Source organism: Gymnoscopelus microlampas (assembly GCF_963454915.1).
Source record: "Gymnoscopelus microlampas genome assembly, chromosome: 4".
NCBI classification, from domain to species: Eukaryota; Metazoa; Chordata; class Actinopteri; order Myctophiformes; family Myctophidae; genus Gymnoscopelus; species Gymnoscopelus microlampas.
In genome coordinates, this window is record NC_139941.1 from 4,369,560 (window position 1) to 4,430,507 (window position 60,948).

At 40.9% G+C, this 60,948-nt stretch overlaps 1 protein-coding gene across 1 annotated transcript; it reads left to right on the forward strand.

Moving 5' to 3' along the window:
- Window positions 1-19,007: 19,007 nt before the first annotated feature.
- LOC311043260 (uncharacterized protein) lies at window positions 19,008-60,584 on the forward strand (the record flags this gene model as incomplete). The annotated part of the gene is made up of 5 exons (XM_084054436.1): window positions 19,008-19,038; window positions 27,773-27,885; window positions 29,337-29,522; window positions 56,386-56,560; window positions 58,969-60,584. 5 exons carry the CDS (start codon window positions 19,008-19,010, stop codon window positions 60,465-60,467), a joined length of 2,004 nt encoding a protein of 667 aa, XP_083910562.1. The 3' UTR covers window positions 60,468-60,584.
- Window positions 60,585-60,948: the final 364 nt, after the last annotated feature.

Below are 60,948 nucleotides of genomic sequence, written 5' to 3' on the forward strand. Positions count from 1 at the left end.
TAGCATTTCATGTTATCTTTAACAATTGCACATGCATTATTTGATGCAGTTATGTTTTGTGCAATGCAATTGAAAAGTGGAATGACCCACCCACAGACAGACAGACAAAAAGCAAAGTGCAATAATAGCACAATAAGACATGGAAAGGGAATAGATTGAAATTGAGACAAAGCAAATGATTCCAACGGGCGAATATTCTTTTCAGCCCAACCCAGCTGAGGTGGTCATATATAGGACGCAGGGGGGCAATCCCAGGTGAAAAACCTCACCCATTGACATCTCAACCTATTGCCATTGACAGGAATCAAACTCTCGACCTTTGGATTCACAGGCTGAGACACTACCTATAGGGCTATAGCTTTGTCCAGGCTGAGGTCATCTGTTGAAGATAAAAGTGAACCAGTGAAAGCAGCCGATCTACAAGCTCAGAAACATGTTGCTATCTGAAAAGTTTTGAGATTGTAGATCGGTTATTTTCACAATGAAGTTTGTCATACATTGCAAAAACATACTCTCTCCAAGAAGCATTTCATCATTACCTTTAACAGTTGCACATGTATTCAATGATACAGTCATGTTGTTTGCAATTCAACTTAAATTAAGTCTGCATCAAGTGAGGCTTGAACTGGCGACCCTGAGATTGTGAGGCCTTCATTTAAGGGAGACGCCATTGGCCCAACAGATAAGTAACTGTGAAAAAGGAGATCACACAGATGATACAGTTTCACGCAAATAGCTGAAAAATTCTGGGTTTAAGTGTTTTTCAAACTGCTCAAAATTGCGGACAATCTAAGGGCGGAGCTTACTGGTCAAAGCGATAGATGTGTTCCTCATGAGTCAAGGCACATGTGTAAGCAAGTTTCACGACTTTCGGCCAAACGAGGCATGACTTATGCCTGTTTAAAGTCTGCCTTTTCAAAAAATTGCTATAGCGCCCCCTTTTGGCCAATTGGAGTGAGATTGGTTTCAGTGATATTTGGAATGACCCTGTACATTTCTGCCAAGTTTCAAAGAAATGTGAGTCTGCATGTATGTTTTAGGCACAGATGAATAATTTTCATAAAACTGTAATAGTTAAAATCTATCTCCTCCTGGGATTTTTGAGCAATCTGCACGAAACATTTTACACATGAACTTTGGACCACTGCCTACAAAAATTTCCAACGGATTTTCCATAAGTGAAAAAATGCAGAAGTTAGGAGCCAATGACTGTTTTTCATATAATTCAAAATGGTGGGCGATCTAAAGGTCAGAGGTCAAAAGTCAGACCACGAAAGTTGTCGGGCATGAAGAGACGCATGTGTGTATCGAAGTTTCATGGTTGTAGGTCAAACAGGGCATGAGTTGTACCTGTTCAAAGTTGGCACTTTCAATTGAGTGCTATAGCGCCACCCTTTGACGAATGAGTGTGAGAATTATTTCTTGGTAGTTTTTCATGAGCATCTACCATATGGCCGAGTTTCGTAAAAAGCGTATGCACGGTTAAGCCAGAACTGGCAAAAACAAGTATTTTTCAAACTGCTCAAAATTGCGGAAAATCTAAGGGCGGAGCTTAATGGTCAAATCGATACGTGTGTTCCTCATGAGTCAAGGCACATGTGTAAGCAAGTTTCACGACTTTCGGCCAAACGAGGCATGACTTATGCCTGTTTAAAGTCTGCCTTTTCAAAAAATTGCTATAGCGCCCCCTTTTGGCCAATTGGAGTAAGATTGGTTTCAGTGATATTTGGAATGACCCTGTACATTTCTGCAAAGTTTCAAAGAAATGTGAGTCTGCATGTATGTTTTAGGCACAGATGAATAATTTTCATAAAACTGTAATAGTTAAAATCTATCTCCTCCTGGGATTTTTGAGCAATCTGCACGAAACGTTTCACACTTGAACTTTGGACCACTTTCTACAAAAATTTCCAACGGATTTTCCATAAGTGAAAAAATGCAGAAGTTAGGAGCCAATGACTGTTTTTCATATAATTCAAAATGGTGGGAGATCTAAAGGTCAGAGGTCAAAAGTCAGAGTGTGAAAGTTGTTCAGCATGAGGAGACGCATATGTGTATCCAAGTTTCATGGCTGTAGGTCAAACAGGGCATGAGTTGTACCTTGTCAAAGTTGGCATTTTCAATTGAGTGCTATAGCGCCACCTTTGGACGAAAGATTGTGAGAATTATTTTTTGATCGTTTTTCATGACCATCTACCATATGGCCGAGTTTCGTAAAAAGCGACAGCGCGGTTCAGCCAGAACTGCGAAAAGTGGCAGCAGCAGAAGAAGAAGAAGAAGAAGAAGAAGAAGAAGAAGAAGAAGAAGAAGAAGAAGAAGAAGAAGAAGAAGAAGAAGAAGAAGAAGAAGAAGAAGAAGAAGAAGAAGAAGAAGAAGAAGAAGAAGAAGTGACAGAATACTGCCAATAACAATACGTGTACAGAGCAGAGCTCTGTCCCCGTAATTATAATTTTGACAAACAGTTGTGTGTTGACAGCAATCAGTTAAAACAGTTGCACACAGGTAATGCATGGTTATTATATACATTCCTAAAATGGCCAATAGATAAAAGGGTATTCAGTTTGAGCTCTTGTTGCAAGAGGTTCCAAGAATCAGGTGCACCAAAGCTGAAAGCAGTCTTTCCCAGTTCCAAACTGGCAAAAGGAACCAGAAGGACTAGCCAATCACTGGAGCGAGAATGTGACAGGTTTCTGACGTAGCATGGATGAGATGTAAGGTGGTAATTTTCCTACCAGGGCTCTATAAATAAAGAGGTGCCAATGATTATTGGGCCTCTAAGTGATTGATTGATTGATTGATTGATGTACTTTATTTAGTAAGACATGAGAACAGTACATGACAGTACATAACAGTACATGGAAGTACAAATTCACAATACAAGGTCTACTAAACTGGATATTAAGCACTTAGCTTGTTTAAGATGAGATCCCCATGCACACAAATCATGATGACATAAAAGAGAGACAGATATACACACTACTATACAGAATGTCATACAATCAGTTTACAGGTTACTGGTATGAAGAGTGAAAAATATGTACAAAAGAAGAAAGAGAGAGGGGGGGGGGGGTAGGGGGTAGGTTAGGTTAGGACATTTTTGAATTGCAGCCTCCTGAAGGTGTATCTTTAGGGCAGTTTTGAAAGTGAGTAGGGTTTTACACCTGTACTCCTTTTGGTAGGGCATTCCACATGTTTGATGAATAGCATGAGAACGAGTTCATTCCCTTTGTTGAGCCAAATCTGGGTTGAACATGATTTGTGGAGCTGGCACTGGTGTTATGATCATGGACTTGATTAACATTTTGGAAGTATTTTGACAAATACAGGGTCCAGCCCACCTTAAAGGGCACAGTGAGTGTTGCAGCTGTCACCAGTAATACACCTCAGAGCTGAGTGGTAAATAGCCCTGGTTCAGAGCGTTAGTGAGTTCCCTCTAACGCCCTGGAAGACCCTGGGCTCTGCACTTGTACAAGGAATTCCACTGCCCTGCGAGGGCTCCAACAGTAGTGAAAATAAACAAAACCATTTCGCTACTCACCAAAACAAAGGCTATTTTGTGTTGTTGAAAGTCTATTCTCGGAGGTGGGAAGCCTCTCAGCACCCCACCTAATCTGTAAGATACATTTACACAACGGCAGAAAATAAAATGTGTCCCTGAGACGGAAATTATTTTTATTTACTCCACAGTGCCTTCAGATTTGTTTAATGGTAAGTTCATATCCTCCAGATCTGTAGAGGGCGCAGTGGAGTAAATAAAGATAATTTACGTCTCGCGGACATATTTTATTTTCTGCCCAAAAGGTGTATTTTACAGAGTAGGTGGGGTGCTTAGAGGCTTCCCATCTCCGAGAATAGACTTTCAACAACACAAAACAGCCTTTGTTTCGGTGAGTAGCTAAATGTTTTTGTTTATTTTCACTACTGTTGGAGCCCTCGCAGGGCAGTGGAATTCCTTGTACAAGCGCAGAGCCCACTTCCAGGGCGTTAGAGGGAACTCACTAACGCTCTGAACCAGGGCTAGGTGGTAAACTGAGTCCAGAGGCTTGAGTGTGGAGGCGGTTTCATGACGATAGATTATATAGTCATCGCTACTTGTAGCTCAGCTCGTGTTGAACGTATGTAAACATGTGTCTGACATGAAGCATGAACCAACCTGCTCTGTGTAGTTTGATGTGTGGCTGTAGCATCACGTCCAGCAGTTTGTTTTGTGTCTCCAGCAAAGTTTCTAGTGTTTCTATCTCTCTCTGGAAGAGGTTGCACATGAACTCTGCAGCCGCACTGAGGCGCTCCAACACAAACACTCTGACATTAAGCTTCACACTACAAACATCAACACAACGCTGTTTTTCCAAAACACACAATATCTCCTCTCCCACCGACGTCATGTGTTCATTTGTCTTCAGCCGTACAGACTCCATTTGGCTCATTTTACCTCCTTTATCTATAGTGTGTTTTCACCACGACGTCATCAAACCGGAAGTTGTCCAAGTCCGCCATTGTGGCGGCATTCGCAATGTAAACAAAGCAACAGTCTACGGAGCGAGCGTGCATTATTATCCTTATCCTTATAATCCTCTGCGAAAATGGTTAATTATTGCCGTGTTTTTGGTTGTACTAATCGGTCAGACCGTGAAAAGCATCTGGAGTATTACAGATTACCAAAAGTGATTATAAATCAGGGAGATGCTTGCCAAAACTTGTCAGAAGAAAGGAGACGTGTGTGGCTGGCCAAACTGAACCAGAACTTCAAGGGCAAGAATCTTGACAACATTCGAGTTTGTTCTGCACATTTCTTGTCAGGTAGGTGAAATATAATAATAATAAAATAAGAATATACTGTATATCTGGCGTTATTGCTTAATATCTGTTCATGATCTAATTTCATAGCCTAGTAAGCCTACTACACTGCCTTACAAAGCCAAAATGCAACAGTGGTGGAAAAAGTACTCAAATGTTTTACTTAAGTAAAAGTATCAATACTGCAATGCAGAAGTACTCTGTTACAAGTAAAAGTCCAGAATTAAAAATGTACTTGAGTAAAAGTACAAAAGTATTGGTATCAAAATGTACTTAAAGTACCAAAAGTACAACATTTTTTTGGAAAATAGCAGATCTACAAGCTGTGAGCTTGTAGATTGGCTATTTTCAAATAGCCTAGGTATAAAATAGGGCTGAAGTGCACTTTGGCTTGGTGGGGCAGTACAGTATCAACACATTTAATAAAATTTAGATTTAACAAATTGCTATATTTCTCATCACATGCAGGTAAAAGAGCAGACCTGTACAAGAAAGATGACCCAGATTGGGTCCCATCAGTTGGTATGACAAGACAGCGAGAACCTTCTCTACAGCCACCTAAAGAAACCGGGACATCACGCTACCAACGTTGTGTGAATAGAACCCAGAGAAGTCTCCAGGTGATGGTGGCTGCTGATCATGATCATGATGATGATGATGATGCTACCACAAGTGATTATGTCAACGATATTGTGTGCAGTATAGGGACTCAGACTGAAATGACTGGTAATTTGATTGATTCGATGAACAGTGAACTTCAAAATTTGAGAACAGAAAACATTCAGTTGCGTTCTGATGTGGAACATTTGTCCTCTTACTATGACCAAAGTGCATTTGTGGATAAAGATGAAAAGGTTTTATTTTTCACTGGTCTACCTACATGGCAGCTTTTATTAGTACTCTATACATACCTGTGTCCCCACCTCCCTGTGAAGAAGTCACTTAATAAATTCAAGCAGTTGATGCTGACATTAATGCGACTAAGGCTTAATGTTTCTACAACTTTTCTTTCTTATCTTTTCAATGTGTCATTATCCACTGCTTCTAGGGTATTCATTGATGTCACTGATGTCATGTTTATTCGCATGAAACCTCTTATTATATGGCCAGAAAGAGAAGATTTGCAAAAAACCATGCCAATGCAGTTCAGAAAGCATTTTGGGAAAAAATGTGTGGTTATTATTGACTGCTTTGAGGTTTTTATTGATCGTCCATCTAACCTTATAGCCAGAGCACAAACATGGTCTTCTTACAAGCACCATAACACAGTAAAGTTTTTGATTGGTATTACACCACAGGGCACAGTCTCTTACATATCAAATGCATGGGGAGGAAGAGTAAGTGATAAATACATAACTGAAAACTGTGGCTTTTTGGACAAGATTGTTCCTGGTGATTTAGTTCTTGCTGACCGTGGCTTTAATATTCATGCCACATTAGGTTGCAGGATGGCTCATTTAAAAATTCCAGCCTTCACTCGTGGGAAGTCACAGTTAGCTCCTGTTGACTTGGAGACAACAAGGAAAATAGCTCATGTTAGGATTCATGTTGAGCGTGTGATCGGTAGCGTGCGGCAGAAATATTGTATTTTGGGGGGGATATTGCCAATTGATTTCTTAATGTGCAAGGATGATGATGGTTATTGTACCATAGACAAGATTGCACTTGTCTGTTGTGCTCTGGTGAACCTTTGCCCAACAATTGTTGATTTTGACTAAATATTTGTCAATAAAGACATCAAGGCTATTTTTATAGCCTAACAATGATTTTGTTAATTTACAGTTTGTTTTGTGTGGTACAATCAATACACAGTATATCATTATGGGAAAATGTTATTACATTATCAGAACGCTTGAATAACTGTAGACACAGTTTTGTATGCAACGTGAGTTTGACAGCTTTATTTGTCTGAACTTTTTCTTGTCTGCTCAGTTTACCAACTGCTCAGAAAGTGCTTAGAATTATGTTTCCATTGGTCAGTAAGAGCAAACATTCTGACTGTCCACATCTCTTTTGAGTGGACTAAAATATCAAATGAGCAGATGAATTTTACATGACATTCAAGCATTTGTCAAACAATGAAATTAAGTTTCCAGCTTACAATACTGGTATTTACATTCCAAAATGGTACTCAAATTTTAAATAAAATATCAAACCAACAGCATTTTCCAAAAGGTACACATTTTGAAATAAATAAAATCACCAATATTCAAATAAAGTTCCTGAAGTGCTTAACTACACTACTGTTTCTTTTACATAACAGGTGTCTTGGCCCTTTTAGGCCGAAACTGAGGTAGCTTACGGCAGTTGGGACAATACCATTTGCCTCTTGGTGCAACCTGAATATTGACACATGAATAGTGAAACCACTGAATATGACATTTTTCATTGTCACAAAAAATCATCTTCCCAAACTCAACCTGGTCACAGGAACAATAGGTTTCTTCTTGCCCGGTGGCACTTGCAGCATTATCAGAACCATGTGAATCAGCAGAGACAGATACTCCAGGTTGTGAGGAGTCTGAGGACACATTAGCTATGGTAGATGAAAGCCTAGTGTAGAACTTGCCAACTAACTCTGGCATAATGGCTGTGTCAAAAATGTGCTTGCTTTTCTGGCATATCATGCCCCAGAACTCTTCATCAAATGAAATGGGCTCAACATGCAGATCCTTCTCTGTCCAAACAACAAAATAGGCAGAGTCCAGTTTGCACACTCCAAGTTGAGTTTGCACCTGGTAGAAATACTGATGTTTTTTATTTAGTTTTAGTTTCCCATCATTATCCTTCTCTAAGTAGGATACACTATCTACCATGTCACTTTTGACACAGAAAGGACATTTAACTTCAATTACATTGACACCACAACAATCACAAGAAACAAGGCCATCAGGGGAAGCACCCATGAATGGCACACTTGGATTTATGAAGAAACCTGTGTTGTGCACTTTCACATTTTCATGAGATTTCTTATGTGCATCTATGAAGATATCACGTGCAAATTTCTCATGAGCACATCCCCATGCAGTGGCATTTGAGGTAAATTTGTATGACTCAGGATAGCATACACTTTTGATGAGGCTCTGTGCTGGTTTGTTTGGATCAGTGCAGCATGCAGTTTTCATTTTAGACGCTGTAATTCGGCCAGCGCGAAATCTAAACCACAGTTTAGAAGAAATCCCTTGATTAGAAGCTTGATCCCGTGTAGCTGCCTCAACTGCCTTTGCTTGCTCCTCAGATACAGAAATGTCAACATCATTGCAAATAGACAAGACATCACTATAGTCCATGTGAACTGCTTCTTCGTTTCGCAATTCAGTCAACACCAGAGGAAAGTTTTCACTCATCGGTTTGGGAACAAAACTCTCTGAATAAGGCTCAATCAGTGACAAAATAGCAGATTTTGATCCACTTGTGCTAAGAGCACTGAATAATGATGATAATTCAGCACTGGTTGGCTGTTGTGTTTTCTTAACTTTAAGAGTAGAGCAATCACTAGCACTTTGTTTCTCAAATGACTGCACATGACCAGCACAGTTGCTCTCTGTTATTTTACTTTATATGTCTTTGCTGCAGTGAAGTTTATCTTTTGACATTCCTTGTACTCCACCTTTGACAATGCAGTAGGTAACATCCAATATGCCTTTTCCTGCGTCACTGTCTTTGAGTCTCTCAGGTTTACAGTTTCTTCAATCAGAAACAACAATGCAGCAACATGTGTGCACACCTCTCCGAGGCCAGCCACACACGTACAGTGGGCTCCAAGAATCCGACCTGACTTCTCAGCAATTATCCAGGGTTGCAGGGGTGTTTCTCGGATTGATTGAGAATGGAGTACCTTAATAAAAGACAAAACAACCAAATATAAGCTTGTAAGAATAATCATAACTCATCAATTTACTTCAATACATTACACCATGTAAGCTTATCTACACCACTGGCTCTCAGTGTGGGGTCAGGGCCCCCGGGGGTCTTGTAAGGTCTGTAACTGATAGTGTACAAATGCAACCAAATGGACCCTTACAGGTCTGTAACTCTGAGTGTACAAATGGAACCAAATGGACTCTTACAGGTCTGTCTTGATAGTGTATACAAATGGAACCAAATGGACCCTTACAGATCCATTTGATTACATTTGTACACTATTCTTTTATTATTTTAACACAGAGTGTTATTATTTTAACACAAAGTGTTAAAATAATGATTGTAATCTGTAGATAACAGTGTAGATTGGGGTCTGTGGACTAATACAAAACTGAAGATCCTTGGAATAGTACAAAAAAAGAATCACTAGGCTATATATACCTGGGTATGAATGGAATTATATTGTACAGTTAACAGATTTTTGTTCAGTTAATTTTATGTATTTATCTTGTGGATATGCTTGTGTTTTTATTTCTCTGGGTGCCACAAGACTGCCTCAGCAAGACAACATAACTTTAATTGTATATCTTTTAAAACAGATATCAGCCTTTTGATACAAAAATATGTAGACTACATACAATATCTAAATGCAAAAGATAGGATGATCTAATAACGTTACCTTGGCTTTCACAATGCATCTGTCATTGAGGAGCTGATACTGTATCTCTCTCACCCATCCACACACCATCTGGTTGTAGGCTTCCAAACCTTTGTAGGCTTTAAGGTCTTCAGATGTGTATGGACTTGGCGAAAAAAGAAGGTAGTTCACGATGTCTGGGTATTTAATAGAAGGCATAATATTCGGATCATCGTTGGTCCAAGACGAAGGGGCCAGCTCGTACGGATCTTGACCGCATATAAAGCCTAGTTTCTCTAAATATCGCACCTTTTCCTGCGGACCAAGTCCTTCCCTGTAAACAGTAGGCTCTTCCACACGTTTTGCGTTGCTTTTCCGTGGTTTTGACATGGTTTAATTGGCCTAAACATTGCACATTGCACATTAATGACCGCATCCCATTCACAATACAGCGTTGTTTACATTTTGGATATCGCCAAGATGGCTGCGGCTCGGAGTACCGCCCATTTCGTGACGTCGGTGCAAGCCCTCTATATGCGACATTTTCACCAAGCTCTCTATAAGTCTATTCCTACGTTGAGCATCCCAAATAAATGAAACGATAACAATAGCAGCCGGGCTCCTGAAAATAAACAACACGCATTTACTTCCGGGTCAAAGTTTTATAAGCATGAGCAGCAAAGGATCCAGGCACTGTTGCCTTTCGCCACCTGGTGGAAGAGGTGTGTAACTGAGTAAAGGACGGATGCATGGATGGAGGGGCTGCCTTCCACTTTCTTTTGAATAACATGAATGTTATACAAAAATGAAATTAATTTCACATATCTCACAAAAGATATATCATTTATATATAGACGCAAAGTGTTGTTAAATTACATTCTTAATTAAAGTGTTGATATTACCTAAAACAAGTACCAAACGTGTCTACATATTTTGACAGCTTCTACATGTAGGTAGTGATCATAGTATGTTGTATAGCCTACATGTAGGTAGTTATCATAATATGTTGTATAGCCTACATGTAGGTAGTGATCATAGTATGTTGTATAGCCTACATGTAGGTAGTGATCATAGTATGTTGTATAGCCTACATGTAGGTAGTTATCATAATATGTTGTATAGCCTAAATGTAGGTAGTGATCATAGTATGTTGTATAGCCTACATGTAGGTAGCAACGTGTTGTTGTTTCTGAAAAGATGAAAAGCTTAGAGAATGTGTTATGAATGCAGAATGTTATTTAATTATCAAAACTGAACATGTGAATTACAACGGAGATGTTGGTGCTTCATAATAACGGTGCCAGACCAGTGAATGGCTGAGCTGACAGCGGCTGCGCTCAGCTGAAATGTTAGGCGTGGTTGTCCCCACACTGCATAATTATAAGAACCCATAAATACTAATGCTTAATAACAATAATCATAACGAACTATAAAGCCATTCATAATTTATAAGGTCAAGTATCATAGAGCTTCAAAGCATTTGTCACAAACTGCAGCTAAAGGTTTTTCCCCCCTGTATGAGTCGTCATATGTGATTTAAGTTCACACCTTTGGCGAAAGCCTTTGCTACAAACTGAACAAGTGAATGGCTTTTCCCTTGTATGAGTAATCATGTGTCTTTTTAGATTACTCAATTCTATAAATCCTTTGCTACAGACATTACAAGTAAAGGGCTTTTCTCCTGTATGAGTCCTCATGTGTAATTTTACATGAGCGCTCTGACGAAAGCCCTTGTTACAAACAGAACAAGTAAATGGCTTTTCTCCTGTGTGGGCCCTCGTGTGTGTTTTTAGTTTAGAGAAGTATCTAAAGCCTTTCCTACAAACTTCACAAGTAAAGGGCATTTCCCCTGTATGAGTCCTCATGTGCGCCTTTAGAGTTCCCTTAAGATTAAACATTTTGCAACACACTGTACAACTAAATCTTTTCTTCCCTGTGTGACTCTGCATGGACTGAGTTTCATTCGATGATTTCAGGTCCTGGGACATATTGTTGCTCAAAGACAATCTCTGTCCTTCCACATGTTGTGTCTTGTGTGACTTAAGTGTGTTTAAAGGTGACTGATCTACACTGGGCTCCCACTCATCACTGTCTTCAGTGATATCAGATTCAGAACAGTGTGAAGAGAGGAGCTGGTCATCACTAGTTGGATGTGATGTTCCACAGTCCTCTACATCAGCTTGTGTTTTCATGTGTTCAGTTGAGGTGCTAGCTACAGGCTCCGTGTCTCTGTTTTCACCATCATCACCTTCACTTTTCACTGCTAGTAATGTAGGCATTGGCCTATTGACCTCTTCTGGTCTTTGAAGTAGCTCCTGATGCTCCACTTTAGTGTGTGGAGGCTCTGGTTCCTCCTGGACCAGACTGGGGCTCCTCTCCTCTTCAGGGGAAACCTCCTCTTTACACGCAGGGAGGTGCAGGACGTCTGGGGAAAAGATACAATGAAAGCAAACATTAAATATTTTTTAATTTCTTTTTTCATTAAGTGTTACCTCGGTTTCATAGGTGTGATAGTTGGAGTAACTTCCACTGTAAATAAATGCTCCTAAACTGTTGGAGCCAAAATGCCTTTATATTTATTTTTCTTGTAAATGAATGATGTGGCCTTGGTGATATTGACACTGATGTCTTCTTAAATCACAGTGGGTGGCCCTAATATCTACCTTATGTTGCAGAGGTGTGGCATTATTAGTCACCATGACAACCACCACAGGAGAGGTGTGGCATGGTCAGTAGCCATGGCAACCACCACAGGGGGTGGTTACCCATTTATACCTGGTTGGTGGGTGATTGTGTCCAGGTGGCAATGGGGAAAAGCCACACAGTTTTTGACCGTGTTTCATGTGCTGTACAGGTCGGCATTCAATGCTTCTGTCTGAGTATTGTGTATCTATGATTTATGGGCAATAAATGGATTGACATATCCGAAAATATACAACAGCTCTGGACATTGAATTCATCATGCACGCGTCTATCTAAACTCAACCCAGTTGCCCCTCGCAGTAGGCTTAAAGGTAAAGGCTCTACATTAAGTCAAAAACTAAGGCTCTTCTTTTGAAGTGGACAATTGAAACCTTTGTTATTTATTGGAAGACGAGGATCATCGCGCTCAAGATTCAACAGCTGATCAGTGAGACAGCGTTTGATTTCTGAGATCGCTGAAAGACACTATTTATTGACAATTGTTTGGTTCACCGTTTCGCTTGGAATTGCGCGGAACGAAGACAATTAGGACCAGGACACGCCGGTGCTTGAGCACGGCGTTCGGAGAATCGCACGGCCGGGCGGCCTCGCAGCGTGTGGACCAGGAGCAGGAGGACCCACCGGTGCTGCTCACGGCGTTTGGACAAGGAGCGGCCCTGCACGTTTGGAGTTGATCGTTCGTGTGGACGACAGCACGACAAGGAGCTGCCCTGCACGCAAGGAGTTGATCGAGCAGCGCTCGGACGAGCGGCCTGCACCGAAAGGAGTTGATCGCGGCGACCCGCACCGTTCAGTTGGACGGACAAGGAGCTGTCCTGCACGCAAGGAGTTGATTGAATAGCGCTCGGACAATGAGCGCTGTTTGAAGTCTTTTCGAAGTCTTTTTGAAGTAAAGAACAAAGACAAACGGACCCGGCAGTGCACGGACAACGAACGGGTATGTAGCGCGCTACCAGGGTACCTTATGGCCATATAAAAACAATTGTGTGCACAGTCATTTGAGAAACATATGAAAAAGGGACAAATCCAATGCATTGGTGGTTTATGATTGAAACCCGTTCGTGGGTGTGTGTGTCTCTATTAAGGTTTTGGTTTTAACTGTGATTAACTGTGGGTTTGTTGTTGAGTGATTTAACCGAAGGTACTGTTTTTATGTTTGAACCGTATTATGTCTGATCTGAATCAAGCAGAGAACGGTATGGTTGAACAGCCCGCCACGGCTGAAACGCATTCTAATGAAACTGCATTGGTTGAACAGACTGAGGAGCAGTCACAGCCCGCAGTGGCTGAGAAACAGTCCGAGGTGGACACCGGTCAAATCACGCACAATGTTGAAGCACAGGTTGTCATAAAACGCAAAAGCATATTAACACCAAAAGCCCTAATGGATAAAATTGACACATTGCAAAAGGAGAGAAAATCGAAATTAAACAAGGCAGCTAGCTTGCAAAAAATGATTTTGGAGTTAAAGCAAACTGGATGCAAACAGGAGGTGCAAAGCACATTTATGAAATATCTCCATATATGCAAGGAAGCAAAAGAGGCTCAGGAGGCTCTGTTGCCATTAATGCCTCCTGAAGAACAGGAAAAACATGACATATGGTTTAAGGCCAAATTGATCAATGTCAATGAATTTATTGATGAGGTAAATGCATGGACAAAAAATCCCAAAGTTGTGGAAAGTGTTGCGGAGGAGGAGGAGGTGGATGACGTGGAAAATCTCATAAATCCAAATGACAGCATTTCAAATGTGGAAAGTAGAGCTCGCAAAAGCCACACAAGGTCTGGGACCAGCAGGTCCAGCAGATCTTCCACATCTTCAGCTCGCCTACAGGCAGAGGCAGAGAGAGCTGCTCTTGTAATTCGGGCTGCTGCATTAAAAGAGAAGCACGCTCTAGAAGAACAGGAAGAAATGCTGAAAAAGAAAAAGGAAACGATGGAGCTTGATGCAGAACTGGCAGCTACCAATGCAAAACTAGCAATATTACAATCACCCAGTCACCAAGCTCGTTCACTCACACATTCAGATGGAATGGACTCATACTATAGGAAAGGAACAAGGTCAAAGGAACCCACAGTCACTCTTAATCCTTATGCCAAAGAATTTAAGTCCTCCTCACAGCAGCAACTACCACAGCATCAACAACCACTACCACAGCAACTGCCTATGAAACCATCACAACCGCAGCAACCATCTACTCAACAGTCAAATGTGCATCAACCATCACTATGGCAACCACCCTATATGCAACAGCAACAAACGCCCATTCCTTCACCCTGGCAAGTACAACCACCAGCACCCATTCAACAACCCCCATGGTGGCAAAGACAACAATCTATGCTGTTACAGCCACCACTCAGTCAAACACAACCGCCATCTTGGCAAGAACAACCACCACCATCTTTACAACGACGACAACACGTATCCTGGAATACAGCAAAGGACAACAGTCATAATACAACTCACTTCAACCCTCCTGTGCAGCAAACAAGACAAACTGACACCACTCCTCAAAGCATTGATGAAACATCAGCAGTACGCAACCTACTGCAGAGGCAGAATGACATAACGGCTATACTTGTACAGTTACAGACCTCTCACTTACTGCCACCAAGAGAGATTCCATGTTTTGATGGGGATCCTCTGCAGTACAGAACCTTTGTGAGAGCCTTTATACATTGTGTGGAGAAGAATGCAAGCAACAGAGGAGATTGTTTGTACTTCCTGGAAAAGTACACCAGTGGTGCCAACACATGGCTCCAGACAGAGGCTATGAAATGGCAAAGTATCTTCTAGAGCAACACTTTGGAGATGAGTACAAGATAACTGCAGCATATATGGAGAAGGTGCTCAGTTGGCCGCAACTGAAGTCTGAGGATGTCAAATCTCTTCAAGCCTATGCACTTTTCCTCCGAGAGTGTTGCAATGCTATGGAGAACGTACAGTACATGGGAGAACTGAATATGTCTGCAAACATGAAGACATTGATTTTGAAGCTTCCATATAAGCTAAGAGAACGATTAGCAGGGCGGAATTTTGATACCATAGTGCACTTGGTGATACAAGCGCGAAATTTGGCACAGATGACCTTCATATGACCCTAATTGATAATCAACCTCTGGCCACGCGGAATTCCTAAGATTTCAAGATGGCCACCACCAGTTTTCAAAATGGCTGCAACTGGGCCAATGTGTTGGACTATATCGCTTTGCTGGGGCTTATTTTAATATAAGAGAATATTTTCTGGAGGTATTCCTACCAAGTAAGATAAAAAATAACATTAGGTTCCAATATGGCGGCATATTTTCCAATATGGCTGCCGATAAATTGCAGAAATGTGCATCTGCTTATGGTTTATCCACATGAGCTTGTAGTACATGTATTTGTATTAATTATCATACACAGAATCCATTTATGGAAAATTTGAAAGTGATTTATTAGCTTGGTAAAGCTTAGTGCTTACTTTTTGTTTTGTTATTAAGTCATTATAAACACATTCTCATTTACAATGGTGGCTGGGCAATTGACAGGCCAGTGTACTAGCAACTGCAACCACAGAGGGGTGTGCAGAAAAGTCCAAACTTAAAGCATTTTCAGTGTCCAGAACATGCTTTTTTACATCCACATCTTGTCAGCTTCTGGCATCATTTGGCAAACAGGACTGCACAAGAGTGACTGGCCCCATATATGTCCTGTTTGGAATGCACTTCACTTGCATTCACTTCCTTGTAGGAACTACTTCTATGAAGTTCTATCGTACATGAGTACTATGAACTCCTCAATGACTTGCATATGTTTATCATTTATTGCAACAGGTGTTGAACCTAATTTGGAGAAGTTGTTTGCCATGCTGACCTTTTTCCCTTTCCATGGAAGGACGAAACTGTGTGGCATCCCCTGAATGCATGAAAGAAGCAAAGACCTGATGACTTTGATTCAATAGCTGATGCAATTTCATGAACGGGATCCATCTGAGATCCTTCCCTCCTTCCAAAGGCAATCCACAGCTAATTCAAGCCAAGTCTTTGAACAAGTGAAACTGTTATGTCAACAATGTCAGTATCTGAGGCAGAGCTGCTGAGGATAGCATCTGACACATCATGATTCGCAGCTCAGATACTGACATTGTTGTCATAGCAGTTGCACTTGTTCATATTAAGTAAGTCTGAGACTTATTGTCAGTATCAGCTGAGAACGCAGGGGTCTTATAGACCCCCTGGTATTGCTGAGGTGGAGCGCCACACTCACTGTACCTACTCATACACTGATCCTGATCGAACCCATGACCATGTGATCCGAAGGTGAAAGCTCTACCGACTGAGCTACCCAGTCACAAAGACTTGGCTTGAAAAAGCTGTTGAAGGACCTCAAATGGATCCCCCTTCATGAAAATGCATCAGCTATTGGATCAAAGTCATCAGGTCTTTGCTTCTTTCATGCGTTCAGCAGATGCCATACAGTTTTGTCCTTCCATGGAAAGAGAAAAAGGTCAGCACCTGTTTGAGAAAATATCCCTATATATATCTAAGTTTTTGTATTTATTGGTGAACATATTGAAAAGTCTGTTGCCCTAGGTCATTAAAAAGCTACCAAATCACTTTAAAATGTGCTATAAATTGATTCTGTGTATGGTAATTAATAAAAAAATACATGTGCTACAAGCTCATGTGAATGTACATTTATGCAATTTATCGGCAGCCATATTGGAAAATATGCCGCCATATTGGAACCTAATATATATTTTTTTATCTTACTTGGTAGAAATACCTTCAGAACATATTCTCCTATATTAAAATAAGGGGAAAATCAAAGATTTACAGCCCCAGCAAAGTGATATAGTCCAAAATGTTGGCCCAGTTGCAGCCATTTTGAAAACTGGTGGTGGCCATCTTGAAATCTTAGGATTTTTGCGTGGCCAGAGGTTGATTATCAATTAGGGTCATATGAAGGACATCTGTGCCAAATTTCGCGCTTGTATCACCAAGTGCACTATCGTGTATTGAAAACGGCAAAATTCCGCCCTGCTAGATGGAGAGGCTCTGCATTGGAGATTATGGACAGACACAACCGCAGGCCACAGTTTATTGACATCGTCACATTCATTGAGCGACAAGTCAAAATCCTCTCTGATCCAGTCGTTGGAGACATTCAAGATGCACCACTGACTACAGGAAATAGAACTATGAACAGAATGAAATCACAAACCACACCCAGATTCAAAGGAGACAGTTTTGCCACCACTGTTACCATGGAAACCCCTACACTGGAAGACCAAACTACACAGCAAAGTAATACATCCACTCACAACACCAACATTTGTGTATGCTGCTCACAACCTCACACACTGGACCAATGTCCTCAGTTGGAGGAAAAGACACACAGGGACAAGATTTCTTTTATTAGGACAAAGGGAATCTGTTTTGGCTGCCTGCGCATTGGGCATATGAGCAGGACTTGCGAGAAGCGCTTGACTTGCAAGCTGTGCAACCAAAACCACCCCAGTGTTCTTCACATTAACCAGGAGGACAGAGCAAGCTACTCGGACTCAAACCAGCCAAGGAACGCATCTGTGAGTAATGCACGGGTGTCTTTGCATACATGTGGTCAAACAGGGGCCGGTAACAGTGAGGGGATTCTGTCCATCTTGCCGGTACAGGTGAAGTCCAGCAAGGGAGACAAAATAATTCAAACTTATGCATTTTTAGATCCAGGAAGCACTGACACATTTTGCTCAGAAAACCTGATGAGAAGGCTGAACTTGAAAGGAAGGAAAGCCCAAATCAGCTTGCTAACCATGGGCCCAAAGACATCTGTGTCCAGCTATATGCTGACTGACTTGGAGATCTCAAGCCTCTCTGGGAAACTGTTTTATGACCTGCTATGCCCAAGGTCTACAGCCAGAAGAGGATGCCCGTAACCACAAACAACATCATCAAAGAAGAGGAGCTGGCTAAGTGGTCATACCTGGATGGTATTGCAGTTCCTCGTATTCAGGCTCATGTAGAGTTGTTGATAGGTACCAACGCCTCTAAATTGCTTGAGCCATGGGAAGTTGTCAACAGTCATGGCAATGGGCCATATGCCATTAAGACCCTATTGGGGTGGGTCATTAATGGTTCCCTTTCAGGCCACAGTGAGCAGCGGAGTGAGAGTGGCTACCCTGCTGCTGCTGTCAATAGGACCTCCATAACAAAGTTGGAGGAGTTGCCAATTGGATGGAAAATAAAGTTTGGGAGGAATGATACATTCCACAGAAAACAGGAAATACAGCTCATTAAATCTGCATTGGGAAACCAGAATTTTACACCAGACGATCTGTGGAGAGCTGAAACTGCCATCTATCGCTTCACACAACGGCAAAGGTTCTCTGATGAACCTGCTTTGCTGTTACCAGGTGAAGTGAAGAAGGACAGTCCCATCTCCAGATTGAGGAGTAATGACTGGATCACTGGTGCCAATGCAGCAACCCAAAAGATCCTGTCCAACTGTGTCTTCAGCAGGCACCATAGAGGGTCTTCTCAAAAGGAGATGAAGAAAAATCAAATACATCTTGGACCTTTTGTGGAAGCACTGGCTGATGAGAGCACTTGCCTTTTGCTACAGGAGCGGCAGAGGTGAAGTAAGGAGAGACAAAGTCTTGTCCCTGGGGACATCGTATTTTGCAAGGAAAGGACTGGTGCATTCTGCACTGAAGACTAAAAAACAATGTTGCTTGTTTCACAAAGCTGCCATTTGAAACCTCTAACTTAGAGGAATTTTGCTCTTGCATTGTATTTATATGAATTTATGGCTCCATTATGTTTTATTTTGAATTGTTCCTGGCCTCCTGCCATCCTCAATTAGGGGCCGGTGTGTTGGAGCCAAAATGCCTTTATATTTATTTTGCTTGTTATATGTAAATGAATGATGTGGCCTTGGTGATATTGACACTGATGTCTTCTTAAATCACAGTGGGTGGCCCTAATATCTACCTTATGTTGCAGAGGTGTGGCATTATTAGTCACCATGACAACCACCACAGGAGAGGTGTGGCATGGTCAGTAGCCATGGCAACCACCACAGGGGGTGGTTACCCATTTATACCTGGTTGGTGGGTGATTGTGTCCAGGTGGCAATGGGGAAAAGCCACACAGTTTTTGACCGTGTTTCATGTGCTGTACAGGTCGGCATTCAATGCTTCTGTCTGAGTATTGTGTATCTATGATTTATTGGCAATAAATGGATTGACATATCCGAAATTATACAACAGCTCTGGACATTGAATTCATCATGCACGCGTCTAACTAAACTCAACCCAGTTGCCCCTCGCAGTAGGCTTAAAGGTAAAGGCTCTACATAAACCATAGATCTATCCTCATTTATCTAAGATATTTGTATATCATTAAAGCTGAATTCCATTCCCCAAAGCTCGGTCACTCGCTCACTCTCCTCGCTTCCTCCACTCGCGCCTAAGCCCCGCCCCTGCGAGGAGCCGAGGATTATTAGCGAGGACGGAGTGGTCGACCGGCTGCCTTCAAAGGATCGGACTGCACTCAGCTTCATTTCAAAGCGACGGCAAATTCCGTGATCACTTATGACGTCTCACACAGCTCGACCAGAGCCGTGGATGAAAATATACATGCATAGAATAATATGCAGGTATAGAATAATAAAGAATATAAGAATAGACAATTCATCAATGTGGATGGATGGCCACATCGTTATCTTTGTAAACATTGTTGTGCAAAGCCATTTATTCCTGAAATAGTGAATGAAGCGCCAGGATGAGCAAACTTACATTTATGAATTTAATCCTGACCTGTCCCTCTTTTTTCTCGTACAGTCCCCAGAACCCCAGTAGGCTACAAAACATAGTGGAGTAAATACTCCACTATGCGTGGCAAAAAGGAAAAGTCGCAGCCGAGGGGCGCGCAGAACGGTGGATGCATATTTATAGCAGAAACAGGTTCACATTTAACTATAGCCGTACTCATTAAATTCTGAACCGATTCTTAAAATGTAAAATTCTCTATTGGCTGTGAAGGGTCTTCTTTCATGTGTATCAGTCAGGATTTTTTCACCATCAAACAATATCAAGCAAAAAGGAAATATCGGCGGGTCCTTCTTCTCCATCGCGGTGCTCGCGCACCTCTCGTCCTAAAACACCCTCGCCCCAGGTCTAATCCGGCGGCCTCGGCCCGCGAAAAAAATGGGGTAGTGTGTTGTAAGACGAGCGTTCCGTTTTCCACCCGTTTTCTTTTCTTTTTCTTCGTCCCAGAAGTTAACATAATCTTTTTATTTTTCTTCGTCCCAGAAGTTAACATAATCTTTGTCACAGTCATTTATAGTAGTCCGTGCACTGCATTGAGGCATAGAAGGGAAAAAACAAAAAACGTGAACACGTGATGCGGAAGTCTGCCTCGGAGGAGCTGTGGAGAGTGGTCGAGCGTACACTTGATGTACACTCGCTCAATGCGGAAGTAGAGAGCCTCCTCGCCTCCTCCACTCGCCTCCTCCAAGAAGCAAATGAACAATTGGACCCCGACTACTTCCGGTTCGAAGTCGGAGTGACCGAGTGGGAGTGAGCGAGTGGCCGAGATTTTCGGTATTGGAATTTGGCTTAAGTGTTTCCTCTGTTTTTCGGTTAATTGTCCAGTCCTAGTAGCTAGAGATCTCTGATCATATGTGAGACTAACTACCACCTGTCTGACTGAATGAACAGAGCGCCACCAGGTGGCTGAACTTGGCTCGGCAACATAAGAAAATATGAGCACAATTCAAGCGTCAACAAGTAGTTTCTTTAAATGCACGGTTCAGGAGTTCATACTTCATACAGACATTCATTACAATGTCCTTAAATTAGGTTTATTTTATTTAAGTAGGCAGGGCATATGTATGGGTCTAATAACCATCTTGAAATTTAAACTTGACTTTCTGAACCTACACCCATCTGATCTATGGGCTGATTGTAGGGCTTTTAGCCTTATTAGATTAGCACTTCTACAGTTTGTTTTTTTATATACCTGAGAGAGTGTTGCACCTGGTCTTCCTATGCAGTAATGTCCATGTTGACACATCAGCCTCTTCCTGTTCCTGTTTAATCTGTGGAGGTAGTGGTTCCTCCTGGACCAGACTGGGGCTCCTCCTGTCCTCGTGTTCAGATGAAACCTCTTTACACACAGACAGAAGGAAGAATCAGCACCACAACTCAAAATGGGTTAACAACTGGTCAGTAACATTGAGGACTCTAACAGGAGCACTCATCCAAAGTCACTTCGACTTTGCATGCACCTCATGGTGCATAAGAGCACTTACAGGTGGCTGCAATTCGAAACTGACCCCTGTAAAAAGTCAAAGCCTAACCCCCCGAACTGATTGCTGTACATGTTTTTTTTTTTTTTTCTAACTGTTCCTATGATGTTTTGCAGTATTGTATATTGTATATTTTGTCTGTTGTTACATGTTTTGATGAATTGAGTACTGTACAAAGGACCCCAATGGAAACAAGCCATAAGCTTTCTTGGGTTTAAAATCCTCTTAACAGGCCTTCTATAGAACTGTACTTTCCTGTGCTTTTATTTGCAAACTGCTAATAAAGTATTCAATCAATAAATCAAGTGTAGTTAAACTAGCAGCTTAGCTCATCGGAGAGATCATCATTGAGGGTGACCCTCATTTACAATGATGCAGAGATTACACACAAATAAATAACATAAGAACAACAAGAAAAACGATAATTTTGACAAACAGTTGTGTGTTGACAGCAATCAGTTAAAACAGTTGCATACAGGTAATGCATGGTTATTATATAAATTCCTAAAATGGCCAATAGATAAAAGGGTATTCAGTTTGAGCTCTTGTTGCAAGAGGTTCCAAGAATCAGGTGCACCAAAGCTGAAAGCAGTCTTTCCCAGTTCCAAACTGGCAAAAGGAACCAGAAGGACTAGCCAATCACTGGAGCGAGTTAGAATGTGACAGGTTTCTGACATAGCATGGATGAGATATAAGGTGGTAATGTTCCTACCAGGGCTCTATAAATAAAGAGTTGCCAATGATTATTGGGCCTCTCAGTCCAGCCCACCTTATCATAAAGGGCACAGTGAGTGTTGCAGCTGTCACCAGTAATACACCTCAGAGCTGAGTGGTAAATAGCCCTGGTTCAGAGCGTTAGTGAGTTCCCTCTAACGCCCTGGAATTCCACTGCCCTGCGAGGGCTCCAACAGTAGTGAAAATAAACAAAACCATTTCGCTACTCACCGAAACAAAGGCTATTTTGTGTTGTTGAAAGTCTATTCTCGGAGGTGGGAAGCCTCTCAGCACCCCACCAAATCTGTAAAATACATTTACACAGCGACAGAAAATACATTTTGTCCCTGAGACGGAAATTATTTTTATTTACTCCACAATGCCCTCTACAGATTTGTTTAATGGTAAGTTCAAATCCTCCAGATCTGTAGAGGGCGCAGTGGAGTAAATAAAAATAATTTCCGTCTCGCGGACATATTATATTTTCTGCCCAAAAAGTGTATTTTACAGAGTAGGTGCGGACGGTGCTGAGAGGCTTCCCACCTCCGAGAATAGACTTTCAACAACACAAAACAGCCTTTGTTTCGGTGAGTAGCGAAATGTTTTTGTTTATTTTCACTACTGTTGGAGCCCTCGCAGGGCAGTGGAATTCCTTGTACAAGCGCAGAGCGAGGGGTCTTCCAGGCAGTTAGAGGGAACTCACTAACGCTCTGAACCAGGGCTAAGTGGTAAACTGAGTCCAGAGGCTTGAGTGTGGAGGCAGTTTCATGACGATAGATTATATCGTCATCGCTGCCAACTTGTAGCTCATCTCGTGTTGAACGTATGTAAACATGTGTCTGACATGAAGCATGAACCAACCTGCTCTGTGTAGTTTGATGTGTGGCTGTAGCATCACGTCCAGCAGTTTGTTTTGTGTCTCCAGAGTTTCTAGTGACTCTATCTCTCTCTGGAAGAGGTTGCACATGAACTCTGAAGCCGCACTGAGGCGCTCCAACACAAACACTCTGACATTAAGCTTCACACTACAAACATCAACACCACGCTGTTTTTCCAAAACACACAATATCTCCTCTCCCACCGACGTCATGTGTTCATTTATCTTCAGCTGTACAGCCTCCATTTGACTCCTTTTACCTCCTTTAGCTTTATGAGACATTTTCACCAAGCTCTAGTCTATTCCTACGTTGAGCATCCCAAACAAATGAAACGGTAGCAATCATATATATATATAAATATCTATGGTAGCAATGGCCGAGCTCTGAAAATAAACAACACGCATTTACTTCCGAGTCAAAGTGTTATAAGCATGAGCAGCAAAGGATACAGGCACTGTTGCCTTTCGCCACCTGGTGGAAGAGGTGTGTAACTGAGTAAAGGACGGATGGATGGATGGATGGAGGGACTGCCTTCCACTTTCTTTTGAATAACATGAATGTTATACAAAAATGAAATTCATTTCACATATCTCACAAAATATATATCATTTATATATAGACGCAAAGTGTTGTTAAATTATATTCTTCATTAAAATGTTGATATTACCAAAAACAAGTACCAAACATATGTACGTGTCTACATATTTTGACAGCTTCAGTTGCTAGTTATTATTGTGGAAATGTAACTTTTCCTCTGTGAGAGAATTAATGAGTTTATACTAATATGCATTTTATGAGATTGTTTCAATGCAAAAGATGACAATAATATGACAATAATTATGTAATATAATCATGGGAAATATTATAATGAGAACATGAGAGTAAAGAATAGAAAGGGAAAAGGAAAAGTGATGGAAGAAGAAAAGGTGGACAGGGTCCTGTTGCCTTGGAAGGCAACGGGAGTCTGACATCGATCTGGATGTTGGGGTTGGGGCAGCTTAAATACAGATTCTACAAGGATACAGACACATTGTAATGATATTTATGATGATCTGGATGTTGGGGCAGCTTAAATACAGATTCTACAAGGATACATACACATTGTAATGATATTTATTATAATCTGGATGTTGGGGCAGCTTAAATACAGATTCTACAAAGGATATACACATTGTAATGATATTTATTATAATCTGGATGTTGGGGCAGCTTAAATACAGATTCTAGGATACATACACATTGTAATGATATTTATGATGATCTGGATGTTGGGGCAGCTTAAATACAGATTCTACAGTTCTACACATTGTTATATTTCTGAGGACTGACATTCCTCTGTCTGACTAAAAGATGTGTCCTCAACACTTCTCTTCTGCCAACAAAGCTATAGCACTATAGGTAGTGTTGCAGCCTATTAGTCCGAAGGTTGAGAGTTCGAATCCTGTTAATGGCAATAGGTTGAGATGTCCAATCAAACCATTCTGTTTCCATCTCTCTCTCTCATCAATCTATTCCGTTTCCATGTCTCTCTCTCTCTCTTCAAATCTATTCCGTTTTCATGGCTCTCTCTCTTTCTTTCTCTCTCTCTCTCTTCAATCTATTCCGTTTCCATGTCTCTCTCTCTCTCTCTCTCTCTCTCTCTCTCTCTCTCTCTCTCTCTCTCTCTCTCTCTCTCTCTCTTCTCTCTCTCTCCAGTTTCCATGTCTGTCTGTCTGTCTGTTTTCTGCTTCGAGAAACTGGTGAGGGAATACATCAGCTCCACGCTACCTGCCTCGCTGGATCCGTGGCAGTATGCATACCGCAAAAACAGATCCACCGACGACGCTATTGCCATGGCTCTCCACACCGTCCTCTCGCACATGGACAACAAGCTGCTGAAGGACAAATGTGTACGTATGCTGTTCGTGGACTACAGCTCAGCATTCAACACCATTGTCCCAGCAATACTTGACAAAAAGCTCAGAGACCTAGGGCTACACCCAAGCATGTGCGACTGGATACAGGACTTCCTGTCCAACCGACATCAGGTGGTGAGAATGGGCAGCATCACATCTGACCCCCTGACCCTCAACACCGGAGCACCCCAGGGATGCGTGCTGAGCCCTCTCCTCTACTCCCTGTACACGTATGACTGCATAGCCACACATGTCTCCAACACCATCATAAAGTACGCGGACGACACGACAGTGATAGGCCGAATCGTGAACAACGACGAGTCTGACTACAGAGATGAGATCAACTCACTGGCGCTCTGGTGCCGGGAGAACAACCTCGCTCTCAACGTCGACAAGACCAAAGAAATGATCGTGGACTTCAGGAGGCCGCGGAGAGACCATGCGCCCATCCTCATCGACGGTGCTGCAGTGGAAAGGGTCAGCGAGTTCAAGTTACTCGGAGTACACATCGAGGAGGACCTTAAATGGGAGACGCACACCACACACGTGAAGAAAAAGGCTCAGCAGAGACTGTACTGGCTCCGCCGCCTGAATAAGCTTGGAGTAGGACAGCGCATCCTCAAGCTGTACTACAACAGTTCGGTTGAAGGCAACAGGCTGCATCACGGCCTGGTACGGGAACTGCACTGCCCGAGAGAAGATCAACCTACAGCGAGTAGTGCGATCGGCAGAGCGAATAATGGGAAGCGAGCTCCCAGCGCTTCAGGATCTGTACAAGAAGCGGTGCGTGGTCAAAGCCAAACGCATCATCAAGGACAAGTACCACCCAAGTCACAGACTGTTCAGAACCCTACAACGACCGCGACCGGGCAAGGGGACCTACCGCAGTATCAAGAGTTCCACCACCAGGTTCTGGAATAGTTTTAACCCGGCTGCTGTCAGAATGCTGAATGAAGCATGAGCCCTTTTCAGCAGCCTGACAACAGGCGGCACTGCCCAGCTGGTTGCAGACATTTCTGGCTCTTCCTGAACACACCTGTGGATTATTATACCAGGAAATGACTTGGACTTATGAGGAAAAACCCTACAGGTGTACAGTTTTGTGACAAAAGCTTTAGTCAAAATGCTAATCTTAAGAAACACATGTTGATACACACAGAGGAAAGGCTTTAGCGGTACACTTTGTGGCAAAAGCTTTAGTCAAAATGCTAAAGATTACTTTTTGTTGCTCTCCCTCATGGAGCTACTTGCGGATTATACCAGGGTCAGTCCACCCTTAGGTGAACACGCACTGACCCTCTGCACCTTAATCCCCATGTATAACGCACAAACTTTTTTTTTTTTTTTTTTTTTTTTTATTATTGCGCTCTTTTTCTCTCTAAGCACCTTAGCGTCTATAAGTATATCATGCACAGTATACATACATTGCTGCTATGCTCAGGCACCTTAGTTTGTCTCTTATCTCAGGTACTTTGTAAATATGTAGATAACTTGTTTTTGGCCTTCTATTGTTCTCTTGTTGATCTCCTTCCCACTTGCCCCCTACCCCTCTCTTCTTCTCTCTCCCCACTCTTCTTTCTACGGAATCTAACGTTGCGATGGGAGTGATGTACAAAAACGAATTTCACCCACTTTTTTACCTTGTAAACCTGTGATGTGACAATAAACCTGATTCTGATTCTGATTCTGTGTCTCTCTCTCTCTGTTGAGGTGATCACTATTTGGTATTCGTAGGCTTACGCGTAGTAGTATTTCTTGAGGTTAGGGGAAGGCATAGTTTCACTGAGGCTAGGGTTATGGGTTTAAAATGCTCATTTGTTAATTGCATGGTCTTCTTTCTCTCAAGTTCAGTCTTCTATGTTTCTATGGCTTATTGTGCATATTACTTATCATTGCTTCTTTCTTTCTTCTCTCTGCAATCCCTGGCCCCGTATTATTGCTGCTTGCAGATATATTTATTATTATTATTATTATTATTATTATTATTATTATTATTATTATTATTATCATCATAAACAGCATCCTGACCTCCAATATTGACCTCTGAAAACAAAATGGCAACGCTACAGTAGGCCTACGTAGCTTATTTCATATGTGGGCTTAAAGTTGACTTCTTACAGTGGTAGAAGGGCAACACTGATATCTGCTGTCGGAATATGAAGCAGACTAACCACATACTGTCACTATGGTGACAACATGTAAAAGCCTAATTAGAATATGTGTTGTCTAGACAGATGAAATTAAATACATTGCAAACTTTTGTCATGATAACAGAATTTGTGACACAAGTTTGGAATCTGCATTATAAGCAACACAATACAGAGATACATTACAATATCCACAATCCCTCAGCATTCTGCTCAGCTGTTCAGAATGCTCATTTGTTAATTGCATGGGCTGCTTTGTCTCAAGTTCAATCTATTCTGTTTCTACATCTTATTGTGCTATTATTGCATAGAGCTTTTTGAATTTCATTCCTTGGCTCCGTTCATCACTGCTTGCAGCTATATTTGACCTTGTATTTCAGTTATTTCAAATTTTGAACTGTACTTTCATGTGCTTATTTTCTGCAAACTTCTAAATAAAGTATCATCTAATTAGTGAAAAATGAAAACGGGACCTGCAAATTATTCTAAACTTTCCGCGTTTCTGACAATAATCATATTCTTTGAGACACATCCGAGTTTTTGACGGGTCAAACAAGGGAATCACGTGACGTTCTTCTACCCTATTCGCTCATACTAGGACATGACGAATATCTAGAGGGCGGACTGCCCCGGCCCCAGCTTTTCAATGCACACCACAACAGCACTGCACATCATTTCAATGAAAGTTGCTGTCAGTGGCGTTTGAAGCACCCAAAAGTCTACTGGAAGTACCAATTTCGGAGCAGGTTGAGTTATGAGCAGGCGCACTAGGGTTTCAAACGGTAGACGCACGCGCAGTAGCATTTTAAATGCGGACATGTTGCTATCCCAGATGTGACCACCAGGCGACGGCCGCCTCACACTGTTTACTGTGGTTCTGGGGGTTTGGTCCGCAGCAGCAGTTCTGTGTGTCTACTGTCTACAAACTGCATTGATTCAGTTTATTTCCTCCTTTCAGGTACAGTATTGTGTACCAGGCTTTATTGGGGTAAGTGTGGGAATGTATTGTCAGTTTTTTTTATTGATTCATCACTTGTACATGTTTTCATGAATACTATAGTATAGATTCACAACGTGGCTGTGAGAGTGTAAACAATGAAATGCGCTCATGTTAAGCTAATGAGGCTAACTAACGTCCAGTGAGTTACATCAGTAGGTCGGTCATTCACTGAAGAGTTGACGTTACTGGGAGACATTGGGTGTTCCATTCATTCTACAAGGATTATTACTGCTAGCCAAAGAGACATTATCATCAACAACAACAGAACCGTCTCTTCTCTCAGCTTGTTGTTGTGTCTGTATTCCTCCATCACGTAAGAGTAGGACGTCTCTCTGACTCAAATAAATAGGGAAGCCATCGTATTCAAATGCTAATTCCTCGTCTATGCTCCAACTCGGGTGAATATATTCTGACTGAATGTAAATCTAAATAGTGGTAAATGCTAATGTTGACATAGTGCCACTGCTAAACCAGTGATCTTCCACCTTTTTTAAAGATCCCCAGCTTGATATCGTTGCTCTCGGGCATACAGCTCTTATGTACATAAGAGCTGTACGCATATCCCCCCCCCCCCCCCCATTTTGGTGCATTTTGGGAGTGTAATTTATCAGGCTTTATCAGGCTTTACTAACATGGGATCCATTAAAAAGCTAAACAGAACTTGATTTGATGACTAAAGCAATAAAAGAGCCATATTTAACAATATTAACTTAAAGGTGATTATCTCTTTATGATTGTATTCAATTACAATTCATTACTTAGATACATGGAGTGTGTATGTGTGTGTACACTGTATGTGGGACTGGAGTTTATCCAGACATAATATACATAAAGTGATAGTAAAAGAGTAGCATTCCCACTCTCATTAGAGAGATCGGCCCATTCTGGGCGCCGTCTTACCCATTATCCCTAAACTTCTTTGCCATTTTTTACTAATTTGAAAAACATTTTCAAGTAGTTCAAATAGCCAATCTACATCGACACATTGTGAGCTTGTAGATTTGCTATTTCAACTATTTGAAAATGTTTTTCAAAATAGTAAAAATGGCAAAGAAGTTTAGGGATAATGGGTAAGACGGCGCCCAGAATAGGGCCGATAGAGACAACAACAAAAAAATCTAATACTGGCATGGGGCTTAGCATATCAAAAAGCGAAGGAGTCTCCTTGAGGATGCAGGAGAGTTGGCAGATCTGCAAGCTCGAAACGTGACATGTTTTGAGCTTGTAGATCTGCTACTTTTGATGCTTTTTGGGGAAAGATCAGAGAGTAAACATTATTTTTTATATAATGTGTACAGACCAGAGCCTCCTTTTTAAATCCCGGCCAGACATGACATGGTAACAGATAAGACGGCAACAATATGATCTTGAAATTTCTGGGTCCATGTCTAATGTGTCTCTCTTATCAGTCAGCAGATACTGAGGACCAGGGTGAGAGTGAACTCCTGGTTGAGAAGGTGGAGGGGCCTGCAAGGATGCATCGTGGGGCTGCGGTGACCAGAGAGACTGGCCGGGAGGCCTTCACAGGAGAAGATATTGCCTCCCTGGAGGATCACAGTGACCGTAAGGTGGCTGGTCATGCCAGTGAAACAGAGGTTAGTGGGTTCAATGTTATCTCCTTCCTTTTGAAGATGCCTCTATTGACAGTTTCTGACCTTAAGGTTTTTAAGGCCAAGTACATCTCATATCTACTTGCCCCGTTTGCATTTCTACTTGCCCTGCCTAGGGCGAGGGGGTACCGTTGCCGGCAGTGATTCGTCAGTGATGTCACTGTCAAGCGACAGTGAGCTCAACCATGGACGTACCGTACGCAATACGCTCGAGGCTGGTTGTAAAGATGCCAAGGATGTGTCAGTGATGTCACTGTCATATTTGTGCAATACATAAACTAGAAATTCCCGTCCGCCTTCTCCCAGGGACCCGGGGTTGGGAACCTTTGTATAACACACAGGGGAAGGCAAAGTGGGAACATGCATTCGCAGCGCGCACACACGGAGAGACACAGCGAGTGTGTGCAGCAGCCTGCAGAGAGAGAGAGGGAGAGAGCATGCACGCAGCCGCACACAAGGAAAGATGAGAGACACAGCTTTGATCTTTAATTATCAGTATTTGCAACACCTGGGTGTGATTTGCTTCAAGTGACGCTGGAAAATGAAGGGACAGGGATTTAGCATCCAGCAACATTTTCCAGAGGAAGAGAGAGAATGACTGTGTGTGTGTGTGTGTGTGTGTGTGTGTGTGTGTGTGTGTGTGTGTGTGCGTGTGTGTTTGTGTGGCTCATGCCTATGTACAACAAATTCAAAGAATTGAATGTATATTCTACTGTATATATTTTTTTAACAAGCACAATCTTATCTCAACGCAAAATGATGTTCTTATCTACACTAAAAGCAAAAATAAATAAATAAATAAGGTTTTCCCATTCAGACACATAGCAGTACATACAGTGGATGTCTGCATTTCATTGGATTCAAGGCAAAAATATTACCTTATGTCACTGCTAGGCTGTCAACGAATATTCCATATTCAAATATTAAAAATAAAAGAATGTCCGACTATAAAAAATCAAGGTTCAAATAAAAAATAAAATAACTCTTACGCTAGACTTTAGGCGCATGTAACCTTAAACGGCAGCTGTTCTCGCGAGATCACAGAGAGCCGTCAGTCTGAGAGGCTGAAGGGAGGCTTTATTTAATCGTACAACCGTGTCACGCGCGAACGTGTTCCCGATATACAAGTCTACAATGCGTCGCTGATTCAACTTGTTGTGGGCTTGTTGATTAGCTGTGTTTGCCACGCAACACTGTCACACGAAGAAGGATAAATCAGCTGCCTCGCTGTATGCTGTAAACAGAGACACACACACACAGTAACCAGAGTCAGTACTAGAAAGCACACAAGTTTAATCACACAACGTCACTTTAATTCTAAATCATAACAGGTCAAGCTGAAACGGGCGATTCATTTTGTAGTGAAGTTAGACAGTTTACACAAGACTCGACCGAAAAAGCGATGTATGTAAAAACTGTATGAATTTTCCCTCAATGTAAAGCTCCCTCCATGTCACATTTCTCTACCTTAATTAGATTTAAACCAAAGACAAATAGATTGTTTTGATTATAATTTCCCATTTCATGTGGAGGTAAATATTGTTCCAACTTTGAGCCCCGCACAACAAATCTCCGCACCATGGGGGATCGGGCCTTCTGCTCAGCAGCACCTAGACTGTGGAATGCCCTCCCGGACCATCTGAGAGCACCACAGTCCATTGACATTTTTAAAAGGGGCCTAAAAACCTTCCTTTTTAACGAGGCATTTGCCTAGATAGAGATGTAGTTGTTTTTATCTTTTTAAACTTCTACTGTGTTTTGGTGACTTGATTTGAAGTTTATTCATTACACTGTTTATTATTATTGTTGTTTTTTTCTTTCTTTTTTTGTTTTTAACCTGTAGCACTTTGAGATTTGTTTCAAATATAAAGTGCGTTACAAATAAAATGTATTATTATTATTATTAACACATTGACTGCCAGAGTTTTTTCAGAACAGTCTGTAGCCTCTGCCAGGGTTTTGCCATGATTTTGGTACCTGTTCGCGTAGCCACAGATTTTTTTCCTCCAGTATGATTGTTCCCCAGATGGTTTCTAATCACAGATGAGATTCAGGTGTGGTTTCACAAATGTCAACGAGGTCATTTTGACCTCGTTGACATGTGTTGTTTGATGTTTCAATATAGCTCAAAACCAGTAGTTTTAAACCAAAAAACAAAGTGAATTGTTTGTCCGTTTGAATTTTAACATTGAAGTGAATGGAGCAGCAAATCTTCGAACATTTTTAGCTCCTAATCTGTTCGTAATTCGACAAGGGTTGAAATTATAAAAAAATTTAAAAAAAAGACGTATATATACGTCTTTGGCGGACAACAGCTGATTATTAAAAGACGTATATATACGTCTTTGGCAGCTAATTTAACTTCCATCACAGCACAATGAGCGCAAATCCTTGGAGCGATGTGTGTCCGTTCTCCAGAAAAGTCCTGGCCTCTATCTAAACCATTACAGCTTTATTAAAATGAGTCAAATGATGTAGTATGAATCATTGATTTGAACTCGCAGCCCCAACCACGACCGGCGCAAATAGAGAAAGAAAGAGACTTCTGCTGTGTTTGAATTAAGCTTTACTGCATGCAATATTTTATATTCAAAATAATAATATACATTCGAAATTTGATAGGTTCGAATGGATGAAATCCATGTGGTGTTTAAAAAGGAATATTTAAAAGTCATTTTTAGCCAGCCATTTTCTGACAGCTCTGTGCACAGTGCCCATGCAGTATCAATTTGACACAAAACCGGCACAAAATAGTGATGGGAAATATCGTTCATTTCAGTGAACCGGATCATTCAGGGTTGTTCAGTAAAAAGATTACTTAATTTTGTTCGTTTTGTTCGTTCAGTACTTCCGGAAGCTGGGATCTCCCCCTGTGCATGCATGGACCCGGTCGGTCGGCCGTGTCACTCGAGTCCGTTGCCGTTCGTTCACAGACTCAACAGCGGAACACCACGTGACGTACCTTGAAATCTATTGGCCGACCGTCGCTCCAGGCTATGTGGTTGTTGTTGCTGGCCCTCCCAGGCATGAGATGTTACGATCCTTATTCCATAATGTGAACTACCATAATATTAGCCATGCAGTTGCTCAACATTCCTTCATTTAACATTTATAACGTCTTATTTAATTTTTGCCCTTTCTTGCTAAAGACCCTCTCTGATGTCACTGATGTGGCCACAATGCAGAGTCTAGTCCTCATCACTTGACACCGCCTGGGATAGGAGTTATGTTGACGGGCCCACCACGTGAGAGGGTTTGAGGACCTGTGCATCCGAGCCTCCGCCCTAAATGCACGGACCTCCATTATAGCATCGGCTGTTGGGTTCCTAGTGCTCTGAAGCCCAGTGTTGTCCTTATCAAACTCTCTGCAGACACTGCTGTCCTGTGTGGAGCTCCCTTGTGCCTGTTCACCCTCTTCTTCCTCAGCCTGCTGGTTGGGGAATGTCACCCTAGCTGCCATATTGCAGAGGTGCCTAAAGGTCCTATCAGCATCCTCTTCCTGCTTGAAGGCCTTCTGTTTGAACCTGGGGTCCAATGCTGCTGCCTGGCAGTTCAAATTACTTTTTTTCAATTTTGTGGAACCTGTAGTCCATTTCCTTGTGTCCACCAGTATCTTCACTGGATCTCTTAGGTCCACACCACGGTAGTTTGCAGTGAGCTTCTGCAGACCTCTCATCAGAAGAAGCACCTTTGACATAGTCACATAACTAAGAGAAAGAGAAAGAAAGATTAGGCCTCTTAATTGTTTTAAATAAATAATAATAATAACAAGAACACTATGAATAATGTTATTATTAGTAGCAGTAGTTGTTGTTGTTGTTGTTGTACAATAAACAACTAGTCACTCAGTCAATCTGCCTGTGTATCTTAGCTGTCTATCTACAGTAAAGTCTTTGAAGCCCAGATCCCATGGTAACGAGGGATAGGTCAAGCCAGACAAGCAGGAGCCTAAAGCTTGATTAACATGCTTTGTTTGTGTGCAAGTGAAAATTGGGCCTTCAACATCACAGTATTAGAACATGACAATACAATAATATTTAAAAACGTATACCGTTCAGCACTAAGCTCAACTGTGACTTCTTCAAAGGGCTTCAGGATGTCACAGACTATTTGCATGTCCTCCCACTCCTCTGGTGATGGGATGGGCAGTTCTGCATTCAGCAAGGTCATGGTGATGATCACTGGTTCTCTGGTTTTAAGCATCCTTCTCAACATGTGGAAAGTGGAATTCCACGAGTTGGACACTCCTGCTTGAGAGACAGTTCTGTAATCCCTGAGCTGTTTTGTTGCTCCTTCAGTTTATTTGTTGCTTTTGTGGAAATATTGCACAATGGCTTTGACCTTGTCCACTGTATTTTTGAACGTATCAATGCCTTTGCGTACAATGAGGTTCAGTATGTGGGCAAAGCAAATTGCATGGTTCCATCCTGTTGTTCCTCCTGTCTTGGGCCCCATGGCTTTCACAATGTTGGCAGCACCATCAGTAACACAGGCAGCAACTTTGTCTTCAATGTTCCACTCAACAGCGACCCGCAGAAGTTATTTTGCCAGATGCTGAGCTGTGTGTCTCTCTTCGCAAAGCAGTCCAGCAGGAAGGAGACCATCTCAAAGTCCTCATTGACAAAGTGACAAGTCACAGACATGTAGCTATCAGTGGTTCTGGATGTCCAGCAGTCTATGGTTAGACACGCAGTCTTGGACTTTCTCAAATGTCCTCCTGTACAAATCAGGAACAATTTTGATTGACAACATTTTCCGGGTTGGCAAGACATAATTTGGATTGATTTCCTTCACAAAATCACGGAATCCGATGTCTTCAACAATTGAATATGGTTGTAAATCACGTGCAACCATTCTTGCCAACCCATCATCCATTCTCTTTTGCCTCACTGGGTCAATAGGCCCTGGGATTTGCACCTGTTGCCCCTGCAGCTGCAGTGGTGCTGGTACTGCTTGCTGGAGCAGCAGAACTGCTGGCTGAAGTAGCAGCAGTGCTGGGACCAGGACCACTACTGCTTCTGGCTGATGCTGAAGCAGTGCTACTGCTGCTGGTTTCTCCATCTTCCTCCTGCCTGACCTCTTCTAACTGCACAGTTACATGTTGGGTTTTAATGTGTCTTTTCAGGTTACCTGTGGACCCACCTTTTTAATAACGTTTTTTGCATAGTTTGCATTTTGCTTCTGTTTCAGAAAGTTGGTCAAATGGGGTCCAGACAGCACTTCTGTTCCTTGATACATCCATTGTCTTAAGTTGTAACTCTCTAATGACTCATCACTGGGGGCTGGGTGTTAAGGGCCATCAAGGGCCAGGTTAACCAGGGGACAGTGGAACATACCAAGTATAAAGGGGTCTACCCAAGTTGTTACTATGAGTAGGGACTGACTTGTGTATGCAGATGCTCACACACCTCCCTAAATAATAATGGTTGAGTCCTCCTGTCCATGTTGCTTCAAGGTAAGAAAACACAACTCAAGAGAGAAGTTATAGATGTGTCATTTAATTGTAAACCAAGTATACAATTGCAGTACAGTTAAGAAAGAAACCAATCCACATAAAAAATCGCATTTGCAACTGAACGGACTGAACAGATCTTTTCGGGAAGTGACCTAGATCATTTCGTTCACCAAAAATAACTAGTTCATTTGATTTGTTCGTTCATGACCGACCCATCACTGGCACAAAACCTGAATCGGCAAAAAGGGGGAGACACCCCCCCCCCCCTTGAATCTCTAAATGCACCGCTTACTTAGTTCACACTTGGTATGATTAGTATAATATTTTGACACACGACTACTAGGGCTGCAACTAACGATTATTTCCATAATCAAATAATAGGGTGACTATTTAAAGTTTAAGCGTACTATGGCACTTATTTAGCAGTTGCCTTATAATTACAACTTTATTTGGCATGTTCTAACTAACAATAAAGACAAAGATGAATAATTAATTAAAACGTACATTTTGCTCTGCTGCTGATCAGGCTACTACTCATAAAATACATACATACAAATCAAAATGAATAAAAGCCACCTATGGTACTTTTTATCTTCTTCTGACTGCATGATTTGATTAAAAAGAACACATTTGTCAGGCTAAAGGTTGACAGTACTCAGGCTAAAGGTTAACAGTATACTCCTGGATGTAATATGTATATAGTTGTCTTGTGTTTAATGTTAATGTACAGTAGATTAGGTTCAATTGCCGTTTGCTGATCCTGTATAGATACTGTAGTTTAATGCAGTGGTTCTCAAATCTTTTCAGGCTGTGACCCCCCAAAATAATCATATTTGAACTGGGGACCCCCAATAGAATCATATATGAACTGGGGACTACCCACCCTGATAAGTACTTGGAATGTAGGAGTACTTGAGGCATTACATTTAGTTTGACCCGGTTTCACAGATAAATATTGTGAAAATAGCAGATCTACATAGCTCTAGTTGAAATGGAATAATAACATGTTCTCTTTTTTTTTTACTGTGTGTGTGTGTGTGTGTGTGTGTGTGTGTGTGTGTGTGTGTGTGTGTGTGTGTGTGTGTGTGTGTGTGTGTGTGTGTGTGTGTGTACTGTATAAAGCAGATGCCTACCAGTGATGGTCATCTATTCAGTCACAGCATGTGGCCTCAGCAGCGCATTCATTCCTACAACTCAGCAGACCTGAGTCAGGACTTGAGCTCTGCTGCCCCCTGGAGGACTGCTGCCTGCATGACTTCCATATCCACCCTTGAGGACAACAACTACTGCACTGGCACTGAAACAAGCTGTGAGTCTCGCACACACACACACACACACGCTTTTTCAGGGCTCATACATTTTCATACAGACTTTGTCAAGAGCCGAGTACATTCGAGGAAGATATGCACTCAAGTCCTGTAAATTTATATATGAAAGTCAAAGATGTTTACTACAGTCAACGAGTACCCCCAAAGAGTTGACTCTTTTTATAATTCCGTTTATAATTTAAGAACAGCCATGTTTTTAGGTCAGTTCTAAACGTGGATAGGGAATCAAGAAGTTTTGTGGCTGTTCATTAGATCATTCCACATTTAGTGGCAGTATAATAGAATGCATCTTTCCCCATGTTTGTGTCGAATCTAGGGGGGACAAGGTCAGAAGAGCCTTCTGGTGTTGTGCCCATGGGCGTCTCTCACTCTAGAGAAGTGGTTACACGGTACATGGGGACTGTTCCTCTAAGTATCTTAAAGACCAGACCCTTTGCAATTTACTGTACTCTGTCTTCCACCTTGAGCCATCCCAGCCAAGGAAAGTGAGCTGGGGTTAGGTGAGTCCTGGGGTTGAGGACAGGTTGTTGTGACAGGTCTGTCGTTTTGTTTTTAGTGACATGGAGGTGTTTGTGAACCATGAGGTGCAAGCATAGTCAAAATGACACTGGATGAGGACTCCAGCTAGAGACCTTATTGCACTTGTGTTGATAAACGAGGAGATACTGCCCAAGAATCCTGTTCTTTGGTTGACTTTCATGTTTCACTTTTGTTGCCATTGTTTTCCCACTGGAAGGTTTGTTATCCCAAAATATAACCCAAATAGGCAACCTCATCTTTACTTGTGATTACGTTGTCACCAACTCTGACCGTGAAGCCTGGTGACTTACCGAGGTTGTTTTTGGACCCAAACAGTATGGATTATATTTTTCGTAGGTGTAATGACGGTGTTTCTTGTCGAAAAACCAAGTAGTGCAGATATTGTTGAGCTCTATGCGCTGAGATGCAGGTTGGAGACCTCTGTTTAAATCTGGCAGGTGCAGGGCATAAATCAGCCCGAGACAGAAAGCCTGAGGCAGGTGGGCCAGTTCATTCATCACCACACTCCCTTCCAAGATGATCCCGACTCTGGATGGGTTAAACTGAGGATGTTATTTTATCCATGTCTGGATTCCCTTCCCCCTGGAGTTTGAATGTACAGGTCCTTGTCAGTTACATGCTAACACAGAAATAAACAATTTGACAAGGAGAGGACAAAGAAACAACAGTTAGATAACGCTGTACATAAAGTACCTCTGACTGTTTATAATGGAAATCATTGTGAAGTATGACTTGCACTGAAAGTAATTGTTTGCAATGCTAAAGAGCATATATATATATATATATATATATATATATATATATATATATATATATATATATATAAATAAATATAAATAACATAAAAATGGTTAGGCCATAACTGTAGATGTCAAAGGCTTGGGAACACTGAATGCCGATTTAATGATTCTATAAATTGGTGGCAGTTCTAATTAATGGCTTAAAATGAACACATACAAATAAAATAACTATGCACCTGCAACATTTACAACAAATAAAGTTACTTATGGAGCAGGTATTGAAAAAGGCAGAAGGATCATTCCCCAAGATGACCCCGAAGACAAAGGCACCTGATGTCTGTTGGCTCTGTGGTCTGGAAGATAATGGTATAGCCATTATCCATTATCTTACACTTGAGTAATGGATATAAACATGTATCAATCTGTCAAATACATTTCAGACAAAGCCTTGCTTTTAATGCTCAGTGCTCGCATCCAATCTGTATCTGGTAATATTCACAACACGTATACATGCACAAACACAGATTGTTTCCATATCCATAATAAACCGGATGGCTAGAAAGGGTCCTGCTAGTCATGCGTGTGAAAATAATGAAATGAAATAAGCAACGTTCAAACTTTTTAGTATATATTTTTTTATTTAGATAACCAATAAATCTTTTACCGCCTTTTTCTTTTAGTTACTCCAATTAATTCCTCCCCACACACAATTATTTGTTGTCATTGCTTCCTATTGTCATTGCATTCCTACTGGCTTACCTGCCAGTGAGGAGACCCCACTGGTAGGACGTAGGGTCTTTGTCCTACTCCTCCCGCCCAACACTCCCTGCTGACAGGTACCGCCCCAGCCCATAGGAGTGCATGCAATGACCATTTTTTGGCCTAAATGCATACCAAACTGGGTGTTCTTGAAATAAATAAATAAAATGAAGCACTGCAATAAACTCTGTATATTTGGAAACATTGGTCACTGATATGTTGGCCAGTACAGTTGAATAGTACATGTAAACACAAATTCATACTTTATTATTCGCATTTTGAAGTGTCGCTGGACAAAAGTTGAAAAGAATATGAAATATAATATAATTGGAAAACAAATCAGTAAGTAGGAGACTCCATTGTGTCATATCAAAACACATTGAATTACGTCACTCTAGTCTAGTCTGTTGCCTTTCAATTATTTCAAAGGCAAAAATATTATGTATTTTAGCAGTGACATCTTATGTCACTGCTAGGCTGTCAACGAATATTCCATATTCAAATATAAAAAATAAAAGAATGTTCGACTATTAAAAAATCAAGGTTAGAAAAAAACAACAAAGAACTCTTCATATCAAAACACATTGAATTACTCTCTCTGAAGTTACCTCCTTTCTCCTCCTTCTAGATCTCCAATTCCTTCCTGTGGGTAAAGAGGAGTTTTCCCCTGAACACCAGTCCCAGAGTCCCAGTCTAGTCCAGGTGAAACTAGAACCTCCACAGATTAAAGAGGAGCAGCAGGAGATGGGTCCCAGTCTGGTCCAGGTGAAACTAGAACCGCCACAGATTAAAGAAGAACAGGAGGAGGTACTTCTAAGACCAGAGGAGGCTAGCGGATCAACGTTGACATTACTTGCAGTGAAGAGTGAAGATGATGATGAAAACAGAGACAAAGACCCTCCAGCCAGCACCTCAACTGAACATATGAAGACACAAGCATATATGGAGTACTGGGTACCAACTAGAGATGACCAGCTCCTTTCTTCACATTGTTCTGAATCTGACACTGAAGACAGTGATGAGTGGGAGACCAGGGATGATGAGTCATTTTCAAACACACTGAAATCACACAGGACAGTACATGTGGAAGGACAAACATTGTCCAACAAGCTGTCTCAGGACGTGAAGTTATCAAAACAAACATCATTGAGTCAAACAGTTAAGAAAGGCTTTAGTTGTACAGAGTGTGGCAAAGTCTTTGAGCGCAAAGGTGTTCTGAACAGACACTTGAGGATTCATTTAGGGGAAAAGTCAGTTGCCTGTACCGTTTGTAGTAAAACCTTTTCCCAAACTGTACATCTGAAAACACACATGATGATCCATACAGGGGAAAACCCCTTTGCTTGTACAATTTGTAGCAAAAGCTTTAACCAATCTCAAAATCTGAAAGCACACATGAGGATACATACAGAGGAAAACCCATTTGCTTGTACAATTTGTAGCACAAGCTTTGCTCAGAAAGGAAATCTGACAAAACACATGAGGATTCATACTAAGGAAAAGCCCTTTGCTTGTACAATGTGTAGCAAAAGCTTTGCTCACAATGGAAATCTGACAAAACACATGAGGATTCATACGGGGGAAAGCCCTTTACTTGCACAATTTGTAGGAAAAGCTTTAACCAAAATCCACATTTGAAAGCACACATGAGGCTTCATACAGGGGAAACCCCATTTGCTTGTACAATCTGTGAAAAACGCTTCAATCGAAATTCTGCTCTAAAGGTGCACATGGAGACTCACACGGGATAAGCCCATTACTAGTACAGTTTGAACTGTCAATCAAATATTCTTTCTTTGCACATGGTGACTCATACAGGATAATACCTAGTTTGTGGCAAATGCCTTGGTCAAAATACAACTCTTAAAAGGATCCCTGGATAAGAAGCCTTATATGCCTTAATACATTATAATTCCACCCTATAACAAACTAAAAACACCTAGAAATAGTTCATTTTTTACTCAAGGGGGGGAAGCCTGTCGTTGATGATGGAATTTGTCCATGTGTGGTCAATTTATTCATTTCTTTTAGGGTTGTCCGATATTGGCTTTTTTACCGATAACCGATACACCGATATTGTCCAACTCTTAATTACCGATACCGATATCAACCGATACCGATATATGCAGGGATTATTGTGATTAGTTGAAGCTCAAATTTCATATCACACACACCATATACAGTAAGAACTCCTGTAACTTATTTATAAAGCAAAAAAACGATACCGATATTTTCCCGATATCAATTTTTAGCGGCGCTATAGAGCGGTAGCCCTCTATACCTGGCTTTTGCGTCAACGTTCTGATTGGTCAGACACGTCAACAAAGTGATTGGTCAAGCTTCACGTGACACGTGGCTATAAACACATTATAAACACTTATTGATGACAAAATGTATCAAAGGCGCCGCTACCTTCACACAGGTGTGATTTTTATGCTAATATCGGCCGATAATATCGGGAGGCCGATAATATCGGACATCCCTAATTTCTTTATTAAGTAGCTGTGTAATAAGCGGGATAATCAATGGGGAGCAGGTCATTGGTAAGAAATAATGAAGACCCCTCCACTACCTGTCAGGGTCTAATCACCCTGTCAGGTTTTATCTCTTACATAATTATGGTTTATTCATGTTTGTTCATAATGTATCTGACCCTTTAATGTCACTGCTAGCTGCTATCCCTGAACTATCCCCGGTGTTTTTGTGGTTTCAACCTCTCTATAGGGATCCATAGACTACTTTGGCTGAGCTATTATTCATGTTTTTAATGACGCAAAGTTGCAAGCCCCGTGTAGCCTACAAAGAGGGCACGTCATGTAAAGTAGGATTCACTTTTCATCGTCATTATGAAAGTTCTCTCTCGCTCTCATTAAATGTTACTTTTTTACTTACGATATGTTAACCCCAGTGCATGGTTTGCACATGTTCTTTTGAGAGTCACTGTACCAGAGATCTACCAGTATTGAATGCATTGTCTGTTAGTAACCATTAACATAATAATACAAAATAAATGTACAATGTTTTGTGTTGTTATAGACCTTTGTGTGACCACCCACTTTTAGAACGATGTAGTTTCAGAAAATGTATTTCCCATCCATTTCCTCAATACACGTTTAAACAAATGTCCATGGTAGCGTGTGCTCCACCAATCAGAGACGTCGACGTGAGATCATAAATTAAACATAGTTTTATCAAAACCAGCTAACTTATTACTATGCATGCAGGAGCATAGAGCATCATTATACAACCAGGATCCTAGTGGTATGTCTACATTGGATTGTATGACATAGCTGATAATTAAATCCTCTACGGAGGAAAGGGATGGGATTTGTTTTGTTTGTTTCTTGCTGCAAAGCCATATTGCATATGTTTAATGATATTTTCCCCCTTTACTTAAAGCACTCAATGTCCATTTATTAAAGTTATAATCCCACTATTATGCATTACAACAGTGATTATAATGCATTTTAATTGCTACAATGAATTACTGCTATGACAATTTAAATACTCATTGATCTTTAAAACAATAATCCATGAGTGCTTATAAGCAGATGTGTTTATAACGCATTATATACATGGAATGCACAGCAAAGGTTTAATTATTTTGCAGGGTAACATCATTGATTTGGGATAACATTGTACATCTGCTATTCTCGTGCGATGGAGCTTAAAGGCATTAGTCAATTAAATTAAATTCAAATGGGCTTTATTGGCATGAGAAAACATATGTTTAGTCAGTGAGCATGGAAGGCCCATGACCTTGCAACAATATTGATGATTTCTGTCTCTATGTCTTGATTAATTGAATACATAGGACCACAATGGAAACAAGCCCCCAGTGCTTTTCAAACTTTCTGTGCCCAAGCCACACCAGTGGGTAAGTAAAAATCTCAAGACTGACCTGCATTCATAGTGAAATAGACAATCTACAAGCATGTGAGCTTGTAGAGGAGCTGTTATTGCTATTTTTGAAAATATATATAGTGAATAATATACAACAAATGTTAAAATGTTCGCATATAATGACATAAAATAGGGATGCCAAAATGAAAGTGTAAAAAATAAATGAATGAATGAAAACTTTGGGTATGGAATCACACAAATTTGAATCACTCAGGTGGCGTCTACACAACGCAGTGCCGAAAGTGATTTCACTTCCACCGGGTGCCACAATTGCTAAAAATGCCACTATTTGTTGGAACAACAAAGGTTGGTGCAAATGGTCTCCCGAGTAATGTGACAATGAAAACAGGGTTTTTATACTTCATACGGCTGCCTGTAACTGCCTTAAAAATGTGTTACAAGGCATATGATCATGAGCACAACATCCAATATATCTAATTGCAAATGCATGTTGAGGGGACTAGAGTGCTGGACTGTGGCTCTGCCGTTTCAACAGAATGGAAACCCATTTCTATACGTCAACCTGAATATAGAGTCACATGCCTATGCCTATATATGGGCGTATCGGGTTTGTTCATGCTTATGTCTGAAGTGGCCGTGGTCTTACCTATATATGGGTGTGTCAGGTTTGTTTATGGTTTTGTCTGAGTCAGAGTGACTTGGCCGTGGTCCTGCCTCTATGGGCGTATCGGGTTGGTTTATGGTTATGTCTGAGTTAGAGTAACATGGCCGTGACGTGGTCCTGCCTATATACTGTATGGCTGTATCGAGTTTGTTTGTGGTTATGAGTCAGATTGACGTGGCCGTGTTCCACCCACCCACCCTCCCATTAGCCAATTTGAGATTTGGTCTATTTAGGGAGCCTGGAACTAACCTTTTTAATGAGAAGCTTCTTCAACATTCAAACTGTGTATAAAAAAACTATTTTTTCAATGTTCTGGAACTTACAAAGTCCCGACATATATAGTGAAGTATATAGTGATATAGTGTAGGACTGGGACACAAATGTATATGTACGCACGCGTGCTTGCACACACGCACACGCACGCACACACACACACACACACACACACACACACACACACCGTTTGTCTCTGTGTTATCTGTACAACTATGACAGAAAACTCTCAGTGTCTGTTTTGTAATAACAGCTATTATATTTTTTTCTGTTAACTCAACATGACCTTTGGCCAAGTGAACAGGACCTTTTGGGCAAGTAGATGTTGACCTTTGGGCAAGTAGAACATTACCTTTGGGCAAGTAGAACATGACTGTTGGGGATCAAACTGGGGAGACAGACGCTCTACCTCCTGAGCCACTGCCAGTGGAAGTGTCTGTGTGACTCATTTTGAGCTTTTTTTTCTAACCCTAACTATTTGCATGTTTTCATTCGTCAGTTTTTTATATATGGCATCGTTGTATCCAAAATGATTTTGAAGTAATAAAGCGGTTTCTCTCTCTTTCTCTTCAGAGTCTGTGAGGTTGGTGAATGGGACTAGTTTGTGTTCAGGCAGAGTGGAGGTGAAGTCGAATGAGTCGTGGGTCTCAGTGTGTGTAGGTGACTTTGACCAGCAGGATGCAGAGGTAGTCTGTAGGCAGGTAGGCTGTGGGCCTCATTCAGTCCTCCAGGAGGCACTCTATGGAGAAGTGAATGCTCCAATTTGGACCAAAGAGTTCCAGTGTGAAGGCAGCGAGTCTCACACCACGGAATGAGTTAAGGTAAAAATGTCATATGAATTCGGGGTGTACCAATATATATCGCGCTACGTTTTAGTGACGATATGTATCGTTTTGGCTGTTTTGTTTTTGCAATAATAATGCAAAAACAGAAGTTTTTGTTTGCATCTGCCCCCCCCCCCCCCATATATTTTCATAATAAAAAAAGTGCCAATATTGATTAGTTGCAGCTGACTCCAGGTTGTTTGACTTGATGTTCTACCTATTTAGAGTCTGTGGTATTTATACCGTATCTTTGGACCACACACACACACACACACACACACACACACACACACACACACACACACACACACACACACACACACACACACACACACACACACACACACATTACTCTTTTACGGCCAACACCAACAAATACATCAACTCAAACTCAATGGGAAAAGAGAGAGGGGCCATCAAATCAAACATGGTATATAAGAAACATATCACTGTCGGGTGGAAACCTTGTACATGTACAACCGTTATGTGTGGTTTACTGTTTAGTTGCAAGCTCTTGTTAATAATTTTCATTGGTTCATTATTCATAAAAGCCACAGACAGACTTAAAAGGTAGGGTAAGTGATTTGCTTTGGTTAAAATAAGTGTTAAATAGCTCTATATTCTGATAGTACTCATTGCTATATTGTTCAGTATTAGGAGTCTCCTTGTCTCTCCAGCTCTTTATTAAACAGAAAATGCATTTTCGTTTCAGTTTCAGTTTCATTTCCAATTTTATCCAACCAGGACAGAGAACTCAATCAGGATACAGATTAAACAAGTGAAATTGCAAGTGATGACACTAAGAAATGAGCAGACAAAATTGGAACTGGTACACTATACAAATAAGTGAAAAAATGCAGAAGTTAGGAGCCAATGACTGTTTTTCATATAATTCAAAATGGTGGGAGATCTAAAGGTCAGAGGTCAAAAGTCAGGGGTGAAAGTTGTTCAGCACGAGGAGACGCATATGTGTATCCAAGTTTCATGGCTGTAGGTCAAACAGGGCATGAGTTGTACCTGTTCAAAGTTGCCATTTTCAATTGAGTGCTATAGCGCCACCTTTGGACGAAAGATTGTGAGAATTATTTCTTGATAGTTTTTCATGACCATCTACCATATGGCCGAGTTTCGTAAAAAGCGACTGCACGGTTCAGCCAGAACTGCGAAAAGTGGCAGAAGAAGAAGAAGAAGTGACAGAATACTGCCAATAACAAAACAGGTCCAGAGCTGAGCTCTGGCCCCGTAATAAAGCAATCTTGGAATCTTGGAATCTTGAAAAACCCTTTGTCTGTAAAGTTTGTGACAAAGGCTTTAGTCAAAAGCAAAATCTAAAAGTACACACGAGGACTCATAAAGAAGAAAAACCATTTACTTGTGAAGTTTGTGGAAAATGCTTTACTCAAAGGGGTGCGTTGAAAGAACACTTAAGGATTCATACAGGGGAAAAGCCCCGTCTTTGTTCAGTTTGTGGCAAATGTTTTAGACACAAGTCTGGTCTAAATTGACACATGAGGACTCATAATGGGGAAAAGCCCTTTACTTGTGAAGTGTGTGGCAAAGGCTTTATTCACAGTGGTGCGTTAAAAACACACATGAGGACTCATACAGGAGAAAAACTGAAACTGGTAATCTGAAGAAACACATGAGGACTCATACAGTGGAAAAACCCTTTGCTTGTACAGTCTGTGATAGATGCTATTTTTAAAGTGATGGCCTTAGACACGTGATGAAACGTTCGGTAGACAAATAATACTTGTAGTTTGTGGCAGAAGCTTTAGTTCCAAGAGATATGTAAAAGTACACATGAGGATTTTATAAATAAGAAAAAACATTTACCTGTAAAGTTTATGGAAAAAACGTAATTCAAAAGAGTCATCCAACATTACCCATTGTGACTCGCGTGTTATCGTTCCAGGCGTTAGCACCGTGCACGCATGCATTGTTTACATGGATTGCTGGTCATGGAGTCTAGAGCTTTAAACAGCGCAGCGCAACTGTGAGATTTCTGGCACTCAACGTAATCTGTTATTATAAAATTCTGGTACCGAATGTGTTAAGAGCAGTGTATGTATCACTGTATTAATGAAACCCGCTGTTCCTGATAGGTAGGATGGGTAAACGTATTAATGGCACCCTCATGCTACTAATTGTTTGGATGGGTAAGAGGACATATTTCATGTTTATGCAAATGTTTGTAACAAAAAATCTGCAAAGAACTGGGGACCATATTATCATTGATGTTATTGTTATTACCGTTATTATTAAATACAAATAAAGTTAAGTAAGAAAGCTGAGTACGTCTTCTATCACTGCCTATAGTCAGTCATGTGATCACCTGTGTCATGCTAGTCCCTGTGCAGGTTTAGTTAAAACTAGCAAATTAATGATAACTATAATTTACTAAAGATATTTGCTGATTAAAGCTGCACTATGTAACTGTCAACACAAAAAGGAGTTGTTTTTTTATGTGAATTAATCACACACAATAAATGTGCACGCGTTGTGTATGGACCTTTAACTGTTGCAGTAGACTTTGTCCAGAACCTGATGCACTGTCTGTAAAGAGGACTTGTGGTATCACACCTCCAAGGACACAGCCTTTGTTTCAAATATGCAAACGAATGCTAGTGTCTTCCTTCATGTCGGTAGCTTTCAGCAGCAATATGCAAGCATAATTAAATATATTTTTTAATGAAAACAAATTAAGTTGACCGTAAAATGATCTTGACTGTTCAAAGGTCTGGCTGTAGCCCTACCTAACCCTAACTCCTGTCGAATCTGAATCATGTGCTTAATGAAAGCTGAAGACTTGTCTGTTTGCTGCTTCCTTTTTTTTGAGTCCTGTGTAAAAAAAAAACACTAATATACAGCTTGAATTTGGGAAAAGTGAAAAATATCGTTCCTGAGTGTCTGCACATGGTAATGATTGTATGCCCGATTGCCCGTGTGCAACTTCAGATCAATTGCTCAACCCACTGAGGAGAAAACCATGTTTAGACAGACAGACAGACATTCCAAGAATTATATGTAGGATTTCTTGGTCCAAAGATATCCATACTTTGTCTTGCCTATCAACAAATGATTTTCCATCTTAGACATCTGGTGTTTGCCTGCCACAGTAATGTACTTGTCCATTTCTTACTAATCTGAGTTCCCAGAAGTTTTCGCCAGCTAATTTCTTACAAATGATGCAGGAAACACCATACCAGCACAAGCTACTGGGTCAGGCCTGACCTTGATCAAGTCTTCTGTCTTGGACATTCAAGCCTGATGGATGTATACTGTACATACTGTAGACCAAAAATGGCCGTTCTATAAGCTCAAAACGTGCCACAGATGTGATTTGTGTGAACTTATAGATCTGCTTAAAGTTCTATTAAAGAACTGCAAAGTGTCGTTGGACATGAACTTGTTTAAACTGGTCTACAGCGTTCTGCTTCAGAACCAGATCTACAAACTGAATGCAGGTTGCATTGTGACACTTTTGTACCCTTGTAGTTCTGAGCTTGTACTGTAGATGCTGTAAATATTGGACAATTATTAATGTATTAAATAACTTTTTCATTTATTTTATGTATTCATTTTTCATAAAGTATAGGAAGAAAAAAGTAATCGCAAAACATGGCCTCCTCAGATATTAAAATGGCGATATCAACCACCAAAACCGGGGACATGTATTATCAGTGAGTGTTTCAAATTCAGTTTGAAGCTTTTGGGTCTGATTTAAAAATCTAAGTATAGAATCAAACAACTTAGAACTGTCTGGGGTACACACTAAAGCCTGAGTAGATGACCCCGAAGTGATTTAGAAGTTAAATACCATTTTCCATAGCTCCATTGTTGACAAGATACAGCATCAACAGGAATCACAGAGTTGTACATGTATTTTCTAATACATGTTCCTATTCAAGGATAGCAATGTATGATTTATTCTTAAATATGCTTTATTTCAACTGATATCGCTCTATAAATCAAGTGTGAGTTGTCAACAATATTTGCCCCGTAAAATTGGGTCCCGTCATAAAAAGGTTTTGAGAACAAACCTTCTGTGCCCAAGGAACACCAATGGGCAAGTTAAGACATGTATTCATAGTGAAATAAAGATCTACAAGCTATTTTGCTTATTTTGAAAATGTGTGGAGAGGGGGGAAAAGCCTAATGACATATCCAAAATAGGGATGCCAAGTTTAAAGAGTAAAAAATAAAAATAAATCCCAAAGCGAATACAAGAAGACTCCTCTCAAGACAAACTCACCTCAACTGAAAAAGGAATACTCACCTCGGGGGTAGGAACAGTCACCCCGGGGGGTGGGTAAACTCACCTCAGGACCTGAGAAAACTCACCTCGGAACACTCACCCCGGGGGTAGGAACACTCACCCCGGGGGTAGGAAAACTCACCCAGAAAAACTCAATGGTGTAATGTACAGTGAGTTTTTGTTTTGTGGGTGGGTTTAACCTTTCCCCTCTACACCAAGTCTGTATTTTTAAAAAAGGCACATCTACCGGCTTGTGAGCTTTCCTTTTTCACAGAATGCTTTCATAATGAGACACGTTTAATCCATACTGGATTAAATTCTGTCTTTGAAGGTATAGAATTACCAAATTATGTTGTTCAATGATATATTTGTGTTTAAAATACACACACACACACACACACACACACACACACACACACACACACACACACACACACACACACACACACACACACACACACACACACACACAAAGAGTAAGGCATCAAAATGTACCAAAAGTAATATTTCTAAAAACTAAAGTTCTCAAACAATGCATGTGTGCAATGCAATGTTCTATGCTGTTATCATTTATACCAGCAAAGTAGTAGGTAACTAAATATCCTAGGTAAAAATAGGGAAAAGTGTTTAATGCATGTTTTACAATAGTGAAATGTATATCTAATAGTAACTAAAGTTCAATAATGCTTACTATAGTGAAATGTATATCTAATAGTAACTAAAGTTCAATAATGCTTACAATAGTGAAATGTATATCTAATAGTAACTAAAGTAACTAAAGTTCAATAATGCTTACCAAAAGCTTTTCTCACAAATGTGTTCACACAGAAAACAAAACATTATACCTGTGTTTTACCTTCACTGGAGTTTTTCTTCATTTTTCTTTGTTAAGTAAGTATTTGTTTGCATTACACACATTGGAATGTTCACTTTTCTGATGAAATCTACCTTGTATTTAAAGCACTTTAATTAGCTAAATGTAATTTAACAACATACATTGACATTGGAATGTTCATTTCTCTGGGTTCCTACCTTTGTTTGTTTGTTTGTTTGTTTGATGGGGGCACAGGAGTGAAGGGGAGGAGGGGGGTTGACCACTTAACACTAATATCCCATTCCACTTAATGATTCATTGTTTGATATCTAATAGGTGGATGGGGCAAGGTGTGGAGCTGGAGACACATAGCAAATGACCATGCTATTTGCTATTTGCATTCCTTGTTCACTTTTCTGATGAAATCTACCTTTCATTCATTCTGTGAAAATGGAAAGCTCACATTATGAAAGCATTCTGTGAAAATGGAAAGCTCACAAGCCGGTAGATCTACCTTTTTACCTTTTCTGATGAAATCTACCTTGTATTTAAAGCACTATTTAAGCACTTTATTAATTCTATACCTTCAAAGAAAGAATTTAATCCAGATATGGATTAATCCAGATATGGATTAAACATCATTATGAAAGCATTCTGTGAAAATGGAAAGCTCACATTATGAAAGCATTCTGTGAAAATGGAAAGCTCACAAGCCGGTAGATCTACCTTTTTTTAAACATTGGGGTGAGTATTCCTACCTCTGAGGTGAGTCTTCCGAGGTGAGTTTTCTCAGGTCATGGGGTGAGTGTTCCTACCCCCCGAAAATCTTGGGGGTGAGTATTCCTACCTCTGAGGTGAGTCTTCCGGGGTGAGTATTCCTACCTCTGAGGTGAGTTGGTTTTGAGGTGAGTCTTCTTGATACCTCCCAAAGCACATCTGGACCATCCGAGAATCACTGACCTCCTAGAGGATAATATAGCATCACAGCAGCCTCCATGCAAACAAATATGCATTCACTAATCACTGCCAAAATTTGACTTGTAGTATTAGTAGTTTTATAAAATGATTTGCCCTTATGAAGACATAAGTGGAAAAACAGGCAGTACCTTTTAAACCAAATCATGTTTGCATCAAAGATGGAGTATTTTACTATTTTAAAATCTACATACAGTGGCCTACATTGTAATATGTATATTATTACAATGTTCTGCAGTTACACCTCAACTTTGAGCTTTGACAATGCTGTCTAAATCAATGTGATTTAGATAACCGAAACTGATACATGCCTGAAGGCAATGTCTACCAATATGACTAAGTTTTAGGCTCCTGTAAATAGACCAGAGAACAGAATGAAACACTTGGCTGCAGTGAAGTGTTTCACTCGAGCATTGAGGTATGCATGATTATCCATGCAGTAATGAACGCAGCCCACTAGGGGGCACAATCACACAGGAGAAAACAGAACACAAGCTGGGTTTACATCTACAAGGAGCAGGAGCCTAATTTTCAATTTTTCCCAATCTATCTAAAAATTAAAACAGAATAAACATGTTCCATACAAACAAACACCTCAATCACTATAAACAGAGACCCAAACCGATTGCAATTTGTGTCGCTTAAATCTTTCAGCAAACCGATCTAAATGAAAATTAGTAGCCTACTTGATTACTTTATGCTGTTCTTTCCACACATGCTCCCTGATAATTTATTGCAGAGGTCTTCAACAGGGGGTCCGGGACCCCAAGGGGGTCCTCAGAGTTACTACAGGGGGTCCGCCAAATCTTTGTGTGATTTTTACATTAACCACTTAAACCAAGCATCCCTATTCTGAGGAGAACTTTAGCCGAAAATAGCAGATCTACAAGCGCACAACGCCTCGCAGCGCGAGTGGTTTAGTATAGGGGGGAAAAGAGCAGGCTAAGTACAGAGTGAAAGGTCAGGTATACTAAGTATTGTTTAAGTGCATGGTTAAATGTCTGGAAATACAACATGAATCCAACATGATAGTGCTGTGAAACAAGTCTATGAAGCTGCCTATGAAATCTATGGAGAAAAAAAAATCTATGCGATATATAATGAGGGTCCCTGTTTTATCTCGCTCTCAGCCAAGGGGTCCTTGGCCTGAAAACGTTAAAGACCCCTGATTTATTGTGATCTTTATTTATCCAACGGGATAAATACATTGTATGTGTGAAGTTTCATGTCATAATTTATTCAGTATCAGCTCATGCTCATGTTTGATTGATTAGTTATGTCTTGGTATTGTTGCATGATGGGTAATGTGATGTCTCGATGTTTTCAGTCCCTGCACAGCAGCTCTGTGTGTCTACTGTCTCTGTCTGCAAACTGCATTGATTCACTTTATTTTCTCTTTTCAGGTACAGTATTGTGTTCCAGGCTTTATTGGGTTTAAGTGTGGGAATGTATTGTCATGCTTCTATTATTGATTCATTACTTGTACATAATATAGTCTATTATGAGATGACAGACGTGTTGTGTGTTTGCTGTATTGTGGTGAGAACTGGCTAACGGACTAGCTCCATTAAGAACCTCTCACTCCGCTATAGCTCCGAGATGAGGTTCCACTGCGAGGTCTCCCGGAATCGGTAGGACGGCCGCAAAGGGTCCGCTGTTTACCCTTTTCGCCACATCGCATCTAGCTGTAGAATATAACTCTCGTAGACGTATTTATGATTCTGACGTTTTCAATCTACGAGAGTTGTAGGGTTCACCCCCCCATGGACACAGGGACTTTCAGCACTATACCCCATAGACACTCCAAACATGTACACATTGAAAATAAAGGTGCTTACCCCCACGCTCCAAATGTTAACTCTCGCTACGGGGTAGTAGTTTAATATAATAATCCATATATTTCAATAAAGAAGTGTTTTAATGCCGTCTGTGGCCGAACGCCATTTTTTCACCCTCGTTTACTTCCTGTTTACATTGAGTAATTCCGGGTTTCACCAGATGGGGCGCGTCACTACCGCCCATTGGGAACTTCCGACAGAATCGGCCACAGACGGCATTAAAACACTTCTTTATTGAAAGATATGGATTATTACATTAAACTACTACCCCGTAGCGAGAGTTAACATTTGGGGCGTGGGGGTAAGCACCTTTATTTTCAATTTGTACATGTTTGGAGTGTCTACGGGGTATAGTGCTGAAAGTCCCTGTGTCCATGGGGGGTGAACCCTACAACTCTCGTAGATTGAAAACGTCAGAATCATAAATACGTCTACGAGAGTTGTATTCTACAGCTACTACAGTACAGAGGCGTTTCGGTCACAGGGGTCTCTCCAGCTCTTTAGTAAACAGTACATTTTCAGGTAGGTGACAACATTTAAGCCAATCAGGAGAGAGCACTGTAAATGCATTTTCTGTTTAATAAAGAGCTGGAGTGACATGGGAGACTCCTTTTCCTGAACAAACACTCTATAGCAATGAGTACTATCAGAATATAGAGCTATTTATAGAGCTACATTGTGTGTTACATTATTTCTACAAGGATTATTTCTGCTGGCCAAAGAGACATTATCAACAACAACAGAGCAGTCTCTCAGGCTCAAATAAATATGGAAGCCATCGTATTCAAATGCTAATTCCTATATGTATCTATATGCTCCAACTCTGGTGAATATTTTGATGCGAGTCTGGAAATAGTGGTACATGCTAATGTTAGGGGTTCTATTCTATGGAACACAACGTGTTACAGACATGGGGTCAGCTGATTTGGAAAGCTCTTGACCTCTGCTATAATACCTGTGTCACTAATTAGGGGGAAAACCTACATTTTCACCCTCTCAATTCAATTAATTAAAACCGTTACAATAATGCCAAATAGAACTATGTCTCTCACTCTACTACAATACTACTATTTTTTTTAATGGCCAAACATTGGCCAAATCGTCACATATTACCCAAGAAAGAGACAAAAGTTGTGAAAATAGCCGATCTACATGCTCTCAACACCTCGCCTTTTATATCTGTGGAACCATAACTAAATGTAATGCCTGAACTCCTACAATTTCAAGTGGAATTGTCAGGTTGGGGGATCCCCAGTTCAAATATGATTTGCCGCCTGAACAATTTGAGAACCAGGGCATAGAGCATGGATCCCCCAAGTGCGGCTCACTTGAGCCAATTGTGCAACATGCACATACCCCTGTCATAACATGTTTTAAATTGTGCAAAAAAATAAAAAATAAAATAGAAAGTAAGTAAAAAGCAAATGTCAAAGAAGTTCTCACGTTTCGATTTTGACCACATACCACCCTGTACACTTCCAACTGACCTGCAAAAGTTTTACTCAATTCCTACATCAGTTCATGAAAAACAGTGTCTGAGAAATTACAGTCGCGTCTTCCTTCCCATGTATTTTTGATGGCAGTAATTTCAACAGCAACAATATGGATGATGACTGATGAGACCAACATACAAATTAGTCTACCCAAGTTCATGGTTCACGTTCAGAGCTATTTGCCGGTTGAACGATATGCATAACGGAGAGAGTAGCAGCAGTCCCACTGTGGGTGCATGTGGCATGTGAGTGAGTGTTTTAAAACGTTACTTCCCACATTCAATGTAAAGAAGTGGCCCGTTAATGACGTGTGTGTGTGTGTGTGTGTGTGTGTGTCTGTCTGTGGTGGAACGTATTATGGCCTTGGGATATAAGCGTCAACTTATTGTCCTTGTGTTTCAAGAAAGAATAGATGGCTCAAGGGGACGTCCCCAGCGTAGCTCATACCGCGGCCATCTTGCCACAGTCAACTACTCTGGTACGCTCTATGGTAGCCGGTGTAAGGCGAGTGATCTGCACAAACAAAAATACTCTTTAACTCGCTGAAATCTTGACTGATTTACAAACGGTTTGGTTTATTATAAACGTTATTAGCATGGCTATGATACAGGATGCTTGGACATGTTGAAATTGCAGCTTTTCGAAAAACGACATAATCGTGCAGCATAGTTGTGTGTCACGGCTACTTGCGCAAGTTATCAAGGCTGAGACCACAGTCGAGATATTCAATTATTATATAGGTTTTATGACGACCTAATATTTGGTCTAAATGACAATCTTTGTGGATTGTTGTATTTATTAGCTGGCTAATAACAGAGGCTGCAGAGGGAGAGGGAGACCTATTATTACAAAGTTTACCCAGCAACTTTACACCAGTGGGAGAGGCAGAACTGCTCTTTCTTTTCAGCATAAATTAAGTTGCACATGATTTCTTCCAAGCGGTTTGGCTTATTAAAAACGTTTTACATTTAGATACATCATGATACAGGAAATTGCTGGCTTTGTGTTTACAGAAGTACGCCTACCAGTGAAGATGCCTGATTTTTGTGCAGCCTCCGGATGCTCTAATCGCCGTAATCTTGAAACAAGAACCCGTGGAATCACCTTTCACAAGTAAGATATGACAATATTATGACTATTAGGATATTCTTTAGTTACTTAGTGGATGTATGTACAATACAAGTCCAGCTATACAGAAACAGCGGGGCTATGTGAGATAATAGTATTGCAAGATTGTTGTTGACCCAGGCTTTTTAGAATAAGTTGCTTCCATTTGTTTACACAATTATTGAATGTTTCTTTTGGACAGCCTTTTATAACTCTTAGTGTGGTTGTCTTATTCTTAAAGTTGACATACATACATACATTAAAGTACCCCAAAAATATGATAATTTAGATGTGTATTTTTGTCCTTACCCTTAAAAGGAAAGAAGGGTGGAAAATAATATAATAATATTAAAAGTAACACATTGATGACTTCTATAAACAGAAAGTGTATATATAATAATTTATATATATATGGCTACCTTCTCATGTTTCTAAGGTTTCCCAAAACCGGAGAGAGGAGGAGGCAGTGGGAACTTGCCCTGAGAAGGGACGGTTTTGTGTCCTCTAGCAGGACACTGCTCTGCAGTGAACACTTCAAGGGTGAGGACTTTGACAGGACGGGGCAGACTGTTCGGCTTAAAGATGGTGTTGTGCCAACAATTTTCAACTTCCCAGCTCATATTCAAAGGGTATGTGTGTGATTGATATATCAATATATAAATCTGTGATTAAATGTCACACTTTCGTTTTTCTTTCTGCAAGTTTATGAATAAATAATGTATTGTGTATTACAGCACATTTTAGACACTCAATATGTCTTTAATTATGTTTTATTTTAGCCGGTAGCAACAAGAAGCACAACCACTTCTAGAAGAGCGGAGGAGAACCTGCCAATGGACTTGTCGCACGATGAACCTCAGCCTTATGTTGTGAGTATTTGCATGTGGAATGTCATAAACAAATGAGAGATTAGGCTCTTCTGTTACCAGAAGAGCCTAATCTTATTTGAGGTGGTACTCTGTGTGAAAAGTTTGAGAACCGCTGACTATCTCACTTGCTCTATGTCACTCATACTCTTTGATGAATAAACATGTGCAAAGATTGAAACCACACCCAGGGGTAGGCAACCTTTACAATCAAAAGAGCCGTTTTTGTCCAGAGCCTCAAAACGCCTCTCTCTCTCTCTCTCTCTCTCTCTCTCTCTCTCTCTCTCTCTCTCTCTCTGTATTTATCTGATAACTGTATTTATCTATAAGCCATGTTTAGATATTAATACTGTTTATAAACAGTTTTCGGGAAACTAATAAACACAATTTGCAGGCGTGAGCAGTGGGAGAGGGGTTCTCACGTACCCTTTTTTACCAGTACAGAAGCCTATTACGGACGACTGGTTGGGACCATCAAAATTACGCCTGTATATGTTTACCGCATAGCTCCAGAGATCATTTGTAAAAAAAAATGTGTGAGATATGGACAAAATCTGTAGGAGGAGGATCAAAAGTGTGTTTTGAAGAAAATTCAAAATCTATACAGATGCAAATAGGCTTGGCCTATATAGGGAGTTGTGTCATTACAGCCGGTCGATTTGACATATGGCTCGAGTGTATGCTGCTAAAACTGTGGGAAACGCTGCAAACTTTTGGGGTTACTCTATCCACCTGTTGGGGATTTGCCCCAGTAAATTCCGTGGGAATTTACTGGGGCACAGGCCCTATGCACAGGCCTGGACATATCCGGCGGAGACACCGCATATGTATAGCCTACAACCGGAACTGACGCCCACGCTCCGCTGGAAACTTGTGGATAAATAATATTAAAGTCGCCCAAGTACTACATTGTGTTGCCCACACTAACTAAAATAGGGATCACAGGTTGAAAGTTGTTTATTGTTTGTTTTTTTTCCTCTTGAGACGGCGCAATTCAATTTATTTTACTGATGATATAGCTCTAATTTATGGGGTATTCCACATTTCCAGATGCCTACCAATGATGGTCATCTATCCAGTCACAGCATGTGGCCTCAGCAGCACATCGACTCAGTAGCCTTGAGTCAGGACTTAGGCTCTGCTGCCCCCTGGAGGACTGCTGCCTGCACACCTCCCATCTTCACCGCTGAGGACAACAACTACTGCACTGACACTGAGACAGGCTGTGAGTGACACACTTGGATCTGCACAAAAAGCGCAATACATAATAGATCTAAACACTGATCAGAAGAAGTTTACTTTACGGTCAAGCCATGACATACCATGACAGCACATGCTCATTAATACACAGAGGAAAAAAAGGTAACACATTGATGACTTCTATAAACAGAAAGTGACAGATTATTATTATTATTTTTATCTTAGCTACTCAAGGATATATGACACATCGTCTTCTCCAGATAGACAGACTGTCTATGATAGCTGAGATCAGGGGCGGACTGGCCATTTGGCATACCGGGCAAATGCCCGGTGGTCCGCTGGGCCACCCCAACAAAAAAAAGTCCCAGTCCGGTCCTGGCTGAGATAGAACAGTATTAAAGGCGCTCTCCACCGCACCGACGTCGTTGGCGGAAAGCTTTGGAAAGCGTCTGTGGCCGAAAATCTGTTGTCGAATGGGTGGTGTGTACACTGTCGCGTTGGGTCGTAAGTTGTAGGGAAGCGTTGAAAGCCGACCAAACATGCTCTGTCGGCTCCCGACCGTTGGGCTGCCGGAGAGTAGGTAGAGCTCTCTGGTTGGCTGCTAGGAGGGGTACTGGGGACCCTTTCTAAAATGCAATGCAATGCAGTAGTGCTATTGGAATCTTACATAGGTGCGCCCAAATAATTAGTTACATCATGCCACTGATGCCAGTGCAGCTGCTTAAAAGCAGGTCAAATCGATTATGCTGTCACTCCAGCAGAGCAGGTCCGAAGCACACTACTGACTGACAAGTCCCGACACTTGCTTTCCACTTAATAACGTTTGATAGAGGGATAATAATAATACATTTTATTTGTAACACACTTTATATTTGACACATAACATAGGGATAATAAAAACATGATTGATACACCGAATGAACATAGACACTTCACAGATTATAGAGATCTTAGAATTATAACAATGTGACAATCACATCCAAAATGACAATCACATTGACAATTCAGAAGTGCGTTGTAATGACTCTGCAGCCGCTCTGAGGAATCATAGTCTAATGTCGGATAAATTCCGAAGTTTGCATTATAAGCTTTATTGATTGCATTATTTAATACACATATAATAAAAATTAGCATCCACATGTTATTCATGATAGAGAATGTTACATTATTGTAATCCTTTCTTGATTTCCTGCGCAATGGATTAATCAAACTCAAGTGTGTGGAGGAATGGCATATTGCACAGCTCAAAATATTGACTTTGAAAAGACTAACATCTTATATAAACACAATTGAGCACATACTGCTGCTTTTCTTTAAGGTGATTAATACCCTCACAAAAACATGTAGTAATCCTGGTCACTATACCGCCTCCCCCATGACAGCTGGGGTGCCTGATGGAGGGGAAGGGAACTGGTTGGAATCATAGATATAGAAACCTAGATACCTCATTGGCCTCTGCAGTTCGTTGGAGCAACTGGTATCGCGGCCGCCATTTTAGAGTAGGCAAGCTGACACTCAAAGTGACTACTGGCCAATCACAGCACTCACCTCGTGTTGACTACTGGCCAATCACAGCGCGTTGACTACTGGCCAATCACAGCGCGTCTAACTGACTTTTGCTGCGCGGCTGGCTCTTACAAAAATACCCGCCCCCATCTGCCTCTGATTGGCCTACCGAACACCCCCTTCTGTGACACGCGCGGAAGCTTTCCTACTCTAAATGGCGTCCGAGATACCAATGCCTCAGAGACGAAGGAGGCGTCTACCTTTATATGTCTATGGTTGGAATAACGTGTTGCTACGTCCTACCGGGGAATCTCCCCCCTGTCAGGTGACAAATGAATGAGACCAATTTACCAAAACGCATATCATGATGATTGAAAGAAGACTTTAAACCTGCGACTGGAAGCATATAGTATTTATGAGAATGTTTATTAAGGTAATACAATCAAGTTTGGCAAAAACCCATCTGCTTGAATGGTGCCTAATTCTTTCTGACACCAGCAGGGATAAAACAGCGAGACTCAAGGCCATTCATATGAACTGTCACTTCTTATACAGCCTCAATTTACAACTTAGAAGCTGGCCCCTTGTTTCTAGAGGAATATAAAGCTATTTATCACTATCACTTATCACTTATCACCTTTAACCGTGCTCAGAACTATAAGGGTCTTTGGAGACTCTTGACATCTGAACTCGGATAAATGAAGATTTTTAATGATGAAGTAACCATTTGACTTTAGGCATTGTAATCTGTTTGGGGGAATTTCAATAAACCAGTGGTTCTCAAAGTAGAACATGGGTCGTTGACGTGAGAGACAATTATGAAATATCTTTACAAAATAAATCAGTAACTTGGAGAATCTATTATATCAAATCAGAAAACACATTTAGTTGCTCTTTTTGATGTTACATCCTCTTTCCTCCCTCTAGGTCTCCAATTCCTTCCTGTGTGTAAAGAGGAGTTTTCCCCTGAACAGCAGGAAAGGATTCCCAGTCTGGTCCAAATTAAACTAGAACCTCCACAGATTAAAGAGGAACAGCAGGAAATGAGTCTCAGTTCGGTCCAGGTGAAACTAGAACATCCACAGATTAAAGAGGAACAGGAGGAGGTACTTCTTACAACAGAGGAGTGTAGTTGGTCAACGTTGACATTATTAGCAGTGAAGAGTGAAGCTGATAATAAAGACAGAGAGACAGAGCCTCCAGCCAGCACCTCAACTGAACACATGAAAACACAAGCTTATATAGAATACTGGGTACCATCAGAACCAACTAGTGATGACCAGCACCTCTCTTCACACAGTTCTGAATCTGACACTGAAGACAGTGATGAGTGGGAGAACAGGGATGATGAGTCAGTTTTAAACACTCTAAAATCACACAAGACACAACACGTTGAAGGCCCAAGATCGTCTTTGAGCAGCAAGCTGTCCCTGAACCTGAAATCATCAAAACAAACACCATCCATGAGGAGTCAAACTGGAAAGAAAAACTTTGCTTGTACAGTTTGTAGCAAACGCTTTGTTTGCAGAGACCATCTGGACAAACACATGAGGGTTCATACGGGTGAAAAGCCCTTTGCATGTTCAGTTTGTAGCAAACGCTTTGCACAAAAGGAATATCTGAAACCACACATGAGGATTCATACAGGGGAAACCCCATTTGGTTGTAAAGTTTGTAGCAAAGGCTTTGTTTGCCAAAGCCATCTGAAAGTACACATGAGGATACATACAGGTGAAAAGCCCTTTGCTTGTAAAATTTGTAGTAAAAGCTTCAGGCAAGCAGGATATCTGAAAATACATATGAGGATTCATACAGGGGAAAAACCTTATGTTTGTACAGTTTGTAGCAAAACCTTTGCTGTCCAATCAAATCTGAAAGACCATGTGAAGATTCATTCAGGGAAGAAGCCAGTTACTGTGGAATTTAATTGTTCATTTTGTAGTAAAAGGTACTCTAGTAAGAGAATTCTGAAAACACACATGAAGATTCATAGAGGTGAAAATACCTTTTTTTGTGCAATTTGTAGCAAAAGCTTTACTTGTAATGAAGATCTGAAAACACACATGAAGACTCATAGGGGAGAAAAGCTGTTTTCTTGTAAAGTATGTGACAAAAGTTACCATATAAAAGAATCTCTAAAGCAGCACATGAAGATTCATAGACGAGGAAAGCCAAACTTTGCCTGTACAGTTTGTAGCAAAAGCTTTTTCAATACGTCAAGTCTGAAAGGTCATATGAGAATTCATACAGGGGAAAAGCCCTTTGCGTGTCCATTTTGTAGTAAAAGCTTTAAGCTAGCTGGAACAATGAAAGACCACATGAGGATTCATACAGGGGAAAAGCCCTTTGTGTGTACATGTTGTAGCAAAAGCTTTACCCAAAGTGGACATCTGAAAACTCACATGAGGATTCATACAGGGGAATAGCCCTTCTACATTTTGTGAAACAAGCTTTACTCTTTAACATGATCTGAAAAGAAAGCAAGAAAGAAAAATGTACTGTATTTATCTATTGTAGTATGACTAGTATCCTGAAGTGTTAATAAAATAGCCTAACAGCGCGTCGCGGATTTGAGTCCCGATCTCTCCCCATTTCCTGTCAGCCTGTCCTACCAATAATAAAAAAGGCATACAAAGTCCAAAAGTAAATCTTAATATAATGCATAATCTTTGATTATGCATTATATTAAGATTTACTCGCTGTTCATCCTGTGAGGTCCCAATAAAGGTCATTACACACCAGGAGTGATTTAAACGATACAATAAATCGACACATCAAACTTGTTTTTGGTGATGCCTCATTAATACAGGTGAATGATGTTATTCACATCTGAAACATAAAAAAGAAAAGAAAATTACATTGCTTCATCGCCTCTGTATCGTCCTCAGTGTGCATATACTCATAACA